The sequence below is a fragment of the Nicotiana tabacum genome, chromosome 22 (assembly GCF_000715075.1).
Source record: "Nicotiana tabacum cultivar K326 chromosome 22, ASM71507v2, whole genome shotgun sequence".
NCBI lineage: Eukaryota > Viridiplantae > Streptophyta > Magnoliopsida > Solanales > Solanaceae > Nicotiana > Nicotiana tabacum.
In genome coordinates, this window is record NC_134101.1 from 35,419,515 (window position 1) to 35,491,603 (window position 72,089).

General features: G+C 38.0%; 2 protein-coding genes and 1 pseudogene across 9 annotated transcripts in view; all 3 read right to left on the reverse strand.

Annotated features, from left to right (window-relative positions):
• The window catches only part of LOC107785909 (PHD finger protein ALFIN-LIKE 3-like), a 5,057-nt gene extending 280 nt beyond the window's left edge, over nt 1-4,777 (reverse strand). Inside the window, exons 1-5 of one of the 2 annotated variants that reach the window (XM_016607323.2) lie at nt 4,457-4,777; nt 4,147-4,179; nt 2,154-2,382; nt 735-870; nt 1-260 (exon numbers count right to left, since the gene is read on the reverse strand). The exon at nt 1-260 is cut by the window's left edge and continues 280 nt beyond it. In XM_016607323.2, the coding sequence (XP_016462809.2) occupies nt 1-260; nt 735-870; nt 2,154-2,382; nt 4,147-4,179; nt 4,457-4,562 (764 nt within the window). In that variant the 5' untranslated portion in view covers nt 4,563-4,777. Of the gene's footprint in view, nt 264-734; nt 871-2,153; nt 2,383-4,146; nt 4,180-4,456 lie in introns of both variants that reach the window. The other variant, XM_016607322.2, reaches the window with a different exon arrangement.
• A 7,878-nt stretch (nt 4,778-12,655) lies between these two features.
• On the reverse strand, nt 12,656-27,262 carry LOC107785908 (polyadenylate-binding protein-interacting protein 4). Of its 7 annotated transcripts, none has more exons than XM_075243786.1 (16): nt 27,046-27,262; nt 22,769-23,160; nt 21,898-22,088; nt 21,687-21,833; nt 21,417-21,550; nt 20,978-21,168; nt 19,379-19,556; nt 19,039-19,272; nt 18,508-18,626; nt 18,280-18,349; nt 18,133-18,166; nt 15,431-15,750; nt 15,024-15,170; nt 13,751-13,843; nt 13,583-13,645; nt 12,656-13,014 (listed from the first exon to the last, which is right to left on the reverse strand). In XM_075243786.1, exons 3-16 carry the CDS (start codon nt 22,028-22,030, stop codon nt 12,985-12,987), a joined length of 1,893 nt encoding a protein of 630 aa, XP_075099887.1. In that variant the 5' UTR covers nt 22,031-22,088; nt 22,769-23,160; nt 27,046-27,262; the 3' UTR covers nt 12,656-12,984. The 7 variants fall into 7 exon arrangements, with proteins under 7 accessions (XP_075099887.1, XP_016462804.2, XP_016462800.2 ...); XM_016607318.2 differs by lacking the exon at nt 22,769-23,160 and adding an exon at nt 23,990-24,055; XM_016607314.2 differs by lacking the exon at nt 22,769-23,160 and adding an exon at nt 23,990-24,067.
• Nucleotides 27,263-28,432: 1,170 nt separating this feature from the next.
• LOC107785907 (phospholipid:diacylglycerol acyltransferase 1-like) lies at nt 28,433-34,298 on the reverse strand (annotated as a pseudogene).
• Between the last annotated feature and the right edge of the window lie 37,791 nt (nt 34,299-72,089).

Here is a 72,089-nt window from a genome sequence, read left to right on the forward strand (position 1 = left end):
ACTCGAGCCCTCTTGTTGCTACAAGCTGGACATTTGTATTGCTTAATATGCTCAGCTCTGGCAGGGGTAATCTTCACACACTTGCCGTGGAACCACTTTTCACATAAGTCACAGCATATCCAGAATTCATCCGCCGCATAATTTTCCCCACAGGCACCACACAGTGTATCGCCATGCTCCTCCTCATCCTGCTCATCCAAGCCCTCCTCTTCATCTTTAGGCTGCAACTTTGTAAGCGTCTCCTGATAATCCGGTGCCCTCTGCTTTTGCCACCAAAAAAACAATGATAAATCAAAGAAGTCAAGATCATGTGCAGAAATGACTATCATCACAAGGTTAGACCAAATCAGCTAGTTCAAGACAAGCTCTCCGAGCAAGGAATAAAGAAATGTCCTGCGCACAACTAATGTGCAAATTCATAGTCAAAAATTTTACTAACTTAATTAGTTGCAAGGTAACTTTGCTGTAAAGTTTATTATACTCTTAAAGTATTTTATAAAGTAAAAGCCGTCTTAGTATTACAATTAGTGATTACAAATATTCTTACCCTTGCAATGCAAATATATTTCACTAGTTTAGTCTACTAAAGGCATAGGAGGGGAAAGAGACAGTTAAAAATTAAAATCTCCCAAATCATGCAAGCAATGCATCCAATGCAAAGTTGCCTCATAATAATTTAAACATCATGATACATCTAACTTGAAACCAACATATTGTGCAATAATAGTCCTTACCACTTTGGAATTTGACTTGGATTTTTTGCCACTGTGGCTGGAGATGGAAGATTTTTCTCTGTGTTGTTTCTTTGCAGCACCGGTCACTACTTCATATATTGTAGGCAGATCATTTATCATGTTGAAAAGCCTCTTCCTGAGAAAACAAAGTAGGAAACTATGAGCAAGGGAGAAAATAAATGCAGTAAACTTCATGAGGTGTGGAAGTCTGTTGACTTCTGTCGCCACCGAGGCACATACTGACATATGTATATTCTGATGTGTGTCTCAAAAGAAGGCACAACCTTAGGTAGATTAATAGGAACAAGGACCTCATGGACTATATCCTCTATACAGTAGGCTTCTGAGAAAATAACCAGAACATGACACTTCCAATTAACATCAGATTTACTTTTCTAAGGGAAAAGTTGGAGCATTTTCAATTTATCAGACCCTCTCAAAAAAGGATCCTCCATGTAGCAAACACAAAATGTGAAAATGAATTCAAATTAAATCAAGTAATTGAACCTTGCCTCAATAAGAGCTCTTTCACAATTTCAAAGAACATACTTGAGCTTGAGTACTATTCGATGTTGGTTCATTGACTGGGCTTAGCCCAACATAAGTTTGAAAAACATTAGGTATGTTTTTTTTTTGTTTCCCACCCGGGGTCCGGTACCTGCATTGGAGCCTACTATATCCGGATTCGCGCCGGGTAGGGCCCCATTCGGGGGGTAGCGCTCCCTACCAACGATTATTTCCTACCTAAGGCTCGAAACCGAGACCTCTGGTTAAGGGAGGAGCAGCCCCATCCACTGCACCACATCCTTTGGTGGTAACATTAGGTATGTTAATCAAACAGAAATCCGGGCAACGAGAGGTCAACCGTTTATTACTTTTTAACATTGATTCGAGATTTGCCCATATAATAAATAGTAACCAAGCTTGAGGAAGAATTTTTTTGGCATGTAACTGGAACACCTTGTGGTCTGATTGAATCATCTCAGTACTACCCATGCATACAACTTAGTATTAAACAGGCTTAATATTTGCACCTTGTCTGGCAAAGTAGCACAGTCTGTTAGCAGCAGCTAGATGCCAAGAGTGTCTGAACTATACTACCGACCTCAATAAACACTCAATGCAACAATCCCAATTCTATAGAGGCATGGATTTGATAAAGAAAACAAACCACGGAAAATAGATCAACAGACTGTAGTGCTGAGAATCAGAATTAACAAAAAGAGATTGATTTATAAATTCATATGAAAAAATATCAAATGAATAACTGGAATGGAGAATATCCTAGAATGATCACATCAAAAACAGAGTTTCAGTTATCTACTGATACTTTTCTATCAACCAATGCTCTTAACAGTCTTTAAGCATCGAAATATTTGAACTTGCAACAGTAAAAAATGTTTGGACGAGAAGGAGTACCTGTGGGATTTATCAAACCCAAATCTAGCACCGAAATAGAAGGCAACAGAAAGCAACCAAGAATCACTGTGGACTGCGACTAAGGATAGCCAGTCCTTTTCTTGCATCCCATCCCTAGCAAAGTTAATACCAAGAGCAGGCTCGGGAAGCTCTGGTGGTACCTCTTCAGCAGGCAGATTGACCTCCCATTCTTCATTCGGAAGTCCGTACAAGCACAAGTTTTCCTTCTCTGCATAAAACACAATGGACAGGTTTGACCGCTTGAACCAGAAACTATATAAATCATAAAAGATGAATTAAATTGCCAAATTAAAGGATACCACATTAATGTTAACCAAAAGCTTTTCATTCCGTGAAGAAGGGGTCCATGGTATGAAAAAGTAGCATTAGTAAATATCACCACAAATTGAGCCTAAATAAAAAGAGAAAGATATGACACTTCCGGTAGCATAATATGAGTCAGTGGCAATGCATATGACACTTCTAACAGTAGAGCAAGTTCACTTTTGAAAACTTTAAGCAAATATTTTCATCTGTAAATCACCACTAAATGCATTAATGTCGGACAATATATTGATATATTCATTTAGCAGAGCTACAGAAGCAAGGGAGTGCAAATCAGGAGCAAAGACTCAGGAAAAACAACATTTTTAAGCTCAATGCCCTGTAATTTATAAGTGTTCCTCTGCTTCTATGGAGGATAAACACTTACTAAAAATATGGCAATAATTGATATGCAAGAGCGTTTACACTTCTTCAATCATTTTTCGCTTTTGTCCTTGGCTAATGGAACAAAATAGAGGGGCTGCAGAACACTTGACGTGCCAAAACTTAGTAAGCTGCAGAAGGTCACATGTATGATGGCAGTTCTTTTACACAGGCTGGCCACTGAAACGTGACAATGCCCAGATTTATAAAACTACAAACAAGTAACATGTATAACACTGATGTTTGTTAACCATTGAGCTGATTGAACAACCACTTTTTTTATAACTGTGGTATCCGGGCAAGCTTGCCCGCACCTCAACTAATTCCAGGGGATACCTGCTACTTCCCACCAACAACAAGTACCAGGTAACTTTGTCTACCAAGAAGGCTTGAACAGATGGAATAAAATGTTTAAACAACCATTTTATACAAATATTTTAACATTATTGCTGATTCAATTGCAGCCTAATTTTCTCCAAAGGGATCTAATTGTGCGTGGTACAAATAAAAGACAAACGATTGAGCAATTAAAAAGGAAAAAAGACGAATTGATCATAACAAAAAAGAGCTAATCAATTGGCTTCTCCTACATAAATTCCTAGGACCAAAACACACCCTATCCTTTCTTCCGACTCTGAGCACTTATATCAGCAAAACCACATATCACCACCACCTTAGTACCCACAGAATGAAAAGGGAGCCAGTTCAAGGGAAAGAAGAAAGAGGGGGCAAAAACGAAAAATGGAGCATATGTGTGGCTAGTGTCTAATCTAATCAAACAATACAGTTATTCACAAGGCATAATCTATTCATTGACTCCTTCAACATGGCTTCCTTCCCGCATGTGACTGCATCAGACATCACAATGACTTCTAAGTCAAGTAAACGGCGGGGATCAGATAAAACAGTTACTGTGGGTCAGTTCTAGATTTTTTTAGACGTAGTTATCACCAAATGACAAGTTGACAACTAGCACAAATCTGTGTAACTTGCTCATAATGAACTGATTCTCTTTCTTTTAAAATCTTTTCAGTTATACACCGACACACATAACAACGTGGAGAAAAAAGCTGCCCATGAACAAATAAATTCCTGCATCAACGGCAGAAAACATTCACGGCCAACGCACAATGGCAGCATCTTCATCTAGTGCAATCATATTCTCTAATAAGTACACAAAACTAAAATGAAACAACAATCACAATGAAAGTTACTAATTACAAATCACGCAAATCAAAAATTTCCAAACTTTGCACCCAAGGTCCAACTAGAAGAAAAACCTTACCAGGATCACATTGCTGATAAAATTCTTCCACATCTGGAATTTTACCAGAAAAAAAAAAAACACAATTAGATAAAGATATATTTTTTATGAAGATAAATAGACAAAAATCTGAAGGAAAAAAAAAAGGAACACTTGAAGCCAAGGAAGACACCATTACTACTACATGGGAAATCAAAAATCTATGATTTTGTTCAACAACAAAAGGGGTCTAATTTCTAAATATATAAAGCATACCCTAATTTCACAATAAAAATAATATAAAGGCAATACGGAAGGAGTAGTCATTAAACTTTGAAAAAAGCAAGATAACCTGAGGTAAGGGCCTTAATCAAGGCAGCACGGCGAGCCTTGAAATCCCTAAAAACATCCTCAACACTCCGCGGATTATACTCTTCTCCTCCTCCTCCACCCTCCATTATTATGAATCACAGCAATATTTGGGGGTTTGCAACTACAGAATTATAAGTAGAAGAAAGTATAGTACGTACGGTTCAGTGTGGGGGAAAAAACTAAAAAGAGAGGGAGGACGACTACGTGGAAAGGATTTGAATTGAAAGGGGGATGATGAGTCCGAGGAGGAAAACCTAGTCAGTGGATAGCGTTAATATTAGTAGCAGTTGACTAGGAGTTCAAGACTTCAAGTACACTACATGTATGATTTTTTATTTTATTTTTGTTATAAAATAAGGACAGTGAAGTAAAAGACAAGTGCAGAGAGAAACTGATAAATTATTCAAATTTTAAACTTCTGCACATAATGAACTGAAAACTCCTCTATTTATAGAAGAAAGGAAGCTGCTGCATAAGCTGCTACTGCAAGCTGCTGTGTAAGCTGCTGTGTAAGCTGCTTGTAAGCTGCTACTGTACCAGATATAGATAATCTTTTATCGGGGGTTATGTTTATATATAACGGAGTACCAAAATGATAAGCTTCTTCAGGAGGCTTATTTCCAATAGAGTACTAAATAGATAAATATATTTACGACGGAATCTCATATGGATAAACTTCTTCAGGAAGCTTATTTACAACGGAGTAAATGAACATCCATAATATAATATATTTATAAGACTCCCCCTTGGATGTTCATTAAAAGATAATGTGCCTTATTAAAATATTACTAGAAAAAATCCCGTGGGAAAAAAATCCTAGTGAAGGAAAAAGAGTACACATATTTAATAATACGCATTGCTAGCTGCCTCATTAAAAACCTTATAAGGAAAACCCTGTGGGAAAAACCTTAGTAAGGAAAAACATATATCGCGTATTTTACTCCCCCTCATAAAAACCTTATTTCAAATATTTGAGTCTCTGCATTCCAATCTTGTATACCATCTTCTCAAAAGTTGAAGTTGGCAAAGATTTAGTGAATAAATCTGACGGATTGTCACTTGAACGGATTTGTTGCACATCAATATCACCATTTTTCTGAAGATCGTGTGTGTAGAATAATTTTGATGAAATGTACTTCGTTCTATCTCCTTTTATAAATCCTCCCTTCAATTGAGCTATGCATGCAGCATTGTCCTCGTATAAAATTGTAGATCTTTTATCACATTCCAAACCACATTTTTCTTGAATAAAATGAATCACTAATCTCAACCATACGCATTCCCTACTTGCTTCATGAATAGCTATTATCTCAGCATGATTTGAAGAAGTAGCAACAACAGATTGCTTTGTGGAGCGTCATGCTATGACAGTACCTCCACATGTAAACACGTACCTGCATCTGCATAACCAATAAGATCTGCACTACATTTGTTAGCATAAAACAAACCCATATCAAGAGTTCCCTTTAAATATCGCAAAATATGCTTAATCACATTCCAATGTCTCTTTGTAGGAGAAGAGTTATATCTTGCTAGTAAATTAACAAAAAATGTCATGTCAGGCCTTGTAGCATTAGCAAGATACATAAGTGCACCAATTGCACTGAGATATGGTGTTTCAGAACCAAGGAGTTCATCTTCCTCTTCTGGAGGTCGGAACGGGTCCTTATTCACTTCAAGTGATCGAACAACCATTGGTGTACTCAATGGGTACGCTTTGTCCATGTAAAAGCATTTTAAGATCATTTCTGTATAGGCAGATTGATGGATAAAGATCACGTCTGCTAAATGTTCAATTTGCAGACCAAGACAAAGTTTTGTCTTTCCAAGATCTTTCATCTCAAATTCTTTTTTAAGATATTCAATTGCCTTTTGGAGCTTTTCTAGAGTTCCAACAAGATTTATGCCATCAACATAAACAACAAGTATAATAAATTCTGAAGTTATCTTCTTTATAAAAATACATGGACAAATAACATCATTTATGTAACCCTCTTTCAGCAAATATTCACTGAGGCGATTATACCACATGCGCCCAGATTGTTTTAAACCGTACAAAGATCTTTGTAATCTGATTAAGTAAATTTTCCGAGATTTTGAATATGCTTCAGGCATTTTAAATTCTTCAGGGATTTTCATGTAAATCTCATTATCAAGTGACCCGTACAGATAAGTTGTAACCACATCCATTAGATGTATTTCAAGCCTTTCATGTAAGGATAAACTGATGAGATATCGAAATATTATGGCATCCATAATGGGTGAATATGTTTCTTCATATTCAACTCCAGGTCGTTGTGAGAATCCTTGTGCAACAAGGCGAGCCTTGTATCTTTCAACTTCATTTTTATCATTCCTTTTTCGCACAAAAATTCATTTATGACCAACTGATTTTATACCAGCAGGTGTTTGTACTACTGGTCCAAAGACCTCTCTATTAGCAAGTGACTTCAATTCCGATTGAATTGGTTCTTGCCATTTTGGCCAATTAGATCTTTGTCGACATTCTTCGACAGATCTGGGTTCAGGATTCTCACTATCTTGCATAATATTAAGTGCAACATTATATGCAAAAATATTATCCACCACTATTTCACATCAATTTAAATTAATTCCATCACCAGTAGAACTTATTAAAAGTTCCTCACTCACTTGAGTCTCGAGTTCATTGATTTATTCAGGAATTTCAGAACTAATCAGATCTTGGGTCTCTTCAGGAGATCCCTTCATAATATTATTTTGATCATTTGTCGATTTTCTTTTTTTAGGATTTCGATCCTTAGAACCCAAAGGTCTACCACGCTTCAGGCGTGCTTTAGGTTCACTAGCTTTCATGCTAGTAGATAGTCCTGTTGGGACATCAATTCGGATAGGTACATTCTCTGCAGGGATATGCGACTTAGTTATCCTTTTCAAATCAGTAAATGCGTCTGGCATTTGATTTGCTATATTTTGTAAATAGATGATCTTCTGGACCTCTTGATTACATATAGGGGTACGTGGATCAAAGTGAGATAATGATAAAACTTTTCACACAATTTCTCTTTTGATTTCCTTTTTCTCTCCCCCTAATTGTGGAAAATTTATTTCATCAAATCGACAATCTGTAAATCGAGCATTAAATAAATCTTCTGTCAATGGTTCAAGATAGCGAATAATAGAGGGTGATTCAAACCCAATATATATTCCTAACCTTCTTTAGGGGGCCCATCTTACTGCGTTGTGGTGGTGTTACTGGCACATATACAGCACATCCAAAAATTCGTAAATGAGCAATATTTGGTTCATGACCAAAAACTAATTGTGACGGAGAATATTTATTATAATGTGTCGGTCTGAGACGGATAAGTGATGTTGCATGCAAGATAGCATGGCCCCAAACAGTAGTGGGCAATTTTGTTTTCATAAGTAGTGGTCTTGCTATCAATTGCAGGCGTTTAATAAATGACTCTGCAAGGCCATTTTGAGTATGAACATAAGCTACAAGATGTTCAACTTTTATCCCAACTGATAGACAATAATCATCAAAAACTTGAGATGAGAATTCTCCAGCATTATCAAGGCGAATGGCCTTTATAGGATAATCTGAGAATTGTGCCCTTAATCGAATTATTTGGGCTAATAGCTTTGCAAACGCTAGATTGCGAGATGATAGTAGGCACACATGAGACCATCTTGAAGATGCATCTATTAGGACCATAAAATATCTAAACAACCCACTTGGTAGGTGAATAGGTCCACATATATCCCCATGTATACGTTCTAAAAAGGCAGGGGATTCAATGCCAACCTTCATTGGTGATTGTCTAGTGATTATTTTGCCTTGATAACAAGCATCATAAGAAAATTCAGTATTTGTAAGAATCTTCAAGTTCTTTAATGGATACCCACTCGAATTTTCAGTAATTCGTCTCATCATTATTGATCCAGGATGGCCCAAACAGCCATGCCAAAGCACCAAAATATTTGAATCAGTAAACTTCTCGGTTACGATAGAGTGTGCTTCAACTGTACTAATCTTTGAATAGTATAAGCCAAAAGATAAAGTTGGTAACTTTTCTACAATGTACTTCTGGCTAGAAACATTCTTTGTAATACAAAGATATTCCATATTCATTTTATCAGTCGTCTCAATATGATACCCATTTCGGCGGATATCTATAAAACTCAACAAGTTTCTTCGGGACTTGGAGGAGAATAATGCATTGTCTATTATAAGTTTTGTTCCCTTAGACAGAAATATAATGGCTCTTCCAGAGCCTTCAATCAAACTTATATTACCAGAAATTGTTGAAACATTTACTTTTTTCTTATGCAAATAAGAAAAGTATTTTTGATCAATATGGCATGAATTGTTCCGCTATCAATTACACAAATATCTTCATGATTGGTCTTTGATCCAAACATAATTTGAGAATTATCCATATTCTCTGATACTTTTAAAGTATTTGCTCGAGATGGCAGAGTCTCGTGCTGATAACATGTTATAAAATAAGGACTGTAAAGTAAAGACAAGTATAGAGAGAAACTGATATATTATTCAAATTTCAATCTTCTGTACATAATGAATAAAAACTCCTCTATTTATAGAAGAAAGGAAGTTGTTGCGTAAGCTGCTACTGCAAGCTGCTGTGTAAGCTGCTTCTAAGCTGTTATTGCAAGCTGCTACTGTACCAGATATAGATAATCTTCTATCGGAGGTTATGTTTATCCATAACGGAGTACCAAAATGATAAGCTTCTTCAGGAGGCTTATTTCCAATAGAGTACTAAATAGATAAACATATTTACGGCGGACTCTCATATGGATAAACTTCTTCAGGAAGCTTATTTACAACGGAGTAAATGAACATCCATAATATAATATATTTATAACAATTTTTGGTTAATTTCACTCTACAATTAATTAAAAGTTTTTTTAACATAAAATAAAGAATAAGGAGAATCTTGAAAAAATCGCACATGCTCCAAGAACTTCACGGAATTAGGAGGCGCACAGGTGGGTATACCTGGAGAAATGCCTCAACAAAACAAGTTTTTATTTCCGATCTACTAACAAATTAAACTCTTATTTTGATAAGATTGTTAACCTTTTAGTGTAAGAGAGAAAAAAAAAAGAATTCATTTTTAATTTATTGTGTGTTGTCTTGTTTTTAACATTCATCTTTATTGGTCACTATTGACATTCACTTATTTAATTCTTTTTTGCTAAACAATGAGTCATTGTTATGAATTTAGCGGTCGTTTAGATTAGAAGCAAGTTATGTGGGATTAATAATATTGTATTATGGGAATCAGTAACGTATGACTTGTAATATAGGAATTAGTAATGCATCAATTGTAATGTAGGAATTTTTGTTATTGGAGGTTTGACTTGTTTTATTAAGAATCATTATACAGTATCTATTTCAAAATATGTTTTTTTTACTTTTTAACAAAATAAAATATTGATTACTATGATGAAGGGCTATTTTTGTCATTTAGTGGTTTTAATACATGTATTATTGATCCTCCCATTCTTATTTCACATTTTAGCCTTGTAAAATAATATTCTCTCCGTCCATTTTTACTTGTCCGGTATTCTAAAAATAGATTTTTATTTTTACTTGTCACTTTTAGCATATCAAGAGAAGAAGACAATTTTTTTTTCTGTTATACCCACAGTATTAATTACTCATTTCAAATCATTTTCTCAAATCCATTAACAATATGCATCAATTAATATGGGTATCATGGTAAATTATACACATCATTTATTATTTCTTAAAGGGTGTGCAAAGTCCATAGTGAACAACTAAAAGTGAACGGAGGGAGTACATAAATTTCTATATAACACTTATACGGGTATTAGTTATGCACAAAAGAAAATTAGACCCAAATATTATATGGAATAGTGCTAAATTTTATGTGAAAAGAATAAATGAAAACAAAGATTTTTCATAAGAAATTATCTATATAGAATAGGAGAAGCAAAAGCACTATATTAAGACAAGTGGTATAACCACAAAAAGCCAAGTGGCATTGTTAAGACAAAATAAACTACCTTTCTAACTAATTTTTTTTTTGAATTTTAAATTTTGAATTAATAAATATAGATATAAAAAAATATATATATATATATATATATATATATATATATATATATATATATATATATATATATATATATATATAAAAAATAAACTACTCATTCAAATCTATCTATATAGAATAGGAGAAGCAAAAGATTATAATTTATCTATAAAAAAAAAATATAAAAAAATAAACTACTCATTCAAATTGGAGAGTAGTTTCAAGTTGGAGTTTTAAAACTATTTTACAATAAAAAACAAAAATAACAAAAAATAAAAAACTATCAATTCAATTTGGAGAGTAATTTCTTCCTAATATAGTAGTGTGTGTGTGTGTGTGTGTGTGTGTGTGTGTGTGTGTGTATATATATATATATATATAGTTAGAATTATTATGAGAAAAGTCGTACATATACACATAACTAAAGTCATAATAAATAAATAGTCATAAAGAAAGAATACTAAAAACAACTTAAATTTCTCATGTAGGAAGATTTATTTAATAAATAGAACTCATAATTTCATAATAAAAAATATAAAAATATAAAAAAACTATTAGGATATTATACATAAGATAATATATTATATATAAAACATAAATTATTAATTATTAAAAATATTAGTAGGTTTTTTATAAAAATAATAAAAGGCTTATCTCTTTATACTTTTGATGAATTAAAAATTATAATTTAGGAAAAAATTATATTTATTTAAATTTTTAGTAAAATATAAAATGAGAAAACTAATCAAATATTATAGTAGAAAAAAATGTATGAAAAGAGAGGGATAAAGATAATTTTATAATATTTATATTTTTAATTAATAAATAAAATATAAATAAATAACACTCAATAAAATTATTGATAAATTTAGAAAATTGAAGAACTTTGAACAATATAACATAAGTATAAAAATAATATTTCCATAATAAGAAAATTTCAGTAAAATATAAAATGAGAATACTAATCAAATATTATATTAGAAAAGAATGTACGAAAAGAGATGGATAAAGATAATTTTATAATATTTATATTTTTAATTAATAAATAAATAACACTCATTAAAATTACTGATAAATTTAGAAAATTGAATAATTTTGAATATTATAACATAAGTATAAAAAAATATTTCCTTATGTTCTATTAAAACAGAAGTGATATAAAAATATTAAGCCAATTGACAAGTTAATAAAAAGTCAAATTAGTAAATGTATAGTACTAAGTACTTGCTAATTTAATAAAGAATAAACAAGGAATAATCAAATTTTTTTATTACTATAGTGCTTTGTATCCTTTGATTTTGTATAGATTTTATTATATTTATGTACACTATATTAAATAATAAAATAATAACTAATATTTATTAAAATAATATGATATATTAGATCATAATTTTATAAGATTAATATTTTGTCAAATTATCCGCGGGTTCTAACACTAGTACAATATTGAATTTTATGCGGCGATTACTCTTCCCAACCATACGGCAATGTTTTATCCTAATGTTTGAAACTCCAATGGATCTTTGCGTAACCTATTTATGGTAAATTCTTAAAACTTCATACAAGGACGTAAGAAATATCGTGCATTTAATTTAATGTCGACTTTCCTGAAATTGAAAAGCCATTGGAACTCAAGGCAACCAACGTTTTCGTCTTGTAGAACATTGCACTGTATTCTACTATTACCTGTAAGCAGATGAGTTACCTAATTTTAAGTTGCGCTATATAGCGGTTTACCATAAGAACTGATAATGTGTTCCTTTCGTTTACAAGAGAACATTAAGGAATTTCGACCGATGATTTGGACCAACTCTTTTAGCTATCTAAATTTCCAACAGCATTCACTTCGACCAAGAAAATGAGTAAAGAATTCCAAAAAATGCGCTGAGATAACTCGAAGGGTGTATTAGATAATACTCCTAGCAATTAAAGCTTTTCTTCGACTAGGTTATTAAACTTGCCCAACTGTTAGTTTGAGGGCGTCTCATCAGTTTGCATTAACTTCCTTTTTGAGTATATTTTCCACGAAAATGAAACTAAACTTTAACACACAGTGTAAGTCGACTCTTCTTCACGTCTTTCTTCGTTTATTTTTCCACCAATAAGTAGCTAAAAGTCCACTAAATAGTATTGAAATAACAGAACAACAAACATTATCAGGAATACAGATCAAAGAGAAGAAATATGAAATATACCAAAGTAACACCTCGGTAAATAAACTCCATGAGAGACTGTAAATCTGAAAGCTTACAAATCTGTGATTATGAGTCGGTGAAATTCCACTACAAGGAAGAGCTCTAATCAAACCATTTGGAGACCTTCATCAACCAGCTGAACCTCGTTCACCAATAAATGGTCCACAACATCTAGCGTCAGAAATTATTTTCTACATCAGCAAATTGGGTCAACCCACCACGCGATATTGTTAGCAAACTGGTTAATACTCTCTTCCCTTAAACGGCATTTCCTGTCATGTATCAATAAAGCAACAGTCAGTTTGAGCCACTGTCCATTGGTTTTTTTACTCACTACCAGAGAGAGAGAGAGAGAGAGAGAGAGAGAGAGAGAGAGAGAGAGAGAGAGAGTTAAGGTTCCACTAGTTTGTTATATGACCTACTGAGACTTAATACAGAGAGAGATTATGCATGACAGGATGAATAAACATTGAGCTCTGGCTCTCGCTAGAAACAAGAAAGATTTCTCATACAATTAGAAAACTCAACTCTCAAGTACTCCGTCTAATTATGCACAAAAGGGGTTATTTGGCCAAATATAAGATTAAGCAATCAATTGTACAAGCACATTAATCAGAAATGAAGTATGATTGATGTAGGAAGCAGCCAACAGACCGGACCACAGCTTTGGGCTGTCATGTAAAAATAATCATTATTTTGGTGTTACCGGACAATTATGGTCTTTATCCAGCAAGCTTTCCCCACAACTTGAACTTATATCAATGCTGAAAATAATGGGAAGAATAGCGAAACTGGTAAAGATCAACAAAGATAAATGTAAAATGACAAAATATTTCTTACAGTGGGGTAATTCGGCATATAGACAACTTGCCGAGGGTGACCAATCATCATCTGCTGTCCATACTGCATCAAGAAGATTAGAATGTTGACACATTTTCAAACGCACTTCAAATATAATGGCAGAAGAATCAGTAAGCAGATACGATAATAACCCAAAAACTAACGAACCTGTGGTCCATTTGGATGAAAATACGGTTGTGGTACAGGAGTCGCCTGAGGATTAAATATAACAGGCTGATGTGCAGAAAATGATGCACCAACCTGCAACGCATACATGATTAGCAAACTTTCAGTAATGCATTAAAATGTGGAACGGGGAAAACAAGTAATAGCATATCTTTAGTTGAAACACCCAAAAGTACGGGAAAAAATATTTCACAAAAATGTGACAGCAGTTTCAAAAGATTTGTGAACTTCACCGGCTATCTTCTAACAATATGAAAATAGTAGAGCAGTTACAAGCAATTTCAGCTTCTTAAAATTACTCCATAAGTTGTAGTTCAAAGAGAAAGAGGAGCATAAGACCATGAAGATTAAACTTCTATAGCATTGCATCTCTTATTACCACAGGAACAATAGGAGTACTTTGGAGGAAAATGGAAAAGAATATAGTAACGACACATACAGAACAAGTTCCCTGCTTATTTGTTTCTTTAAACTATAGGCAGATCATACGGCAAACCGAGCTTAACAGTAATACCAGAAAATAGAGGATGACACAAAATCAAAAGCATGAATATTCTCGAAGAACACACAGCACCAGTTATAAACGACAAGAGAAGTACAATATTTTACCAGAATTGACTACAAGAGCAAATGGAGTTCCAGTTACACCATGAAGATGAGAACAAAGGGTAAACAATCACAGAAGTGTTATTTTACGAATGACAAAGAATCCTTAATTTACTCCACTCATGTAAATGACCATTCTTAGGAAAATTCACTTGCAGATTTTACATAATAGGTTACTAGACCAACAACAACAACAACAACAAGCCCAGTGAAATCCCACAAGTGGGGTCTGGGTAGGGTAGTGTGTACGCAGACCTTACTCCTACCTTATGAAGGTAGAGAGGCTGTTTCCGAAAGACCCTCGGCTCAAAAACAGTAAAAATGAAGCAATAGAGAAACAATAGCAACAAGGTAATAAGACAATGGAAGCAAATAATACCAGTAATACCAGAGATCCAGGGAATAATAGGTTACTAGACCAAATATATAATATTTCCACCAGCATAAGCCAAATAACCGAGTCAAACTAGCGCTGATGAACAGTACATAAGTACATATCTAGACATAACATGGTAATACAGACTCTACAGAGTCGACCATGCTTTAACTTGCAAAGGCATACCAGATAAGATTCATACAAAAATTTTGCGTCTCAACAAATTTGGCATTATATTAACACTTGACAGTAAACTATACAAGCATCACTTACTCCAATGCCAACAGGCATGCCATGCATGTGCGGGACAGTCGTCACACCAGCTGGATAGTAGAAGGAATTATCAGACACCGGCGAAGCAGGTCTCAAAGGTGATTGAGATGGGGTGAAACTCTTTGCATTAGGATTTAGTTTAAATTCCTGACAAAATATACAACAGAAGCAGAATAGATAAACGTGTAGATGTTTAGCTAAAGGAAGGGACAAAAATTAAACAGCATAACTCCAATTGAACTATGGAAATTATTGCATGATGATAGTTGTTGTCATTTTGTTGAACAAAGAACAACAACAACAGCATACCCAGTAATATCCCACACTGTGGGGTCTGGGTAGGGTAGTGTGTACGCAGACCTTACCCCTACCTTGTGAGGAAAGAAATATTAAGAAAATGTCCTTACCTTAGCATGTGGATTCAATGTGGATTTTTCTAACGAAAATGAATTTATAGAAGAGGTTCGTGATAATCCATTGTCAGCTGACGTTGAGGCAGCACCTGTTTCATCAGAAGTGGATAGAACAGAACTACTAGGTCGCACACGAGAATTAGCAGATTGTGCAGTCCCCTGAATCTTGGAAGACACCACACCCTCCAACTTCTCTCTAGAAGAACTTGGGATCTTATCCTGGCGCTCTGGATGAACACACGATGCGGAGATGTCTGAAGACAATCTACCCCTATCAGAGGTATCCATCTTTATTCTTGAAGAAGACTTTGAATCTGCACGAGTTAACCTAACATCAACAAGAATGGAAGTTGGGAAACAGACATTTTGACATAGCTGAATTTGCACTGTCAAAGGCACAAGCAACTGTTCTTGCACAAGCATGAGAGATCTTGTTCCTCAGTCACAAATTCAATCTCAATTTTCAAGACTAGAGAGTTGTGAGGCAAAACCTAATCAACCTAAAATTTTACCATTAACAGGGATCTCTGAGGGACCCTATATCATTTGATTGCACGAACACCAATATACGTGAATGTTACCAAAGTTAAACCTAGATTGTATCTTTGGGCGTGCTTTGATGCTCAATTAGCATTTCATCTACGTGGAAGATCAGATCTGTGAAAAGGCTACCTAGAACCATGCTTCATAGGAAACAGACAGAACATAGACACAGCTATTTTGTTCTAAGTGAAGCATCAAGGCACATCCTCAACAGTCTTAGGGCAGATACAGTTCGTTCTTCAAGATAACAACTATTATCCTACTAAGTTTTAAGAACAAAAATGACCAGGGAATGCTATTTCCAGTGTTATCAAAGGCGAAAAGCGCAAAAAAACTCTAAGGTCTGTTGGGGCTTTAAGCGCGAAGCGCAAATAAAGCGTGGGCTTTAATGAAGAAAGGCACAAACAGAGAAAAACTACAAATATGTATGTGTAGTACATGACTAATATCTATAAGCATGAATACCAAATATATGGACAAAGAAATTGAAGAAAATTTACGATAAAGTGAAATATTAATTGTTTAGTGTCGCCTCTTCAATATTACGCTCGTTAGCAAGGAAAAGTATGCCTTAGAGCCTTGATGACAACACGGAAGCGCCCGTTAAGCTAGGCGTAGCGCTCGACATGTTTTGACCCTCGCTTTAGGGCTTAAGCGCGCTTTTGATAACACTGGCTATTTCGAGCAAGAAACTGAAGAGATTAATTAGCAAGCTACAATAATGAACACAAATTTGGAATAGAACTTAGCACAAAATCAGATCTGCCAATGTTTACTCAATACAAAATAACAAAAAGCTAATTCGGTGTTACCACTTTTACATTTTCCATTAAAAAGCACATTAATAGGATAACCTAATTATTCTTGGTCAACTGCATAGAGAGAGCAATAGATCAAGTTCGATGAAGCAATTTAACCATCAGCACACAAAAGGTCAAAACTTGAAATTAACTAACTAGATAAATTGTAGATAGTAAATAAAAAAAATGAAAGCCCATAACAATGCTACTTTATCCCCAAACCCCAACCCCCCTCAAAAAAAAACAAGAAAGATTTGGTAACAATTTCAGTCAGTAACCTCCACCTATATATATAGTGTACATTTTGCATTTTGAATTAGGGGCTTGAAACTTGATAATGAGCCATTGCGACAGCCAGAATTTATCAGGTGGATCCAAAAGCTTACAGTTTTACAAGAGCAAGGTATGCAATATGCATCATGTTTTACTGGTATTTCACACTTCTACAGAATTCCAAACGCACAAATAACCTGTTTCCTTGCACAAGTTACCATTTCAAGAAAGTTCAATTATTAAAGATCTCTGTTCTTTCTTTTAACAGGTCAAATTTCGCTTTTCTTTGTGTACAACTGGTTACTTTCTTTTATGCCTAAATGTACCTTTAACATCTTAAGGTATGTATCATTATTAAAGGTAACTTCACTAATTCTGTTGCAAAACTTGCATTTTAATTGCAAAAGATAACCTCCATTTTTTCCCTTAATAAAAAAGCCTCCATTGTCGCTTTGCCACAGATTACCATTTTGAGAAAGTTTTATCGTAAAATTTTCTAACCCATTTCTTTTAAAAGCTAAAAGTTCTGGTTCCTTCACTTGCAATTATGTAGCTGCTTGCTTTTATGCCTGAGTATATTTTAGCATCTTGGAATACCATACGTTAATATCTAAAAAGTTACTGGAGGTCAATTGACGAGGAACTAATTGTGCCATCACCTGTTTGACACATCAATATTTTTAGAAATTCTAGTATGAGGGTGTTAAAGAGGCCGTTGGAGTATTCAATCCAGCCCTGAATTAGAAGTACACAAAGATGAATTGATACATCCAATTGCAAAAGAAAATAGCATCTTTATAACACCCCCTCTCCCTCCCCCCTCCCCTCCCCACCCCACCAAAAAAAACTGTTATTCCAAATATTTTTTGCTCTTTATAGTACTGATGATAATGCAAATAATACGTGAAACAAGGCAAAAGCCCCACATATTACAGAGATAAATTAGCCAAAATAAATGAAAAATGCAAATATTGTTGGAGAAGATTCCACTATTCAATGTAAGGGAGATAATTAAAAAATTCCATTCACATGAGTTGGCATGAAAAATGATACTACTCCAGCAGCAGAAGACATGCTCACCTTCCGGTAATGACATTTGAGCTTCTTCAGTTATCTACATGAAACAACGAACACCAACCATAAGAAAAAATTTCCAAGCAAAAGAAGACGAACATTAATAAGTAAAATGAAAGCAATAAGCATTATGTTAGTCAGAGATTAGCTAACCATTTGATTTCTTTTATCCTCGTTATTGCAATTTGCCCCAGCATGCTCACTAAACAGGGCTTTGAGTCCCCTAAAAAGATAATTTCAGTTAGAGAGATGATAAATGAGATCATTAACAAGGCTATTTATCTATTAAAACAATAGCAGTCATGATACCAGAATATAGACTTCACAGCCTAAGGGGATAAAAAGAATCACCATGGCAGAAAGGAATGATTAATAGCAAACCTGTTTAAGATAGAGGCACCTTTAGGAACAATTTCAGCCGATGACTGTTTAGCATGATCATCATAACAAGTCTGATAGAGATCCCTGCTGGTACTTAACTGGGAAGATTGCACTTCATCCTTCAGACAAGATAGGCACAGAAATACTAGAAGACGTCATATAATTAGACTTATGTCAAACTATAATCAAGTACATAGAAGCAAAGGTATCATTTATAGGCTCTTAAACCACATAACTCACTCTGAAAGTGCTTGGTCTAATACATGGATAATTCTCATATTCACCAGCACTAGTAGACTTTAACTAACCAATGAATATTTTCTAACTAGCTAGAGATATTTGACTAGCAGAAGTATGACGATAGACTTCTTTTGTCATCCATATCATAAGTTAGTGCCTTGGATTTCATAATAAGAAATTACAAGTTACACGAACAGAACCCAAAATACACCCATAGAAGGAAAAAAGCCCCAGTACCACATATGAACAATTTTCCCATAGAATAATGAATGTATTTGAACAAACTTATACCATGGAGGAAGATCCTGATGACACTTGTGCACCATCACTAATTTTCCTACTGCTCTTGTCAGTAGATAACTTGCCCATAGTACTAGATACACCTTGAAATGTTTCGTCATTACGTGAATCCAATAATATGTCCTCACAGTCGTCATAACCGCTATCATCAACCTCTCTAACAACTGCAGAAAACCTGGTTTCCTCATCAACTTCTAGGTTCCCATGAAGTTGAATCCCTCTCTCCTATGAAGAGGAAATTCCAAAAAATGCAACTCAATTAGAATGGAAGAATCAGGGAAAGATCTCTAAGAAACCAAGGGTTCCAATTAAAAGAAAGCAATTATCCCACCTCTGCTAGATGAAGATCACGTGTATCCTCACCCTCAATTTCTCTAGCTATTCTTAGAGCTTCTTTTTCCAACTCACTCATCAGAGGACCTTTCTCAAGCTTTGTCGTATAAAGTTCCTCATTAAATGTGCTTTTTACTCCAAACAGTGTTTCATTGGCTTCAAATTGATCCCAGCCCCTAACAAACACACACATTGTAAATGTGTATGAGTTGAAGCAACTACAAAAATCATCGGAAGATGGCTTGTCTAGACATGCAAATTTTACAATTAGGTAATAACATTGGACAAAGAGAGTCTAATAGACCATGTGTTACTAATAAGTTGGAGACAGAATAAATCAAGCAGACCATTCTATGCATTCATCTTTCATCATATAGAACACAAAGGGACACTGGTAATGTAATTGAGTGAAATTTATTTTGTATCGTACAAGAAAGGGGCACTCCTCCTGAATTAACATGCAACAATCTGCTACAACAAGTAGACAAGATCTTTAGACCAGGGAAAGACATCTTTTTCCTCCTTTTGGTGATTACTGATTACCCACATAAGTGCAGCCCGGTGCACAAAGCATCCCGCATTCACGCAAGGTCCGAGGAAGGGCCGCACCGCAAGGGTGTGATGTAGACAGGAGGGATATAAAAAAAGAGCTACAGGAGGGATTAACCCTTTCCACCAAGAAATACTCTGCTCCAAAAACAGTTGAAGTGACTTGAAATATGATTCAGAAACAAAATAACAATTAAACCATAAGAACCTTTCCAGTGCTAACGTTTGGCGCAGTCCAACCCAATGTCTTAGTTCAGCATAAATGAATTCATATTTACTTAGCTTTAGAGAAAAAGGGATGTCTATAAGGAGAAATTGCACAAACAACACTTCAACGACAAAGGAGGAATATGTTCCGGATAGGAAAATGACATAGAGCCAGATAGAAAGAGAAGCAGTGAGACAAATGATGTAAGAAGTAAGAATGAGGGACGGGACCAAGAAAATACAATTACGCCCCAATCCCACAAATGGAATAATTGGAATATGAATTCTCACTATCCATTTGCTCTATTTAGACCCATTTCATTCGAACATTCAAAAATTTGGGGTTCTCTATGCTAGAATTTATATTTCCTACTAACAAGCATATCTAAGTGGACTAAATCACTAAAAAGACTCTTAAAAGCACTGGACCTAATGTAAGCATAACACCAAGACCAAGCCTTAATCCTGCTAGCGTGTGTCACCTATACGGATCTTTCCGTTCCATTCTGTCCAACTTTCGACTAAATCTGCATGGATGCCAGATATTGTGGGCCTATATGAATATGATGCTCAAGAACAATCAACATAACCATCCCACTAGAAGTATGCAGAGAGTTCTTTTCTTTTAACCACATTTATACTCAGTTTCCACAAGAGCACAGGATAATTCTATAAGAAGTTGATAATACATGCTCAATTTTTTGCTATTAATTTCATCATAGCTCATAAGTCGCAGGTTAACTACTTTGAGATACTATCAAATTAACTATTGTATAGAGAACTACAAATAGCTAATAAATAAATCCACGAACAATCAAAGGAAATGATGTGAGCTAACAACCTATTCCAATGGCCGTCAAATATATTTTCTAGTTCAGGACATTCAGGAGCATCATCATCAGGTACCCAGCGTTCCAACTGCCGCGCTACCTCATTATGCCGAGATTGTGAAATGCATGAATCTGTCAAAAGTTCCTGCTGCTTTTCCAGCATGAATTCTGTTCTGAAGCCATCTAAAGTTACAGGCACACCCTACTCCAAAGCAATAGAGCATCATCAGTATAATTAAATCTACTGTACCAGTTTAAAAAGAGATGATAAAAAGTGACAACAATCTGAGTCAAAAATTAATTAGAAATGATATATAAAGGTCTTCCATGAAAAGACCATCACCGTCATATAATGTGGCCTGATTTGTTTGGTTGATTATTTAAAGAATTGTTTTTGTTGACGGTGCATAAAGTAATTGCCAGAAAGAATTATAGTAGTTGCATACAAACCTTTGCTGTAACTTGCACAAACTCTTTACCCGGGATTATTAGAGTCTTTGATGGAGGCTTGCTAAAAGTTTCAGAAGTACTCTTCATTCCCTCTGTACAATCTTTTATCAAATGGGCCATTTTCAGAATAATACCTGTGCCAGGTGAAGGTAAAAAAGCTGATGTTTAATATAAAATAGTTAAAAATATGTCAAACAATGTTTTGAGTCTTTAATTAATACCCCAAAGAAAATACTGCAGTCTAATTTAATTTTTCTAATTCTAACATACCAGAATCTTTTTCAGTGTTTGCTGCATGAAGTATCCCAGAAAACACAGATCCGTCCAGCACTTGTACTTCCACTTGATGTCCAACAAGACAAGTAGTTAAATAAATTAGTCGATCACGTGACGGGCTTTGATATGCTCCCCCTTTACCTGGAACACTTGGAGTTAGACCTAGGGAAGAAATCATGGATAATTCTAAGTCAGCGGTTCTCACCTACACCAGCAAATTGACGGGAAGTAGTTTTTCCAGATTGAACTTCACTCTCCAACCTAGTACCCATTTCTTTTTCAACTTTACGACGGCCATATCCATTGGCAGAAGGCCTTGGCTGCACAGGCTGCTGCATCGTCCTCAAAAATGTGTTTATAGGTGAGATGCAGTTCAGCTCGGGTTCAGTCTATACACTGCAGAAGACAACACTCCTATAAACAAATAACCCTTACTGCAAAGATGGAAATGTAAAAGAAGCATCTTTTTTTGCAATCTTGGCAAAGTACAAAACTGCACAGTACACACCAAGGCGACAATCAAGACCTGAATCTTCCAGCAGCTGTTACCAACAAACCAGAAACAAGAAGTATAGAATGCAAAAATATTGCATCTTTTGAACAATAGCTAGGCGTAAATGCACTTTGTTGAACTGAGATTAACAAGATTCAAAGTAAAATAGAAGGCAGTGTCCTCTGCAATGCAAGGTGAGAATTACATGTTAATAGATGCAGACCCTTAATTTCTCTTACGACTAATAGAGAGTTTTTGAAATGAATTCATATAACTTCACAGATGGACAACTTCAACCAGCCTAACATATACTGCTTAGAGAGATAACTAATAGTATCGGAATTAAATGTTAAGGAGATATGTAATATTTACGATAAGACAAAACCTCAACAAAAAATGACCACTATTCTTTGTTAGAAATGGATAGCAAAGTATAGGTTAATCTTGCTGGATTCTACACATAATGTTATTCGGAGTACTTAAACCACATTGTTTAGGTTCATCACAAGATGTATTGGATGAGAACCAAAGTAAAGCCAATGTTCTAAAAATAATAAAATAAATAATTAAGTTGGTAGTTCACCGTTGTCTTGCCTAGCGGTGACTTTGGGCGTCATCAAGGCCTACAGTATATTTTGGGTCGTGAAAGCTTGGTATCAGAGCGTTAGGTTCACTTAGGTCCCACGAGTCATGAGCAAGTCTAATAGAGTCTTGCGTATTGGTACAGAGACGTCTGTACTTATCTTCGAGAGGCTACAGGGCTGTTAGGAGCACTTTCCTTCTTGATTCCTCGTTGTGCGATTTGATCCCATTGAAGCTTATGCCTTCATTTCTTTCTTACTCATTCTTATACAGTGTGGAGTTCTTGTAATCAATTTTGCACCGACGAGTTGTTAAGATGCTACAAATGCGGCGCATGATGTCTTTCCCGTTGAATATGGGTAGACCATTATCGTCGCCTTGTGGAGGTGGTTTCTATGCTTAGGAAAGTAAAACACTTAGGACACGGTCCAAATCCACTACTAAAAAGTAAATGGATACGGTCGCATACAATATAATTTACCCAACTATGAGTCAGGGTCGAATCTCACAGAGAACAATATGTAGGTAATTAGGCGTGTAAGAGAATTATCACTTATTATGCTAAGCCAAACACTTAGAAAGGGTTTGAGAAAATATTTATAACTAATTGCGAAAAAGTAAACTAACCTAGAAAGCAAGTAAAATGATCAATGGCTACAAGCATGGATGCATTGGGAATTAGACTAAAGTAACGATCCAATGTATTTCACGATTTTATAAATATGAGCGAGTTTATGTTAATTAGCCTCGGGTAATAATTCTATATTAGCTTCTTCCGAAGACTAAAAAGACTTCCTAATTGAATTATCCCTAAAATAATTAAGAGATTAAGCACGTCCGAATATGGCTACAAGTAGTTCAATCCTATCCCTAGGTAGAATCTATAAAGTGAGGGTTAACGCCTCAAGTTCTTGTTAATTAATCTTTCCAAACCCCAAATTATCTTTCTCAAAATTAATTCGAAGTAAATGGGCGAGTCCTAGGGTTCGATAATCCCTTTGAAAACATTAAAGAACAAGAATAATTAAAGAAACAATAACTCACTTCATAATAACCAGAAATCGTTCAATACACAAGCACAACAAGGTATTTAATCAACACTTTAAATACGGATATTCCCATAAACAAGATTCAAGTGTTGGAAAAAGTACTACACACTTAGATATACAATACAAAGCAAGAAAATGAAGAAATGAACATAAATGGGTAAGAAATTCTCAACCAAAAGCTTCAAATCTTCAAGTCCCAAGTGTGTGTGCAAGAACCCTAGCTCCAATACTTGTGTTCTCTGCTCAAGAGACTAAAAATAAGTCAAAGATCCATTTCCAATAAGCTAGGTCGTGTATTAAATGGTTTTGGGGTGAAAAAAGTGAAATACCAAAACTGTCTAGATTTGAGAATCGCGTTCGCGAAAACGGGACTGCGATCGCGAAGAGTAATGCTTTAAAGCATTGCGATCGCAAACTAGAACCCGCGTTCGTGAAGGGTACTCGACAACCACTGATCAGCCTCCCCGCATTTCTATAACCTAGATTTGGGTGCTGTTTCATTTTGATTCCAAGCAATGACTAAAACTTTTTAACATCTTGAAATAGTCACTTCTATCTTATCCAATTGTGACATAGAAGCGAGCAAAGAAACATCCTAAACATACATACACACAGAGACCATATGAATGGCATCCATAACTTTAAGGAATTAACTGTTCAATACCAACTAGCACAATTTTGACCTACTAATAGAAATGACCCAAGACATCCTTATGATACTGACAGAAGTATGTTATCCTAGAGAAACACCAACAGGATTATCCTTTTCCTTGTTTTACGCGATCAAGATTACAATTACCAACTACAGCAGAAGTTGCATATGTCAAAAAATATGATCCAGGGGCTAAGTAACTAACCACAAAAACTCCACTAACACAAGTAGATTACAGAAAAACTGTAGATTCATAGATGAAAACGAAACACAACAGTTATCCCTCCGCCCCCCACTTTAAGTATTTATTTCCAAAGAAAAGGAGAGCTCTTGTATACAAGAAATGTACTGGAAGAGAAAGCTTTAAACAAGAAGATGGCTTTCCACAAATTATATCCAATATGCAATTTGTACTCTAAAATACACAAAAAATAAAAGGACCAACGAATCTGGAAAAGGACTATTATGTCCTGCAAAAGCTCTGAGAGTTGATGTAAGTGCATCAAGGGGCAACTTATTTGGCAGAGTTCGACTTATGACTGTCAAACCTTTTTATTTCATCACTATCTTTCCATATTTGACAAAAATGCTTACAATATAATCATCACCTTCAAAATAATTTTTACTGTAATTTTCCATTATTCAAGTTCAACCGACAGCACATTAAATTCAACATTTGATTAGCTTGACCTGAAAGCCAAATTATATCACATAAAATAGCACAAAAGAAGTGTTAGTTCCAGACTGTAACCCCCATATTTTATTTTTAAATGGTGGTGTCTGGCTTAGATTGATATTCCCACAAATGCATGTTATCTCCCACCAGCACAAACACATGGTAGCTCTGCCACCCAAGACTTAGGCAAATGGGCAGAAACACCCTCTCCAATGTTTCATCTCATTGACCGCTGGGTCAGACCACACCCTTGGGTGCAGAAGCAAAACCCAGCCTCACTTCTGATGCTTAAGATAGACCAAACGGAATACACACACACACACACACACGTATATGTATTTATGTATAAGTAGCTTTAGAATTACAGGATTGGTAAATATTTGGGTGCATTTTTCTAACTTGATATATCAATTATCATAAATAGAATATATTATCAGTTGGATTCTCAAGGCGCCAAGAAAGGTGTGTTTTTTTGTATAGTTGGTGGCTAGAGGAGTGATTTTGACTACCAAAAACTCGAAGAAGAGGGGGATCTCCTATGTTAGTAGGTGTGTCATGTGCAAAGATTTGGGAGAAGATGTGGACCACCTTCTATTGCATTGCCAGATAGCATCATGACTATGGTAGGAGATTCTGAGATGGTCTGGGTTAGTATGGACCATGTCGGTTAGCTTTAAGGTGGATGGTGTGGATAGAGAGAAATAGCAGATCTTTTAAAGGAATTGAGCATGATTTTGAACGTTTGAAGAATAGTCGTTTATCTTTAATATCTTTTTAGTGCACCAGTGTTGTTCCTATATGTATTGAAGGATGGATGTCTTTTGTAGAGAACCATTTATACTTATAGGTTCTCCATCTTTTGTATACTTCTTGTGTACGGGAGTTTTTCCCCGGTATTAATAGAATTACTGCTTACTTGATCAAAAGAAAAAAGGAATAAAGTATCATTCTTAACTTGACACTAAGCTAAAATGACTTATATGTTCCATCTTTAAAAAAATAACATATATGTCCAATGAGATTCAAATTAACAAGGCAATAAAAGTTTAACTCACTAAAACCGTAGCAGATTGTTCTAAGAAATTTGTGAAAAAACATTACCTCTATCATCTATATACTTTCTTTTCGAAACAGTACTTTATTAGCATTTCTATACTTGATTTAGAGGAGGTAAATGAACTTAAGCTCAAGGTCAGAGTGCTTTCTTCCTATAATTGAGCAGGGATTTCATTGATAAGCTCAAGATCATTAGATCAGAGACTTGGTGAAGGAACAATTATGAACTTAACTAAAACCTCAATCGCTCTTAAGCTTTTAAATGATGAACTTTTCCAGTCAAATATTGAAGTAATAGAAGTACAAAGGAACAGTGATGAACGTGCAATACAGATCAGAACTTAGAACACTTCCCAGAAAAGGGAAGCCCGACTTCAAAAATATTGACAGACCAACTTGCCAATGAATCTATTTTCCATTCAGTGAAAACTCAAGCTAAAGTCTTCTATCCAACCTGCATTCAGTATCTTTTAGCTCTTTATTTCTTTCTTTCTTTTACTGTGCTATACATAATCATACCAAGTGATAACTGGAGTCTACAAGCTCACAATTGCTAGTTAACATACAACAACAATAAGAGCTAATTAGCAAGAATAAACAGCATAATCCATACAAAATGTTCTCTAAAGCGCCCAATTTTCCAAACAAGTAATCAACGCAATAAGAGCTAATCCAAAATTACCTACTCGATTGAAAATCATAGCTTTTGTAGCTACTTTACAAAATCTGAAGTAAAAAAAGCAACTTTTTTCTGAGCTCAATTCTAAACCCTAGACCCATTTTCTTGTGCGATCCAAACTAGGTGATCCATTAATACAGATGTAGATAAGGAAGACGAGACTTACAAAGAGAGATGGGGAGAGAGAGAATGTTGCGATCCTAGCAAAGAGAATTAAATTTGATTAGAAACGACGCCGTTTTATGTCAACGGAATTGGAAAGGCTGAAGAAGTCACACCGCGTCTACCGCCACCGAGAAAACTGAAATTGCCCAAATTGCAAAAATGGGTTCTTCTCTTACACGGAGTACATTATGATGCCTCCCCCTAAAGATCTTCTGTATTTTTCCGTTTTACTAATTTACAATTTACAATGTTTAGATAAAATACAATAAAGACTGACTGGCAGGACTAAACACAAAATTTACTATTGTTTATACATCATTTGTATTTTATTTTTATGTTATGCAAAAATTTATATATTATTTTATAGGAGACAGAATAAAAAATAAACAATATAAGCATTAGTAATAAGTAAACTAAAATAACTTTTCTAATTAAGATTTTACTAAAACGACAATATAAGTGTAAACGATATTCCTTTTTATTTTATTTTCTTGTAAATATAAGTTAACTGTGTAATGAAACTTTACACTAATCTTTAAAGTTTAATTTGTTATAGAAGGTTATTTGATTTATTTTTTAGACTACTAATCCACTTATTATGTTTAGCTAGTTATTTTTAATTATTTTTTAAATGGCATGATATATTAAAAACTACATTAATTTGTGATTTTTACATATATAGCCGGCCATATTAATTGTTTACTTTTTCTGGCCATGTACATTAATTATACACAATTATACATATATAATACATAAATTATACATATATTATATATTAACCGACTATTTTTAGTTTAAGTAGTTGAGTTAACTTTTCTTTTTAATAATGCCTATTGGCAAAGAATCCAGCCTTTTAGAAGTCAAACACAACCATTTGATTCCCACACCTATATGTCAGACCTACATCCTTCCTTCCAAGTATCTTTTACTAGGCATTTCCTTTTCCATTTCTTTCCTTCCAGCTTTTTACTTGTAATTTCTTTATACTAAACATGTAAATAAACCAAATAAATAAGACCAAGAAAACAAATTACTACATGATTAGTACCATTGTTGCAACTGTGCAATAACTAGATTAATGTTGATGCCACACCGAGGTTCAGATCTCCCTGACAAAAAAGAAAAAGGGCAGCCCAGTACACTAAGCTCACGTTATGCGCGGGATCTAGGGAAGAGCCGGACCACAAGGGTCTATTGTACGTAGTCTTATCCTGCATTTCTGCAGGAGACTGTTTTCACACCTCGAACCGGTGACCTCCTGATCACATAACAGCAATTTTGCTAGTTACGTCAAGGCTTCCCTTCAATTAGTACTTTTTCATCTTTCAAATAAACTAAGCAAGCCAAGAAATTGATCGCTATCGAAAATAAGGAACAAAAGCCATCACTAAAAAACTGGGAGCAGGTATTCCACAAGTTCATGTTACAATAAATTTAAAATGCCAAACTTTTGAAAAGCTATGATGGTACAATATGAACTCTATCCCTACTAGTGGTCTATTTCCCTGTTCCTGATTAGGGTAACAAGTTTCAACTTTGACAAACTACACTACGCGATGCACGACGCATCCCGCGTTCTATCCGAAAACTTAATCAAATAAGCAAAAGCAATCTCCAATCGTCAGCAGTAGTTCCAGAGTCTCCAATGATTCTATAAAGCATAGGAGTATCTTTTCAAGTGATATAATTGACAGGAAGGGTTCATGTGGCTTCCAGATGAATGCGTATCAGCAACATATCAATTCATGATTATAGCTGAAGCAAGCATTTTGACACGACGAACCTCAAAACAAAAAGAATGATCACCATCACTATGACTTAAATATGAAAGTGATACTCTAACCGCTGAGTTAAGTCACCATATAAGAGAAAGCAGCGCAATTAAAGTTCCCCTAAAGACGTAAATTGATCTTCTCAGACCATTTAAAGATATCTGAGTGAACTCTATCACCTCCCAAGTCTTTGCCAGTAGCACCAGCTGCAACTCTCATAATATCTTCAATCAAAGCAAAATTTCCCATTATATCAACATGTGCACCACTCTGAGTACCACGACCCTCAAGAAGATTAGCAGGAGGAGCATGATCATATTCCCTTAAATTAGTTTTGATCCCTGAAGGATTAAACCTAGTTTTCCCGCGCCATCCTTTTGCACACATGAAGCCTGCACTTAAAATAGGTACCGTCTCATCGCCATCAACAGTGAAAACACCATTCTTCAAGCAACCTTCATTCCCTTCATCAGTTGAAGTATCAATTTGGAATGGAATATGACATTGTGCTATTGGTGTCTGCTTGTAAACATATGCTCTTTCAGTTGGAATGCCGACTCCATACATTGAATAAATCTCCATGTCAGGAGCATTTGGTAACCTGCAGGGTTAGTAAGGTAAACATGAAAGGTCGAGGCTACTTCCTTTTATAACATAAATGTCGAGGGAAAAGAGATTAGACGAGGAAAGATCTCTTTTCCACCAAGTAAAAGAAAATGAAGAACCATTTTCTACCTATGAAATATCAAGTAACAAGAGGCATCCTCTGTACAAAGACTATGAACTAAAATAATATGGAGACACAAGTGCAAGTGGAAGTGCTCACTTTGTTTCCAATGGATTTGACCAGTATTTGTAGTGTGAAAAATTATCATCCAAATCTTCAGCTATCCCATATGAAAATTGAGCATCTCCGCGAGCCATCAATTTTGGGGCAACAAAGTTGAGCAAATCCAAAATATCTCCAGCTGTATAAACCTTGTATTCTTCCACTGCTTTGATGCCAGCAACACCCATGTCATAGTATTCGGTCCACACATCGCATGTGTTATTTGTAACATTAGTGCCCTTCACTGCACCCTGCATGTAAAAAAACGCTAGCTACTTCCAGGCAACAACAAGTGAGTGGGAAAGAGATAATTTCGCAAAGCTTGTAATTACCAGGTATTAAGGCCGCTATGCAGTTATTAGTTTTATTTGTTTTTCTTTGCTGTATAAGGATCAAAATTTCTAGCATTGCCCTTGATGTTTGCAGACTTAAAACATTTCCAGAAAAGTTACCATAGAAAATAAAGGGTGAAGGTGGAAACTATTATATCCTATACCTACATAACACCAAGCACATCTGCTCTGGTTTTAAGATAGGAAACCATGCATGATGCGTCCCATGTGCGTATACAAATCATCTTTGGCAAATCCCAAATCAGAAATGTAATGTTAAGTGACAGCTCTACCAAAGCTATACCTCACAAATGTCTTTCTCAAGCATAAAAATCAGAAATCATAAATGAACCAGAACAAGAACTTCCTGTTAAAGCGCTAATTTTTTATACATATAATAAGTCTATTGGTGCTCTTTCATGTTTATGTTGAGCCTTAAAAGTTCTAATTTGCAAAGTTTCCTTAAAACTGTCATCCATAATCTTCAAATAACCCACAATAGACTCAAAGTTGAAACAAATAGAAGAAAGCATGGAAATATGTATAGAACAAAAAATAAGGAGCAGTTGGAGTTCTGATTAGCATTACTCTGAAGTCGATCCTCTTAAGATCTGAGGAATGTTTCTGTGCTGCATCCTTTCCAAATGCTATCATCCTTCCATAGTTAACATATTTCCCTTTAGATTCTATAGTTTGATTGTCATTATGGCTTGATATCTGATTAATGTTGTCTCTTAGCTTTCTTTTGCAAGGAGAATAGCCTTCTTCCGGTGACCAGTCAATACCACCCCAAATCGTCTCTCCTCCTTTTGGTATCATAGACATGGTTGAATCCCATGTCCGCAGCATCTTCATTAAGTGCGGTAGCGTTTGAATACGAAATAAATCCTTGTCCATAACAGCCGGTGCTATAGCCCTGAAATATAAGGTGGATTACTAACAAACAAGGAGAACTACAAAGGAAGAAGGGACATATTACATGCAAAAGCACTTCAGGACTTTTAGTTTCTGTGACTGCTTACTTAAAAATCATTTTGCATATAGCATTTAGTTTTAAAGCATAAAAAGCTATCAAATAGTATCTTGCGGAACATCAGGTATTCATACTGAAAAGTTGAGGAAAAAGGAAATAAGGATGTATGTCACATGTTCAACTGCAGTTACTACTCAACCTATTAATTTTAGCTAAGAAGAGCTGGTAAGGTTTCAGAACACAAGACGAAAGCATGAAAAACAAGAAAACTCCCAACATCAACAGAAATTTGATGCATTACACTACTTCTAGAAACCAAGAAATGATTTAGCTCTATTAGCAGCATTCACAGGAACCAAGTTTACCTGGCAACAACAATATCCCGTGCTTCTGCTGAGAAAAGTGAAGCTAGTGCTTTGGGAACACCTAGAAATGGCCCCCCAATATTCATCACTGCTTTAATATGCTTGGCGCCAGAGGCGGATGCAGCCTACTAGTTACGGGTTCAACTGAACCCATAAATTTTAACGCGGAGTAAAAATTTATATGTAAAAATTCATTAAAATTGCAAAAATAGTAGATATAAACCCATAACTTTAAAAATATAATGGGTTCAATGTTAAAAATCTTAAAATTAAACCCATAAGATTTAAATTCTGGATCCGTCTCTGCTTGGCGCACCAAACAGGACCACCCCCACCACCCATTGGAGCCGGTGTCTCCACCCATTTCATAAAATGCAGAAAGTATATAGCCCCCATAGAATGTGGAACAATGACTGCCTTATTTCCCCGATTAGTTGCGACCATCAGTTCTATTTTGCTTTTTATGTGACTTAGTGTTTGGTCGCGCACCTGTGAGATGAAATGAATCGAGCATTATCATTACAACTGATTAAGGAAACAACACCCCAACTAGAGTGCAAGTTATACCTCAGTATTCTGAAATGAAAGCCTCCAGTCATATGCAGCCATATACATTGTTTTCTCCTCATATCCTATTCACGCCAAATTAGCAATCAAAACTGCCCAGACAAAATATCCTGGTGCAAAGTAATCAGCAGCAACAAGTCCAGCAACTGGCCTAAGCCTAATACCTGGAGGATCCAACCCAGATTCATTGTCCAATGACATGTGTTCCACCCAGCACAATGGTCTGTAACCATCATACAGAATAAATGAAAATCAAAAGTAACTTTTTTTGCAACGTCATTGAAGACATAATTAAGTAATTAAAAGTATATTCTCTCAAATAGCTTAAGCTCTTAAATGAGATAGTCACACAATTCAACATATTATCAAAAACGACAAGAGGTCCTAGATTTGTGTCTCACCGCCTCCTATTTCGCGCATGAAAAAGAATCAAACTCGCACGTGAGAGGGAAATCTTAGTAGCTCAGTTGGTTACCTACCTAAACTTTCACCTAGTTGATAAAAGTTCGATTTCCCACCTTTTAATCTCCTTCCATTTCCCCTTCCCCTACCCCAGCACGTGAGGGTATGGTGATGACATAATTAAGTAATTAAAAGTGTACTCTCTCTAACAAAGGTCATTATCACGCAATTTAACAAAATCAAAGTAGCATACCTTTTGTAGACTTCCCCAAAAGTGCCACCCCAGAGCCGTTTCCGAAACAATCCTTCAGCACAGTGATGTCCTTCCCATAACTCAAGGCCACAAGTGACAATCCCAAGAACAAAAACTACTGGATGTTTCGCCATTAGTCCTTCTTTTCGTAACTTAACACCAGGGGGATCAGCTACTGGCCCATTAATCACCTCTGTTACATACTGCGGAAAAGACGCTGGCATTGCATTGTATGAAAATAACAAAATCCACCACACTGTGCATATGCATCCTACAAACCAACAACAACTATCGATACATGACCATTTCTGTTTTGTTCTAATGTTACTCTTCTTAGTTTTCTTATCATCATCATCGTCTGTAATGTCATGCTGATGAATTTCATTTTCAGGTGCTTTTCTTCTTCTAATTAACTCCATTTATCTCTTAGCTGTAACTTTTTATTTTCACTTGAAATATACGAATGCAAACATGTTATGTGTAGAGCAACATAGCTTCCCATAATGGCGGATCAAGATTTCTAATTAGTAGATACAAATACAACATTTGTACTCGTATTTTGTCGTAAATAAATATGGATATATTTGTAAAACAAATTAAATAATGCAATTTGAAGACAGCAAGTCGGCACTCACATGGCTTCCTATCATCCTATGAGCTTGGTACATCATTGAGAAAAATAATAATAATTCTGTTGTAATAATAATCATCTGTTCCATCTATTATTTGGGACCGTCGTTCTTATCTTTTGCGTATTTTTCCTCTTATTTTTCTACTGGCCGAACACATGCAGAGACACTTAAAATTGACACAATTTTTCATTTAGACACCTAAATTTATGGGTGTTCCTATTAAACACTTATACTATTTGAAACTTGTTCCACTTAGACACTTCTTGCTCAGTTGGCGTATAGAGTGACTTTCACCCAATATAGGCGCGTGAATAGCCCAAAAGACAGATTTTATCTTCTTTTTTCCCTTTTTATTTCTTTCTTCATTTTTCTTGTTCTTCTTTCTCTCCACCATCACTTTCATCATTGTCTCCCCTACTTCCACCATTATTGTGCCTCCACCATTAATTTAATTCGAAAGTTTGAACCAACAATCATCCCAGTTAATTGAAACCGAAGTGAGACCATATTCTTCATTTGAAGTCAAAAATACCATTAATGGGGTCTTTAAGAAGGCTTGAAGGTTTAAAATGGGTTGCTTGATTTGATGAAAAATTGAGAAATTAATATTGGGGTTGTCTTCGGGTCTTCGTGAGGAATCTGTAGCTGAAGTTATAACAAACTTGAAGGAGTTTCTCTTGAAATTTTAGATTACAATCGTGGCTAGAGCAAGAACACATATCAAGATAGTGAAGAACACCAAAAACAATTTTCACAACACCACTGTGTCCTTTTTTTTATTTTTTCTTTTGTTAATAATGTGTCATTTTCTGATTGGGTGTAAATTAAAGTTTTTTTTTTCTTTTTGAGAATGTTATTTTATTTTGTTTACTAAATAGATTTTAAAATAGTTTTTCCTTTTTTTTTACTCAAGATGATATGTCCTTTTTCTGTCATATGTCATGTAAGCAGCGAATACATTGTATATATTTTGTAAGTTTGGCTAATTGTCAAAGAAGTGCCTAATTGGAATACGTTTCGAGTAGTATAAATGCTTAACATGAACCCCTTAATTTTAAATGTCTAAATGAAAAATTGTGCCAACTTTAAGTGTATGTATTCAATTTTTTTATACTCTACTATTAATAAGGGAGAGTTGAGGAATTTGGGGTATCTCGGGAATTTACGGTCTATCTTTCTTATCACTGCACACACGTGTTATTTGTCTGCACTGGTGGGCCCCATTTGATAGGATTCGACTCTCCATGTTGCCGCCTTCCAAGTTTCCCAGGTCCATCATTGTTTTGCTGGACTCTTTTTGGTTACTCTTTACTTGCTTTGTTGTATAGTGTTTATTGGGCACCCAAAGTTTTGAATTGGGGCTGATGTAAATATTAAAAATTATTTCTTTAATAATTCTGTAATGTTATGAAAATAATTATATTGTGGATGTCCATTTATTACTCCGCTATAGATAATCTTCTATTTAGTACTCTGTTGAAATTTATCTACAAACAGCTGATGCAGGCAGGTTGCAAGCAGCTCAATGAGATGATTTGCAACAGCTTCTTATTAAACAGGCAGATTGCAAGCAACTCATGCAGACAGCTTACAAGCAGCTAAAGAAAAGCCTTGCAGCTGCTTCCTGAAAAGTCTCGCAGCTGCTTCCTTTCTTCTATAAATAGAGGAGTTTTCAGTTTATTATGTACATAAGTTTGAAGTTTGAATAATATATCAGTTTCTCTCTATACTTGTCTTTACTTTACTGTCTTTATTTTATAACATGTAAAAAAAATATTGGGCAGCCAAAGTTTTGAATTGGGGCTGATGTAAATATTAAAAGTTATTTCTTTAATAATTCTGTAAAAAAAATTCTTTTTGAATAGATATAATTTGCATGAACTTGTTTTTTCTCAATCGAATTTTCATTTTTTTAAGGTGGGTCATATATTATGTTACCCTAGGTAATAGGTATTTATTAAAGACCACTAGTGTAAAATATTTCAAATTTATACACGCTACTCTACTAAGGTAGTCTAAAATCTAAACCGTATAAACCGCATAAAACAAATATAAAATTAACTTACTTATTTTATGAGACTATATTAGCTTGAGATAATTATGGAAATTTTCTTTGAAAATCAAAACCAAATAATTGATAGCCTGTTTGGTTTAGACAAAAGCTGTGAACCGTAGTTACTCCTTTACAACAATCATATTATTTTAAACTATATTTTTAAATATATCTCTTCGTCACAAAGTTTTAAAGAGCACACATTTTTTTAAAGATCATTACTTAACAAGTTTCAAGAGATCACGCAAAATGAAACAAGGGGATCAAGCAGCAGTACTAATAAATTCAAAATACGAATCATACGACTATAGCAATTAGGTACAATAGTGTTTGGACATGAAAATTTTAAAATTCACTTGAAATTGAATTTCGAATTTTTTCGAAAACTTCAAAAAGATGTTTTCAAAAATTTCGCTTCAAATTACTCACAAAAATTAAAAAACAGCTCCAAATTGTATTCATCTCCAAAAACAACTCTAATTTTCAAATATCATTTTCACTTGAAAAAGAATTTTACTTTTTTTCTTCAAAATTTTACAATTCTTATGTCCAAACACCCACTAACTTTATTTTATTTTATTGTGGTTTAAGCATTTGAACATAAAAGTGTGAGATTTGAAAAGAAAGTAATTTTTGAAGTTAAGTAAAAAAAATAATTTTAAAATTAAAATTGAGTATGAACACGCACTTCACTTGAAAAAATATTGCAGTTTTCTGAGGGGAGAAAAAAATACCCGCTTTCAAATTCGAACATATTCAAAAAATATTTTTAAAACATTATTCCAATATATCAACCAATATTTTTTTAAAAAAATATCGCCTTGAAAATCTTATTTAATGCTTATTTAAGATCATTAAAATAATCTATACTATATTAAAAGCACGAAGGCCTTTAGCGAAATGTCGTTTGCCTTTTTTACCCCTTAAAATCAAATTTCATATTGGACAAAGTTATAATTTAATTATTTTTCTAATAATTTAGGACTTTAAAATCAACTAAAATTTTGGTTATTAAATCTTTCCTTATTGAACTAAGTAAAAATACTAATATTTAGGAAGCGATTAAAATGTTACCTTACATAATCAAACAATTAGTTTTTGGAAGCGTACCCTACAATTTGCTTCAAGAATTTCTTAAAATACCCTACAATACTGGAACTAATGGAACATGTGTTTACTGGAAGGTAGAAATGTAATGACACAACCGGTCATTTTAACTTTTAGAATCCTGTTCCTTAAAATAAAACTCCCCGAATATAGTTTTATTAATTTATGACTTGCGGGGATTGTTGGTTCGGATTTGGAAGCGTTTGGGTTGAAATCGGAACACTTGGTTCCTTAAGTTAGCTTTAAATGGACAAGTTTGACTTCGGTCAACATTTTGAGAAAACGATCCCGGAATCAGGATTTGACGGTTCCAATAGGTTCGTATGATAATTTTAGACTTGGGTGTATGTCCGAATCAGGTTTTGGATAACCCGGGAGCGTTTTGACGCTTAATAGTAAAAATCAACTATTTGAAAGTTTAAAGTTATTTAAATCTGGTTTGGAGTAGGTTTTTGAGAAATTGAAGTCTGTTTGGAATTCCAAGTTTAGGAATAGTTCCGTATAGTGATTTAAGACTTGCACGCAAAATTTCGTGTCATTCCGGATAGTTTAAGTACGTTTCGGCGTATTGGAAGTAAATTGAAGTTCTTAAATTTGATTCAATTTGGTTTGGGGTATGATTCTTAGATTTGATATTGTTTTACACGTTTCGTGAATTCGAGCGAGTCCGTTTTATGATTTCAAACATGTTGGTATGTTTGGACGGGGCTCCAGGGGCCCCGAGTGTTAATCGGACAAGGCTCAGATCAATTTTGGAATTTTGAAAAAGAGCTAAAGCTTCCAGCTTCTGGTATGATCGCACCTGCGCATGGTCAGCCGCAGGTGCGAGCTCGCAGGTGCGAGCCACCAGCCGCAGGTGCGAAAGGGAGGGTCTGCCCGGCCATCGCAGATGCGAAGAATTGGGTGCAGAAGCGGACGCGCATGTGCGGTCCTTTGGGCGCAGGTGCGGAGCCAGTCCAAGAGGAAAAAATCTCACACCTGCGAGGCTTTTTCGCAGATGCGAAAGCCGCAGGTGCGAACACCTTCCGCAGGTGTGAAAAATCTGTCTGGGCAGAATGGTTAAAAAGTCGGGGCTCAGACATTTTGAGCCCATTTTTCCTCCATTTTCGGGCGATTTCAGAGCTTTTGAGAAGGGGGTTTCAACTAGCAATTGAAAGGTAAGTTAATTTCACACTCCTTGAGTTAAATACATAGATTATAAGTGGATTATAACTAGTAAATCTTAAAAATCAAAGGTTTAGTTGAAAAACCTAGATTTTTATAAAAATAAAATTTTAACCACAAAAATAGTTATGGAATTGGGTAGAAATTATATATTTGAGTTCTTGAGATTATGGGTAACATTTCCATCCAAAAATTTCCATAATCCGGGCACGTGGGCCCGAGGTGAATTTTATAAATTTTACCATTTTGGACAAGGTAATTTATTTAATAGATGAATTTCGAAATATTGAACATATATTAATTATTTTATATAACTTTTGAATAGTTTTGGATTTTTCGGCATTGAATCGAGAATTTTACGCGACGCGATAATCGGAAAGTGGACTTTGAGACGAGGTAAGTCTCTTGTCTAATCTTGTGAGGAAAAAATTACCTCATAGATGATTAAAAATTAAATAATTGTTGCTAATTATGGGGGCTACATACACACGAGGTGATGAGAGTCCGTACGTAGCTACTATTAATGCTAAAATCTGGGTAGTTTAGAACTCAAAGCATGAATTACTTGTGTAAATTGTATTCTTTGTTTAATTAATATTATTTGATATATACATATATTGTGAATTATTAGATAAAAATATTAAAGGATGAAAATCTCATATACTTGATTTTCTGTTTAAATTAATTAATTGTTAAGAGAAATTGTTCTTCCTCCCAAATTTATCTTATAATAAATATACTCTCTTTCCGGAGGTACATAAGAAAATGTCCTCCTTTCTTGTGGAGCGGGCCGAACGCCTCGACAGGATAGATGCATCTATGGATCGCGTCCGCACGTCCCTCGGCAGTGTACACGACACTCCGGATCGGGCCGTACGTCCTCGGCAGAAATCGTGCTTAATAATAATAATAATTACATGATGCTTTAATAGCTTATTTCAGCTTGCGAAGCTAATTGATAAATTGAAAAATCCTTGGAATTTAATGAATTATTATTCTTTCTTGTTAAAGAATTAATTGTTATCCCTGTCAATGATATTTAATTGATAAATTGAAAATTATTTGAATTGAAGGAATTTAATTAATACATTGAGAATTGTTGCATTTGAAGAAATAAATTATTTTAAATTCTGTAAATCATGCTGAATTAAATATCCTAGTTGTATTTTAATTATTATTATTGACCCATAGTGAGTGTCAAAGTCGGCCATCTCGTCTCTACCACTTCGAGATTAGGCTTGATACTTACTGGGTACACGTTGTTTACGTACTCATACTACACTTGCTGCACTTTTTGTGGTAGTGGGGGACCTATTGTCTTGCACCCACGTTATCCAGGGGCATAGTGGTGAGCTGTTTCTCTGATCCGTTCTGCAGCTACTAGTGTCTCTCTTCGTATTTTTCATTCTGTCTATTTTCATTTCTGACAGTATTTGAGGTTTTGTATAATCTACTAGATGCTCATACACTTGTGACACCAGGTCTTGGCACACACATTGGTAGAGTTTGGTTTTTATTATATTTTCTTGGTTTTAAATTTTATCAGTGTATGCTTAATTTATTAGTTGGCTTGCCTAGCTGTAAGTGTTGGGCGCCATCATGACTTATATGTGAAATTGGGTCGTGACAACATGGTATCAAAGCACTAGGTTCACTTAGGTCTCACAAGTTATGAGCAGGCCTAATAGAGTCTTGCGGATCGGTACGGAGACGTCTGTACTTATCTTCTAGAGGCTATAGAGTGTTAGGAAATTTCCTTTCTTCATATTCCATCGTGCAATTAATTTAGTACTAAATATCCTTCTATTATTCTCTCATAGATGGTGAGAACGCGCTCGAATGAAGTTCCAGACCAGGGAAGAGCTATTCCCCCAGTTGCTAGAGGCCGAGGCAGAGGTCGAGGGAGGGCTCCAGTCCATAGTAGAGGGCGAGGACGTCCCAGGACTATTCCAGTTATGCCGCCAGTGGGTCCAACAGAGAATCCCATTATTGAGGAGCAGGTGAGGTGCCTGTGGCAGAGCCAGCTCCGGTGGATTTCATATCTGCACCGGGATTTCAGGATGTCATGGGTCGTATGCTGCGGTTCATGAAAAATATGACTCAGGCCGGTTTATTTTCGGCTGACCCAGCCACATCTCAGGCGGGCGGGGGAGCATAGACCCCTACCACGCAGGCTTATGGACAGGCAGTTGCTGTATATCAGACCCAGGGTGCACTACCCGTGGGTGGAGCCCAGCCAGTGGCAGCAGCTACACCTGAGCACAGGCCAGCTGTAGCCGCCGACCCTCAGAATCTATTGGACAGATGGACTAGACTATATCCTCATGTCTTTGGGGGTGAGCGACATGAGGATCCCCAGGATTTCATTGATCGGTGCAAGGATAGACTGTACAACATGAGGATATTGGAGTCTCATGGGGTAGACTTTGCTACTTTTCAACTAGAGGGCAGAGCCCGTAGATGGTGGCAGTCTTACGCTCTTGGCAGACCAGCAGATTCTCCTCCCATGACTTGGGACAGGTTCACCCGTATCTTCCTGGATAGGTATATTCCACCCTCCTAGAGGGAAGAGTTGCGGTTTCAGTTTGAGAAACTCCAGCAGGGTCAAATGTCAGTGACTGATTATGAGGCAAGGTTTTCTGAATTATCTCGCCATGCACTTATGATACTCTCTACTGAGGCGGAGAGAGTGCGGGGGTTTGTAGCAGGTTTACATACTGGCATTCAAGCCACTATGGCTCAAGAGGTTGAGATGGGTACTTCTTATGAGCGAGTTGTAGAGATAGCTCGGAGGATTGGGGGTGTACGTCAGCGGAGTCGAGAGCAGATTGTGAGAGATAAGTGGTTCAGGTACTCTGGAGAGTTCAGGGGTGCTCCGTCTGGGGGCAGAGGTTAGTTCATGAGGGGGCAGTCCAGCAGACCCCCATTTCCAGCACCACCACCTCCTCGAGGTGCTCCAGTGCGACCTTATATCAGTGCTATACCAGAGAGTTCTTACCGCCTACCAGCTATTCAGGGTCCTCCCAGTGGGTATTCAGTTCCCCAAGGCCAGACACTTAGTCAGCAGCCCATTGCACCGAAGAGTTGTTACGAGTGCGGGGATCCCAGTCACATGCAGAGGTTTTGCCCCAGGCTTCGGGGTAGACCAATATAGCAGGGTTAGCAACCTATGCTTACCGGACCAGTTGCTCCACCAGTAGTCCGACCACCAAGAGGTGGAGGACAGGTGGGTAGGGGCCGTCCTAGAGGTGGAGGTCAGCCGGGCAGAGGCCAGCCAGTTGGCGCTCCAGCTCGGTTCTATGCTTTTCCGGCTAGACCAAATGCAGAGGCCTCAAATGCTGTGATTACAGGTATTATTTCTGTTTGCGGCAAAGATGCCTCAGTATTATTTGATCCAGGATCCACGTATTCATATGTGTCATCTCTATTTGCTCCATTCCTGGGTGTTTCTTGTGAGTCCTTCAGTACTCCTATTTATGTGTCCACTCTTGTAGGTGATTCTATTATTGTGAACCGGATCTACCGGTCATGTATTATTACATTATGTGGTTATGAAACTAGAGTAGATCTCTTATTGCTCGAGATGATCGATTTTGAAATTATTCTGGGTATGGACTGGTTATCTCCATATTGTGCTATTCTAGATTGTCATGCCAAAACTGTTACCTTGGCTATTCCATCTTTGCCTAGGCTGGAGTGGAAAGGTTCGTCGGTTAGTTCATTTAATCGGGTTATTTCTTTTATAAAGGCTCAACACATGGTTGAGAAGGATTGTTTGGCTTATCTAGCCTATGTTCGGGATACTACTGTAGAGACTCCGGCTATTGATTCAGTGCCAGTAGTTCGGGAGTTCTCCGATGTATTTTCTTCAGATCTTCCAGGTATGCCACATGATCGTAATATTGATTTCTGTATTGACCTGGCTCCAGATACTCAGCCTATATCTATCCCACCATATCGCATGGCTCCGAAAGAATTGAAAGAACAACTTGAAGAGTTACTAGCCAAAGGATTCGTCAGACCGAGTGTATCGCCTTGGGGTGCACCGGTATTATTTGTGAAAAAAAAGGATGGAACAATGCGGATGTGTATTGATTATCGCCAATTGAACAAAGTCACTATTAAGAACAAGTACCCGTTGCCGCGTATTGATGACCTATTTGACCAGTTGCAGGGTGCTAGGGTGTTCTCTAAGATCGACTTGAGGTCGGGGTATCATCAGTTGAAGATTCGAGATTTGGATGTTCCGAAAACTACTTTCCGTACTGGATATGGTCATTATGAGTTTCTAGTAATGTCTTTCGGTTTAACTAATTCCCCGGTAGCGTTTATGGATCTGATGAACAGGGTATTCAGGCCATATATTGATTCGTTTGTCATTGTCTTCATTGATGACATTTTGATCTACTCGCGCAGCAAGGAGGAACATGAGCAGCATATGAGAGTAGTGCTTCAGACATTGTGGGAACAAAAGCTATATGCTAAGTTCTCTAAATGTGAGTTTTGGCTAGAGTCTGTAGCATTTTTGGGACATATTGTATCGGGTGAAGGTATTAAAGTTGATCCCAAAAAGATTGAGGCAGTTCAGAATTGGCATCGTCCCACTTCGGCGACTGAGATAAGGAGTTTCCCGGGTTTAGCAGGTTATTATCGTTGGTTCGTGGAGGGCTTTTCATCTATTGCAGCACCTTTGACCAAATTAACCCAGAAGGGTGCTCCGTTCTGATGGTCTAATGATTGTGAGGTGAGCTTTCAGAAGCTCAAGACAGAATTGACTACAACATCGGTGTTAGTGTTGCCTTTCGGTTCGGGGATGTATACAGTGTACTGTGACGCTTCACGCGTTGGTTTGGGTTATGTATTGATGCAGGAAGGGCGAGTTATTGCATATACTTTACGTCAGTTGAAGCCCCACGAAAAGAATTATCCGGTACATGATTTTGAGTTAGCTGCGATTGTTCACGCTCTTAAGATTTTGAGGCATTATCTTTATGGGGTATCCTGTGAAGTTTATACTGATCATCACAGTTTGCAGCATTTGTTTAAGCAGAGGGACCTAAATTTGAGGCAGCGTAGATGGCTGGAATTACTAAAAGATTATGATATTACTATCCTGTATCATCCAGGTAAAGCAAATGTAGTTGCAGATGCCTTGAGTAGAAAGGCGGAGAGTATGGGTAGTTTGGCTTTCATTTCAGCAGAAGAAAGGCCATTAGCGTTGGATATCGAGTCCTTGGCCAACAGACTTGTGCGGTTAGATATTTTAGAGCCTAGCCGAGTTCTTGCATGTATCTAGCTCAGTCTTCACTATTTGAGCAGATCAAGGCTCGCAAGTATGATGACCCACACTTAATGGTTCTTCGAGAAACGGTACTACGAGGTGGTGCCAAGGAAGTTACTATTGGTGTGGATGGTGTTCTGCGACTCTAGATTCGTCTGTGTGTTCCTAATATGGATGAACTGAGGAAAAAGATCCTGGAAGAAGCACACAGTTCTCGGTATTCTATTCATCCAGATGCTACGAAGATGTATCGTGACTTGAGGCAGCATTATTGGTGGCGACGAATGAAAAAGGACATAGTTGAGTATGTAGCTAGGTGTCTAAATTGCCAGCAAGTTAAATATGAGCACCAGAGGCCAGGTGACCTACTTCAGCAGATGACTATACCAGAGTGGAAATGGGAACGAATTACCATGGACTTCTAGTTGGGTTGCCGCGGACCTTGAGGAAGTTTGATGCAGTTTGGGTGATTGTTGACAGGTTGACCAAGTCGACACACTTTATTCCTGTTGTGACTACGTATACTTCAGAGAGGTTGGCCCAGATTTATATTTAGGAGATAGTTCGGTTGCACGGTGTGCCAATTTCCATCATATCAGATAGAGGCCCTCAGTTTACTTCACATTTCTGGAGAGCAGTGCAGAGTGAGTTGGGGACCCGTGTAGAGCTCAGCATAGCCTTTCATCCACAGACCGACGGGCAGTCAGAGCGGACAGTTCAGATTTTGGAGGATATGCTCAGGGCATGTGTGATTGACTTTGGAGGTCAGTGGGATAGTTTCTTGCCTTTGGCCGAGTTTGCTTATAATAACAGTTACCAATCCAGCATCGAGATGGCTCTATTTGAGGCTTTATATGGTCGTCGATGCCGTTCACCTATTAGATGGTTTGAGCCAGGTGAGGCTAAGTTATATGTTACTGATTTGGTAAAGGATGCCTTGGAAAAGGTGAAGTTGATTCAGGAGCGACTTCGTATAGCACAGTCCAGACAGAAGAGTTACGCAGATCAGAAAGCACGTGATTTATCCTTTATGGTAGGTGAAAAAGTTCTCTTGAAGATTTCGCCGATGAAGTGGATTATGAGATTCGGGAATAAGGGCAAGTTGAGCCCAAGGTTTATAGGCCTATTTGAGGTGTTGAGACGAGTTGGGAAGTTGCTTATGAGCTTGCATTGCCTCCCAGTCTATCGGGAGTTCATCCGGTTTTCCATGTATCTATGCTCCGGAAGTATCATGCTGACCTATCACATGTGTTGGACTTTAGCACAATTAAGCAAGATAAGAGTTTGGGTTATGAAGAAGAGCCATTTGCCATTGTTGATAAACAAGTTCGCCAGTTGAGGTCCAAGAAGATTTCTGCAGTAAAGGTCCAGTGGAGGGGCCAACCAGTCGTGGAAGTGACTTGGGAGGCCGAGGAGGACATGCGGAGCAAATATCCATACTTATTTAGCACTCCAGGTATTATTCTAAACCCATTCGAGGACGAACGTTTATTTAAGAGGTGGAGAATGTAATGACCCAACCGGCCATTTTAACTTTTAGAACCTTGAACCCTAAAATAAAACTCCCCGAACATGCTTTTATTAATTTATGACTTGCGGAGATTGTTGGTTCGGGATTTGGAAGCGTTTGGATTGAAATCGGAACACTTGGTTCCTTAAGTTAGCTTTAAATAGACAAGTTTGACTTCGGTCAATATTTTGAGAAAACGACCCCGAAATCGGGATTTTACGGTTCCAATATGTTCTTATGATGATTTTGGACATGGGCGTATGTCCAAATCGGGTTTTGGATAACCCGGGAGCGTTTTGACGCTTAATAGTAAAAATCAACTATTTGAAGGTTTAAAGTTATTTAAATTTGGTTTGGAGTAGGTTTTTGAGAAATTGAAGTCCTTTGGAATTTCGAGTTTGGGAATAGTTCCGTATAGTGATTTAAGATTTGCACGCAAAATTTCGTGTCATTCCGGATAGTTTAAGTACGTTTCGGCGTATTGGAATTAAATTGAAGAACTTGAAGTTCTTAAGTTTGATTCAATTTGGTTTGGGGTATGATTCTTAGATTTGATGTTGTTTTACACGTTCCGTGAGTTCGAGCGAGTCCGTTTTATGATTTCAAGCATGTTGGTATGTTCGGACGGGGCTCCGGGGGTCTCGAGTGTTAATCGGACGAGGCTCAGATCAATTTTGGAATTTTGAAGAAGAGCTGAAGCTTCCAGCTTCTGGTATGATCGCACTTGTGCATGGTTAGCCGCAGGTGCGAGCCACCAGCCGCAGGTGCGAAGGGGAGGGTCTGCCCGACCATCGCAGATGCGAAGAATTGGGGGCAGAAGCGGACGCGCTGGTGCGGTCCTTTGGACGCAGGTGCGGAGCCAGTCCAAAAGGAAAAAATCTCGCACCTGCGAGGCTTTTTCGCAGATGCGAAAGCCGCAGGTGCGAACACCTTCTGTAGGTGCGAAAAACCTGTCTGGGCAGAATGGTTAAAAAGTAGGGGCTCAGACATTTTGAGCTCATTTTTCCTACATTTCCGGGCGATTTCAGAACTTTTGAGAAGGGGGTTTCAACTAGCAATTGAAAGGTAAGTTAATTTCACACTCCTTGAGTTAAATACATAGATTATAAGTAGATTTTATTTGATTTGGTGTCCGATTCGTAGTTATAGGCGTTATTTTGGTATTTTGTTCGAGTGAGCGAGTTCGTATGAGGTTTTTGGACTTGTGTGCATAATTGGTTTGGAGCCCTGAGGGCTCAGACGAGTTTCGGATAGGCTACTAGTGTTTTGAAACTTAGAAATCTGATTTTTTTGTGCTTCAGTTGATATCTGGTGTGTTCTTTTTCGCGTTCACGAAGGATCTCTCGCGAACGCGAAGAGTAAATTGGGGCAGAATGATTTTCTTAATCGCGAACGCAAAGCAATGGGGGCCTTACCCTTTGCAAGAACGCGAAGCTTTAGGGACTTGGGGGAGGGGTCAGTCATTCTTCTACGCGAACACAAGCATGGGATCGCGAACATGAAGGACGTTGGGGTGGGGGTGGGGGGGGGGGGCAGCCTTCGTGAACGCGAAGGAGGACTCACGAACTCGAAAACCCCTCGGGCTACTGCTCATCGCGAACGCGAAGAAGGCCTGATGCCCAGACCTTAAAACATAACCAAAACGGGATTTTACACATTTTTCATAAACTCACCATTAGAGCTCAGCCTAGGTGTGATTTTGAAGAGAAAACTCAACGTCAATTCATAGGTTTATACTCTTTAACTCATTTTCTTCCATTTCTAACATCACCCATTAAATTCCTAGCCCTAATCTTTGTTCTTTCATGGTAGAAAACTAGGGATTTAGGAAGAATTGGGTTTTGTTTTTGCAAATTGGGGATTTAAACCTCAATTTGGGGTTCCTAAACTAATTATATAATTGGGATCGGGGGTGAATGGGTAAATTAATTTTGCTCCGAACCTCGGGTTTTGACCAAGCGGGCCCGGGGTCAATTTTTGACTTTTTGGGGGAATGTTTGGGAAATCTAAATTTATGCAATGTAATTGATTTCTTTATCAATATTTGATATTATTGAGTCGTTTGTGAATAGATACGAGTGGTTTGGAGGTGAATTCTAGAGAAAAAGCGGTAATCGAGCTTTGAGTGGCTTTTGGAGCGAGGTAAGTGTCGTGGTTAACCTTGACTTGAGGGAATAAGACTTGTTTGTCTATTTGCTACATGTTTAAATATTGGGGAGCAATGTATATGTGAGGTGCCGAGTACTTATGCGTTGTAGTCGGGTTAAAGCATGCGGGCGGGGGCTTGGTTTTCTTGCAATTATAGCTTCCTTTGTTCATGTTATCAATGTTTAGACTAGTATTGTTAAATTGATCGTTCTTATCATGTTTATGGATCTTCTGGTGATAATTGAGTATTGATTCCGAAGTTGAGGTTGATATTGTGTAACTAAATGTTGAAGTAAGGCTTGTACTTGTTATTCTATCTCCCTATTTTTATTTATTCATTGCATTATGGTAAGGGAGAGCGTTAATGCACGAAGGGTGATGCCGTTCCATATTGTGAGTGTTAATGCACGAAGGGTGATGCCGTGCCATATTGTGAGTGTTAATGCACGAAGGGTTATGCCATGCCATATTGTTAGTGTTAATGCACGAAGGGTGATGCCGTACTATGTTATGAGAGTTAATGCACGAAGGGTGATGCCGTGTCGTTTCTATTGATTTTATGGTGAGGTTGAGAGTAAAAGCACGAAAGGCGACGCCATGCATTTTTCCTCTACTGTATTTACTTGTTCTTATTGGTTCATAGTATATTGGATGTTCAAGTTACCATTCTGCTATAGTTCTCTATCTCGTATTCCCCTCAGCATGTTTCCCCTTCCCAATAGTACATGCTTAGCTGTTATTTGTATATATACTGTTAAATTGCACATGTTTGTTATGTAGGTGTCTTGTCATAGCCTCGTCACTACTTCGTCGAGGTTCGGCTCGACACTTATCAGTACATGGAGTCGGTTGTACTGATACTGCACTCTGTACTTCTTGTGTAGATTTTGGTGTTGGTCCCAGCTGATCGAGAGGCATAGTAGCTTGGACTGGTTCATCGGAGACTTAAAGGTAGATCTGTTGGGGTTCATAGACCTTGAAGTCCCCATCTATGTTTTCTGTTTTTTTTCTTTACTGTTTCTTTTGTTCAAACAGTTGTATTTCTTTCAGACTTTTACTTGTAGTAAATCTTAGAAGTTCGTGAATTGTGACTCCAGATCCAGGTGGTAGTAATTAATGAAGTTTTTATATTATTTCTCACTCGCTGTATTTCATTTTAGTTTATTTCCTGTTATTTACTTAATTGAATAGGGATTGGCTTAATAATTCTCTAACGTCGGCTTGCCTAGCAAGTGGAATGCTAGGCGCCATCACGGTCCCGGCGATGGAAATTCCGGGTCGTGACAAGTTGGTATCAGAGCATTAGGTTGCCTAGGTCTCACAATTCACGAGCAGGCTTAGTAGAGTATGGAGGATCGATACAGAGACGTCTGTACTTATCTCCCAGAGGCTATGAAGTTTAGGAACAAATTTCACTTATATTCATCTCTGTCGTGCGATTTTGTTCTCACAATGCTAATTGAACTCTTCTACTCTTATTCTCTCACAGATGGCAAGAACACGTACCGCATCTTCAGTCGAGCAGCATCTAGAGCCTCCAGTGGCAGCCCCTACGAGGGGCAGAGGTCGAGGCCGAGGCCGTGCCAGAGGCCGAGGCAGGGGCAGGGCTCAGCCCAGAGCCCGAGCAGCATCACTATCAGTGGAGCCTCAGGTAGAGTTTGACGAAGAGGTTCCAGCCCAGACTGTTCCGATCGGGCCAACTCAGGTTCCGGAGGGGATTATTGCCACCCTAGTACTTCAGGACGCTTTGGTCCGTTTGGTGGGCCTTATGGAGAGTGTGGCCCAGACTGGCGCATTCCCCATGGCACCAGCCGTCTCTCAGGCTGGAGGAGGAACACAAACTCCTACTACTCACACTTCAGAGCAGATGGCTCCCTAGTATCAGACTCCAGCAGCTCTTCCAGTCGGAGTAGTTCAGCCGGTTATTGCGGCACAGGCCGGCGATGGGTCAGCTATATCTTCTGAGGCTTTATGGAGATTGGACAGGTTTACCAAGCTCTTCCCAGTTCACTTCAGTAGTGCTCCTTCAGAGGATCCCCAGGAGTATCTTGATAGCTGTCATGAGGTGCTACAGAACATGGGTATAGTGGAGACCAATGGGGTCGATTTTGCTACATTTTAGATGACTAGTGTTGATACCCAATTTTGCCCTCATATTTTTCATAATACATATATACTTTCAAAATAGCATATTTTCATCAATATTTAGTTTACAAACCTATACATGCATTTTCTATAGTTTTCCATAGTTTTTAGAGCTTTAAATTAATTTTCTTGCATTTAAATTATATAAATATTTAGTAATTATCCCTTCAAATTATTTTGTGATGATTTAGTTACCTAAAATTATTATTTTTGCACCTATAATATATGTTTCAAATATTTTATTTTATTTCATATAATTACATTAGCATTTTAAAGCTATTTATCTAATTTTGCAATAATGGCCTATATTAATACATAAAAGCTCTTCATTTTATATTATTTGTGTCAAAATAGCATTTTTTATATTTTTATAATAAAAAGTTATTAGTTAAAGCATTTCAGTGTATAAATAATACTTTATTTTATTTAATAAGCATTTTTATAAATTAGTTTGATAAATTTTGTGGTCTTTAATTAATAGCCCAATTTTAACCTATTTTCGGACCAATTACCCCAAGCCCAAAACCAAACTACCCTTTAAAATTGACGCGGTCGGTACCCATTTCAATCGACCGACACTGTTCATTTTAAATCCCAGCCGTTGATCTTTCAAGATCAACGGTACTCGTTCGTCCCCCCACTTTTAATTACTTCCCCGCCTAAACCCTAGAGACCCATTTCCCCTTTGCTCTCCGTCTTCACACCCTCTCTCACCTCTCTTCTTCTCTGATTAAACCCTAGCCACCGTAACCCTTAATCCTCTCCGATTCCGACTCAAACATGGAATCAATCCATGATCTGCTTACCGATTTCGTGATACTCTATCATTATACGCGTGTTTATGGTGTTACTTAGTTCTTACCCTATTTTTGGCAAGAACTACTCCTCAAGAACGGATCGATTTACTTTGATTCTGTGAAGATCTGGACGATCTTTCGTCTATATACATGTTATATTGAACGATTCTTGCATTATTGGTTCGATTCAAGTTGTCAGTCCCAAATAGGGTTTGAGAATTTCCTTTTTTTTCCTTTACTGATTTTCGATTGATACTCTTCCCTTTCTCATGTTTGACCGATATTTTCCTTATTCTCTGTTCAATCTATTGTAGTCCCTTATTTTAAGTATCATTTGCATGTTATTTTTCCTTATTCTTCGTTTAATTTACTGAACTTCCTATTCTATGTATTATTTTTCCTAAATCGACTCTAATTGATTCTGGCATGCCATATTTTCCTTATTCTGTGTTTAATTTACCGTGTTTCCCTATTTTATGTGTTGAATCTACTACTATATAAACCCCTCCCCTAAAACCCCTTGAACAGACTTTTTGGGAATCACCTAATCACTGTTATTATTCTCATTATTATCCTCTTTCACTTACCCATTCACTCTGTTACACTCGAATATTTTGTGAAACTGTTGAATTCTGGGCCGGCTGAAAGCCAAGGCCGTTAAACGACCTCCTCTGGTGCAAGCACTGCTCAGAGCCCTTCTCGAGGCTCTTGTGAACTCTGAAGCATCAGAGATCTGGGGTTCTTGCTATTAAGCTCTTTACTATTCTTTTGCTCGTATAATTTTGCTATTGTGTGCTTTTAACCCTTACAGTGTTAATTTTCTTTCTTTCCTTCTGCATACCTATATGTGTTTGAATCATATGAGTATGATTTAGTTGTGAATCCCAGAGTATCTACATGTGTTATTTGGTATTAGCTTGGTATCGTGTACTGCTCTGAATCTCTGCAATGTTTGTCCTGCATGTACAATATGTTTAAATTTGTATTAAGACCATTTTCTGTCGACTATGATCTTGTTTCTATGATAGAGTGTCTCACCAGTATGCCTTTGGTTCATTTGATTCCTTGTTCCTTCAATGATTACTTGACTTGTCACAGTGTGTGTTCCCCTACCATGTCTAAATGCTGTCTTGTTTCCTGATGAGAGTTAACATGTCTGTCTCATGACATTAGGATGTATACTTAGCATAATTTGGACATTTTAGGTCTCAACTGGTTTAGTATCATAATCTATGTACATCTTGCAAACGTGTTTCTTCCCCAATTTCTTTCAATATGAGTCTATCTATGTAGTGCTTTGCTATCTTACTAAACCTACTGGCCTGCTTGATTAGTTGCTTTGTATGCTCCACTTGGTGTAGTACTTAATTTCTGTCCCTCTATCACTATCCATTCTCCTTACTTGCTACTCATGCTATTCTGAATTCTCATTATTAGCCGGCTGAAAGCCAAGGCTATATAGATTCTATTGTTGGCCTCCCTAATGTGAGCACTGCTCGGGGTCCAATTGAGACCCTTGTGAACTCTGACACACCAGGGCTTGGTCCTTAGTCACTCCCTCAATCTCAAAATTGTTCCTATTCTCTCTATTTTCCCCTGTTATGTGTTGTGTATCTATATTGGTTGTTCCAAGTGGTGCAACACTTGGTGCCATGGTCGAGTAAACTAGTTCTGGACTCCTCTATGGATCCCAGAGTCGTGTATTGAATGTGGCTCTTTGTTGAAAGCCTGGTTATGCTGTGTAAGAGCTATTAAAGGCTCAGGAAATGCTGGGTATTTATGTGGGCTTGCTGTGGGCCTCTTATCACTATTATGTAACATTTGTATTCTACTCGTTATTGGGCTTGTAATAACCTTTGTATAAAGAATTGAGGTGTTAGTAAAAAGGGAATGGGTATAATTCAATATCTACATGCAAAGTGGGTAGGCGACATGCCTATAGGACTTGATAATGTGTTTGCTATATGTGTTGTTCAATTACATGAACACTGTAGAGATCATGACATTAGGAAAAGTGCGCACACACACACACACACACACACTCTACCTGTTTATCATTAAACAAGAGTTTTAAATGCTATGTCCACTGCTATGTATTTATAGACGACATGCCTATAGGAAGTAAGCACTCTTTCAATTTGCATGACTGCTTTCAACCGCATTAGAAACCTGCCTATAGGAACAAATGAAGTTTCCTTCAATTCACTTCAGTATATCTACTAGAGATCATGCCTATAGGATTTTAATCATCTCATTTGTTATTGTATAACACTGTTCACATAGAAAACATGCCTATAAGGTTAAAGTATAACAATAAAATCAGTTCCAAGTGCTAATCGTTAAAGATCCTGCCTATAGGATATCACAATTCTCCTTAATAACTGTTAATGATGCTCCTCTCAATATTGTTTATTGTTCACTTAGACCACTGTCAAAAGCATGAGTAATTATGGGTTTCCCCTGATAGATTCCATTGTCTTTACTACATAAATCACTTAGATGCAACATCTACAGGATTAATAACTGGAAATCTGCAATTTCAACAATCAATATGCGACAACTGTACAATCCTGTCTACGGGCAACGCTTGGTTTCTAAAACTGCTTGCATGCCTTAACGCCTTGTCACATAGAAATCATGTCTATAGGGATTTAAGTTCTTAATTCTAAACTTCTTAATATACAATTTGTCTTGCGTGCATTTGTTGCTTAAGTGTGGAGGCAAACTTGAGCCTTGACTGCCTATATGTGAAGTCAAATGTGTTTTGTATGCTGCCTAGTTTTGACATTTCTGAGCAGCCTTAGTGAGTTCTAGAACCATCCAAAGTAAAGGTCCAATACCTACTGGACCATAGGTATGGGACGGGTAGTGCACGCATAGGGTACGACCTATAATTGAATTAGAACGCCTTTAGGTAACAACTTTAACATAGTAATCGGGTAGCAGGAGATGATAGCCTGTGCCCGCTGAATAATATGAGTAACACCCCATCTTAAGGGAGTTACGAAGTATTATTTATGTTGCATGGGGTGATTCTTTAGGATAAAAAACATATGACCCCCTCTATATATGTTGTTATTAGATATAAATAGTTGTTTCCCTATATTCGCACTAAGATCTGTATTAATCATGTCGTAATAAAGTTCTTTGACTTCTGAATTCCCTTTGTTTATTTGATCACCTAGCTTAAATCATAATTCACATAATGTTATGTTCGGCCGGGACCCACAGTTGTGGACCTCGAGGAGTGCCTAACACCTTCTCTTTGAGGTAACTTGAGCCCTTACCCGATCTTTGGTGACGTAGACTAATCAAAAAGAGTTATTTGCAAATAGATGCCCTAACGCACCATAAAAATCGTTAGGTGGCAACTCTTCTCTTTTAATACCTCCTTAAAAGAGTTGTCACATGTCGAAACCCTCTTTCGCGAGAAAGACGGGGTGCGACAGCATGTCGACTCTGCTGGGGATACTTAGGCTCTTACCATAATGAACTTGGCTTATGTGGATTAGTTTTCTTTGTTATAAAACGCACATTCCTTTTCTATCTTTATTTTTTAAATTTTGCTATTACATGCACATTTCTTTCCCTTTCACCTTTACTTGTTTAAACCCGTTATAACATGCACGTCCCTTCCCTTCTCCACCTTTATTTTCTTAAATTTGTTACAACATGCACATCTTTTTCCCTATTCGCCTTTATTTGCTCTAACTGCTCTTCATTTGTTTAAAGACTGCTATATTGTTTGCTTTATTACATTCTCGCATATATTCCACAGACTAACTTCTTCCTTTGTCTTTCTTTTATGTTTTTCATGTTTTACCTTAATACTGTATTTACCGCCTTTTACATATTTATCATGCAAATACTTGGCAATGTGTTATTATCTTTACATAAAGCACGCTCTACATCATATTTCACTCGTGCCCAATTAATACCATAGCGGCACTTGATGAATGTCCGCGCTCTTTCAAAATTACCCTTTAAATTGGAAAGGCTTATTTGCGATAAACTAGTCGATCAGTGGTGCAGTCGACGGTTCCGTGCCTTTCCCTCTCAAGTTGTCCACTTGAGGGTACCGGTCTAGACCCTTATAGAAACCTCATTCTGATATCAACTGTGCATGTATCATGTCAAGCCTAGTATGGGTTAGAACGTTGTCCACATGATAATCCACTAAGATAAGCCTTGTCCAAAGTCCGACGAGATTTCCATAATCTCAATGGACACCATCACGTTATGTGCATTACTTGGAGAAAACATGTCGGTATGTTGATCATTAATGTGTAAATAGTCAGACCCGGAGGGGGAAAGGACTAACTCTATTTGTTTTGCAGAAAATGAAGCATGAAGTCCCAGGTTCGGCATGGTTTAAGACATCCCACCTTTGCTGCTTGATTGGTGGAAGAACCTCTCACCCAGTGACCAGAATCATGTGAAAAGGATCCTCAGAAATTTACCTTCCTTATTGGACATTCGGCCAAATAACGCATTGATTGAGGCCGCCACTATGTTTTGGGATGAGAAAAGAGCTGTCTTTCGCTTTGGTAATGTAGAGATGACCCCTCTCTTAGAGGAAATAGGAGGCTTCGCTAGGCTGCCATGGGATAGTTCGGGTTTATTAGTACTAGAAAATTGCACTCTTGCGGTTTTTTGAAAATGATGGGTTTTAAGAAAAATGATGAATTACTCTGTCTGAAGGAGTCATACATACCATTTGAATTCCTTCATGAATGTTATGGGCATAACAAGTCATATCTCCTTCACCGTGATGAACTTTTCATTACTTCTTTAGGTTGGACACACCGCCGAGTTTTTGTGTTCATTGTCTGTTTCTTGGGGTTGCTGATATTTCCGATGAAAGGAGGGAGGATCCACACTCGCTTAGCCATGGTCGCTAGGACTCTAATGGAAGGAATTGAAGGACAAACTTACACTATCATGCCCACAATCTTGGCCGAAATGTACCGAGCTCTAGATCGATGCAAGAAAGGGTATGGGCACTTCGAGCTGTAATCTGTTGCTACAGGTTTGGTTATTAGAACATTTCCAGAGAGGTGAATATCGTCAGGAACTTTTGCGACGACTATTGAATGACTACATAGCCTACCATCATCCAAAAAGAATGACATTTATCCCAGATAGATTCGCGCAACCTGGAAATGCTGTGAGCTGGGTGCGTTTCTTCAACAATTTGACTGACGAAAAGGTACATTGGATGTTCGAATGGTTCCCTAGCAGCGAGTTCATCATCAGGTCAAGAGAAACCACTCATCTAGTGTTGATCAGGTTAGGAGGAATCTGTCCTTATGCTCTTATAAGGGTAATTAGGCAAGCGGGAAGAAATTAGGTTATACCTCGGGTTTCCAACATGGTCCAATACAAAGCAGACCTTAAAGGGAACATCATTCCGTTCAAATTCGAGGCGCAACATATGTGGAATCAAAAGGTCATTGTGGAGAAAGATACTATCGAGCCAGACATGTATCATGCCGACCATGTGTACTTCTTCCCATCATGGTTGGTAGATGATATAGCAGGAGATGTCAAGCTAGGGATCAATTTGAAAAATAGGGTTATAGACGACGCTGCTGAAGCACAAGTCAAGTATAGTATGCTGCACAAAAGGTTTTTTGAGTATGAAGCTAGACATTTGGAACAACACAAAGTGGATATGGAAGCCATCAGCGAATGGAAAGAAATTTCTACTAAATCAATAGAAAGATTGGAATATTTAGAGCAAGGGTTAATGGAACTTAAGGGGAAGATGAGGAAGAGTCTCTCGGCTAGCAAGGGCTTACCTACTATTGGACATGCGCGACCTGGGGAATTTGATTGATGGATCCAAGAAGGCCAAGCATGGAGAAGGTCCCTATAGGTCCAAGTAGATTAGGAAATGATGTTCTTTACTACTTTTTAGCTTAGTTCTAGATTTCGATTGTAATAAGGCAAATGCCATTACTAATTTTCTTATTATTGTCGTTTTAGTATGGACCTGATTCATTTTCGCATTAATGAAATGACACAATTATTGCCATCAATATTTCTCCAAGTCTATGTGTCGCTTAGGCCTACCTCAGGCACAACGAGGTCCCCCAAATTAGGACACGAGTCTGTTACATGATTTTGCAAAGCATGTTCAATATTGCAAGCATTCTTTCAATATACCTTACTGACTTGGTTACCTTTTTTTTTGTTTTATGTTCAATATTGCAAGCATTCTTTCAATATACCTTACTGACTTGGTTACCTTTTTTTTTGTTTTTCTTTTCTTTTGTTTATTCCCATTCCCCAAGGGTTGGTTCATGCATACTGGCATTGTCAGCATATCACACTAGATCTAGAGGTCCTCCACCTCCTCCTCCACCAAGTGATCCTAAAGGCAGAAGCAAAGGGAAAGGAAAAATGGACGATTTAAGCGGTATCAGAAAGGACAATGCAGAAAACGTTGAGACCTCGGACGGTCGGAATACTCCAGCACAGAACAAATTGGTCCTACATCTGGAACATAAAATATTGGATCTACAAGGGGAACTTGAGCAGGTCCGGAACTTGGCAAATCTTTCCCTCACCCTAAACGTCCCCGACCTTAACCAACAAAACACGAACGCCCAAAACTCGGTACCTCCCCAAAACACACAAAATCCGCAAAATCCTCCCGCACCATATTAATACGCCACACCATATCAGAACTACAACCCTCCACCGGTACCTACTCCTCAACAACACCATCACCACCCAACGCAATACCCACAAACAACCACATACCACACCACTCAGAATGCACCACAACCTACTCCTGACCCTCAAAACTCAACTAATGACCACCATTACGCCCAGATTCCCGGAGCCCACCAAAGCCATCCCATATATGTGGAAACCTTACCCCACGCCCCACAACAGACCCTATACATACCCAAATCCGCCAAAAAGGACCCGCTCATCAAGAACATGGCGGAGGAACTCAAGAAACTTACTGGCAGAGTTCAAAGTGTCAAAGGGGGAAAATACATTGAGGGTTTGAATTATGAAGATTTGTGTATTCAACCAGATGTTGAACTGCTAGAGGGTTACAAACCTCCTAAGTTCAAAATGTTCGACGGGACTGGTGATCCGAAGGTGCATCTAAGAACATATTATGACAAGCTTGTAGGAGTTGGCAGGGATGAAAGAATCAGCATGAAGCTGTTCATGAGAAGCCTCACTGGAGACGCCCTGTCTTGGTACATCAGTTAGAACCCAAAGAAATGGTTTAATTGGGTGAGCATGGCATCAGATTTCATAGATCGGTTTAGGTTTAACACAGAAAATGCACCCGACGTTTTCTACATTTAGAATCTCAAAAAGAAGCCAACGGAAACTTTCTGTGAGTATGCTACCCGATGGAGGTCTGAAGCTGCAAAAGTAAGGCCAGCACTGGAAGAAGAATAGATGAATAAGTTCTTCGTCAGAGCTCAGGATCCGCAATACTACGAAAGACTGATGGTTATTGAAAACCATAAATTTTCTGACATCATCAAATTGGGAGAAAGAATAGAAGAAGGGATCAAAAGCGGAATGGTGACAACTTTTGAAGCACTCCAAGCCACAAATAAAGCTTTGTAGTCAGGAGGTATCTCCAAGAAGAAAGAAGTGGGCGCAGTAATGGTAGCCCAAGGTCCAAAGTCTCCTCTTACATACCAAACGCCTCCACCCACATATCAGCCTTCACCTCTCAGATACCAATAACCTACCGCCACTTACCATACCTATAACACCTAACCAGCATATTACCACTCACCACCAGCCCGCCAAAACTACCAAAAACATAGAGCAAATTTTGACCGCAGACCACCCAGACAATACACCCCAATTGCTGAACCCATAGACCAACTGTACGAGAGACTGAAGGCTGCCGATTATATCACTCTCATTCCCACTGTTGCTATGGAAAACTCTTCCCAGTGGATTAACCCAAATAAGACATGTGTCTATCACTCAGGCATGAAAGGTCATACTATTAATGAGTGTCGTACTTTGAAGGATAAGATTCAGACATTAATTGACATCAAAGTCATAGAGGCAAAGGAGGTTGCACCCAATGTCCGTAACATTCCTCTCCCAGATCACAGGGTTGGAGGGGTAAATGTGATAGAGACCGATGAAGAATGGGACCCAGAGGGGTCAATTGGACACATTCGAGAAGGGGATAATCCTGAAACATCTCCAGTCACTCTCACACCTATCATGGTACAAACTCAGGCACCAATTGAAGTTGAGGTAGCTGTACCAACTCCGTTTGAGGTTGAAGTAACAACGCCCTTTACCGTGATGGTAGCACCTACGCCATCTTATAAGTTTAATACTATGTTGTGGAAGCAAGAAGGAAAGGAAAAGAAAAAATGGAAGAAATAGGTGTAGCGCAGGGCATGACCAGAACTGGTAGGGTCTATACACCCGAGCATTTGGGAGGAACGAGCAAAGAAGCTGCATCTAAATCGCCTGTCATTGAGACTGGCCCGGACGACCTTTGGAGAAAGGTGCAAGGAAGAGAATATTCTGTGGTTGATCATCTGAACAAAACCCCTGCTCAAATATCCATTTTATCACTGCTGCAAAACTCTGAGGTACATAGGAATGCCCTGATGAAGGTGTTGAATGAAGCCTATGTACCCAACAACATCATCAGTGGAGAAATGACCAACATGGTAGGGAAAGTGTTGGAAAGCCACAAGATCACTTTTCATGAAGACGATCTGCCACCAGAAGGACTAAGTCACAATAGGGCACTGAATATCACAGTGCAGTTTGAGGACAAATTCATTGCCAGGGTCCTGATAGATGGGGGTTCGAGTCTCAACATTTGTCCACTAACTACTTCGAAAAGGTTGGGTAAAGGTCTGCACGAGATATGAGCAGGGATTATGAATGTGAAAGCATTTGATGGGGGCCCCAACCTGGTTTGATGTTGAGTTTCAAGTGTTGGACATATCTGCTACCTACAACCTATTGTTGGGACGACCTTGGATACATGCCGCTGGGGCCGTAGCTTCTACTATACATCAGGTCGTGAAGTTTGAATGGAATCATTGGGAAGTGATCATCCATGGGGACAGAAGTAACCCCATCTACACCAATCAGACTGTTCCGGTCATCGAGAATAGAAGGAAGTTGGGTGGAGAAACATACTGTCGCATCAAGCACGTCAATGCAATTGAGAAAGATAAATGGTGGAGCAGTAAGATAGAAAGAATCTTGGCATGGACAGGGTATGAACCCGACAAAGGTCTCGGCAAAAATCTCCAAGGGATCACCAAACCGATACAGCTAAAGTGTCACAGCACAACTTTTGGGCTTGGGTATGAATACACCTGGCACGAGTATCAGAACTAGTCGCCACTATGGCGTGGTCCTTATTACCGTCTAGAGCAACCAGTACCACATTTGAGCCAGTTATTTCATCAAGCTTACATGATGTGGGGGTCCGAAGAAGATGAAGTTCTAGCTGGCATAAGGAATCTGTTTCTGGATGAGGAAGACATGGACTGCAGTGCGATAGTTTAGGAGGAGGAGGAGGAAGGCTTTATTATTCAGACAATGGAGAAGGGAGCTGTTCTCAAGAACTGGACTGCCACACCATCAAGGTCCCATCGAGTTCCTGGGTAGCCTGGCAATTAGCATCATTTATTTTAAAAGCATTTTTATGAGCATCTAAGATATTTTTAGTATTTTGTTTTAAGCATACTTTGTTTTGAAATAATTTCTCGAGTCATCGAGCCGTACTTGTTTGACGTTTTCAAGATTTATCTAATGCATTGTTATTTCTAGTATTCATTATTATTATTTACATTTTTCTCTACAATATTTTTATTACCTATCCCGATGAACCTATGAATGTGACATGTAATGAGACAACGCAACATAAGGATAGTGATTCAGAGGACCTGTAAAAGGATATAATACCTGAGGAAATTGTCAGAGAAGTGGGAAATTTTGAAACAAGCCTAAGTCCAATTTGGATGAGACTGAAACCGTTAATTTGGGAGACTCCGAAGCAGTCAAGGAAACTCGTGTAAGCATTCACCTATCGCCGTCAGAGAAGGAAGAATACATCCGGTTCTTGAAGGAGTATGAGGATATTTTTGCATGGTCCTATGATGATATGACCGATTTGAGCACGTCCATAGTGGCTCATAAACTACCTACCAACCCTATGCGTCCGCCTGTAAAGCAGAAGCTCAGAAAGTTCAAGCGAGATATGAGTCTGAAAATAAAGGAGGAAGTCACCAAGCAGATCAAAGCCAAGGTTCTCAAAGTGGTTGAATATCCGACCTGGTTGGCTAACATTATGCCAGTTCCAAAGAAAGATGGGAAAGTCAAAGTGTGTGTCGATTATAGGGACTTAAACAAAGCAAGTCCCAAAGATGATTTCTCGTTGCCCAATATACACATGCTTATCAACAACTGTGCCAAGCATGAACTCTAATCCTTTGTGGATTGCTTTGCGGGATATCATCAGATCTGGATGGATGAAGAGGATGTCGAAAAGATGGCCTTTATTACACCATGGGGAGTGTATTGCTACGAAATGATGCTGTTTGGCCTAAAGAATGCTGGAGCCACTTATATGAGGGCCATGGCAACCATTTTCCACGACATGATACAGAAGAAGATAGAGGTGTACGTGGATGACGTCATCATCAAATCTAAAAAAGGTACAAATCACATAGCAGATTTGAAGAAATATTTTGATTGACTTCGAAGGTACAATCTGAAACTGAATCCCGCAAAGTGTGCCTTCGGGGTCCCTGCTAGAAAGCTGCTAGGGTTCATCGTCAGCCATCGAGGAATTGAGCTAGACCCGTCAAAGGTTAAGGCTATCCAAGATTTTCCACCTCCGAAGAACAAGAAAGATATGATGAGTTTCTTAGGACGTCTCAATTACATCAACCGTTTCATAGCACAATCAACTGTGATATATGAACCAATTTTCAAAATGTTGAAGAAAGACTTTTCAACAAGTTGGACTGAAGAATGTCAGAAAGACTTTGACAGGATCAAGGAATATTTGTCCACACCACCGGTCCTGGTCCCACCGGAACCTGGGAGACCTCTGCTACTCTATTTATCTGTACTAGATGGGGCTTTTGGCTGTGTCTTGGGACAACACGACGAGACGGGAAGAAAGGAACATGCCATATACTATCTAAGTAAGAATTTCACACCCTACGAAGCACAGTATTCTTTGCTGGAGTGCACCTGCTGCGCTTTGACATGGATAGCCTAGAAGTTGAGGCACTACTTCTGCGCCTACACCACATATCTCATATCAAGGATGAATTTGCTAAAATACATCTTCCAGAAACCCATGCCTACGAGAAAGTTGGCAAAATGGCAGATACTACTGAGTGAGTTCGACATCATCTATGTAACTCAGAAGGCGGTATTTTCCTGTGGGTGGAGAATACGAACCACTAAAAATGTTTTTTCCCGATGAAGAGGTATCATTCGTAGGAGAAGATATCACCGAAACCTATGACGGTTGGAGAATGTTCTTCGATGGAGCTGGAAACTTCAAAGCAGTAGGTATTGGAGCAATTTTAGTGTCAGAAACAGGTCAACACTATCCAGTATCCGCAAAGCTCAAGTTTCAATATACCGACAATATGGCAGAATATGAGGCTTGCATCTTGGGACTCAAGTTGGCCATTGACACGAACGTTCAGGAATTGCTAGTATTTGGTTACTCAGACCTTTTGGTACATCAGGTTCTAGGAGAATGGGCTAGGAAGAATACCAAAATACTGTCGTATTTGTACTATGTACAAGAATTGATGGAGAGATTCACAAAGATAGAGTTCAAACATGTTCCGAGAATGCAGAACGAGTTTGCAGATGCATTGGCTACTTTATCTTCCATGATACAACACCCAGACAAGAATTTCATCGACCCTATCCCAGTAGGGATTCATAATCAACCAGCTTATTGTGCTCATGCTGAAGAAGAAGTTGATGGAAATCCATGGTTCCATGACATCAAAGAATATTTGGAAAAAGGAGAATACCCAGAGTACGCAAATCATACTCAAAAACGCACACTCCGAAGGTTATCTAACCACTTCTTCCAAAGTGGAGGGATTATGTACTGAAGGACTCCAGATCTGGGGTTATTACGGTGTGCCGACACCAAGGAAGCATCCAAATTGCTTGAAGAAATACATGCCGGAACTTGCGGACCACACATGAATGGCTTTATCTTAGCTAAGAAGATATTAAGAGCAGGGTATTTTTGGATGACTATGGAAACTTTACTGCATCAGGTATGTCCAAAAGTGTCATCAATGCCAAGTACATGCTGATATGATACGAGTGCCACCCAATGAACTCAATGCAACAAGTGCACCTTGGCCTTTCTCCTCCTGGGGGATGGATGTCATCGGTCCAATTGAACTCGTCGCTTTAAATGGGCACAGGTTCATTCTAGTGGCCATCGACTATTTCACAAAATGGGTTGAAGCCACATCTTACAAGGCTGTAACTAAGAAGGTCGTAGCAGATTTCGTTAGGGATCGTATTGTTTGTCGATTCGGGGTACCGGAATCAATCATCACCTACAATGCTGCCAACCTTAACAGTGATTTGATGAAATCCATGTGTGAAACATTCAAGACCAAGCATAAGTATTCCATAGCATACATGCCACAAATGAATGGAGCCGTGGAAGCCGCTAATAAGAACATCAAGAAGATATTAAGGAAGATGGTAGATAATCACAAATAATGGCACAAGAAGCTGTCATTTGCCCTATTTGGATATCGTATCACGGTCGCACATCAACTGGGGAAACTCCTTATTTGCTCGTCTATGGCACTGAAGCCGTCATTCCCGCCGAAGTAGAAATTCCTTCTTTGAGAATCATACAAGAGGCTGAACTCAGTGATGCAGAATGGATACGAAGTCGTTATGAACAACTGGCTCTCATTGTCAGAAAAAGAATGAACGCAGTATGTCACAGTCAACTTTACCAGAATAGAATGTCCAGATCTTTCAACAAAAGGGTCAGACCGAGACAATTCATGCCAGGGTAGTTGGTGCTAAAGCGGATCTTCCCGCATCAAGATGAAGCCAAAGGGAAATTTTCACCCAATTGTCAAGGGCCCTACATGGTTCACAGAGTGCTAACAGGAGGAGCGTTCATACTTGCAGAAATGGACGAAGAAATTTGGCCAAAACCTATCAACTCAGACGCAGTCAAAAGATACTATGTTTAGATTATTTACATTTCTTCATCTGATGTAACTGAACTACGCTTGACCTGATTCCCGTTTAAGAGGGGATGCGTAGGCAGCCCTGTGGGTTCGGTCACATCTCAATAAATTCTTCATTTTGCCATGGTCTGAAACTGGGGCTGAATTTTGAGGAGGACCCTCAAAATTCTAAAGCAAGTCCAGCCAATTTCGTCATACATAGAACAGTCAAAGAATTGCTTTCAAACTGGGGCAGAATTTTGAGGAGGACCCTCAAAATTCTAAAGCAAGGAGGTCGCAATGTCTCTAAAATATGTCACGGTCATTGGTTCATCTATCTTAGTTGATATTGCATACTACTATATTTTAAATAACTACATTCATCAAATGCACGCATTTCTTTCGAAAAACTTTATTTCTATAAACAGTCAGATGTTGCCCAGGGTGACTTAAACACGATCTCAAGACAGGAGCACAGGAAAAGCAGAAGACAAAAGCATGAACCAACCTTACCCTGCAAAACTCACAATTTTTCTTTGGATGCAGGCATAGTAAGACAATAATATCTGCAGACATATCAGGTCACTACCTTCAAGATGGTAGATTATCTATCCCAAGCATCTCCAGCTAAGAAACACTCTACTAACACTCATCGTTTTCTTATCTCCAGCTAAGAAACAATCTACTACCACTCATCGTTTTCCTTACATCGAGACTAAGCATTGTCTCCTATTTGCACGAGACTAAGCATTGTCTCCTATTTGCATGAGGCTAAGCCTTTCCTCCTTAACTGCGTAAGGCTAAGCACTGCCTTCTCATCATTTGCGTGATGCTAAGCCCTGCCTTCTCAACTGCATAAGGCTAAGCATTGCCTTTCTTCGCATGAGGCTAAGCCCTGCCTCCCTAATTGCATAAGGCTAAGCACTGCCTTTCCTTGCATGAGACTAAGCATTGTCTCCTTTCTTTGCATGAGACTAAGCATTGTCTCCTATATTGCATAAGGCTAAGCCCTGCCTCCTCAACTGCATAAGGCTAAGCACTGCCTTTCTTCGCATGAGGCTAAGCCCTGCCTCCTTAACTGCACAAGGCTAAGCACTGCCTTTCCTTACATCGAGACTAAGTATTGTCTCCTATTTTGCATGAGCCTAAGCACTTCCTCCCTAATCGCATAAGGCTAAGCATTGCCTTTCCTTGCATATGACTAAGCATTTTTTTCTATTTGCATGAGACTAAGCATTGTATCCTATTTTTCATGAGGTTAAGCCCTGCCTCCCTAATTGCATAAGGCTATGCGCTGCCTTTCCTTGCATGAGTCTAAGCATTGTCTCCTTTCTTTGCATCGAGACTAAGAATTGTCTCCTATTTGCATGAGACTAAACATTGTCTCTTATTTGCATGAGGCTAAGCATTGCCTTCTTTGCATGAGACTAATCATTGTCTCCTATTTTGCATGAGGCTAAGCCCTACCTCACCTTTTTGCATAAGGCTAAGCACTGCCTTTTCCTCAAGACTAAATGCTATCTTCATTACGCCATCTAAAACCTGGCATTATCCTCTACTCACCCAGGGCTAAGCACTGCCCTCACCTTACCCAAGACTAAGCTTTGTCTTGTCGTATATTCGCATAGGACCAAACATCATGTCTTTGCATTTCATAGGCTGAAACATTGCCATTTTGTCCAAAGGCATCATAGTCTGAAGGCATCATCCTTATAGCCGGAAGACACCATTCCATGGCCCGAGGATCTCTCAAAAGTGCACATCATTATTCAAAGGAGTCATGGTTCGGAGGCACCATTCTTATAGCCTGAGGACATTATTTCATGGCCTGCGAATTCCTTATCACATGATTCATGGCCCAGGACGCCATGGTCTAAGGACATCATCCTCACCGTCCAAAGACAACTTTCATGGTCCAAAGAGAATTTGCATCATGTTTAAATTGTCACAATAATCCATATATACTTGCATGCATCATGTTTTAAGTTTTGCAGGTAATCCAGGAAGTTATCGTTCTCATAACGGGAGCAATCTTCGCTCCGCTTTCCGTTCAATGTTCATATCCTGCAATTATTTCAAACGCAACCAACCACCTTTCAGTTGCCCACTTTTACTGGATAAGCTCATATACTCATTTTGAGATACATCCATAAAATTTCAGAGTCACACTCATGATTTCGCGCAAATTCATCTGATACTGTCCTACCCTAAAAGAACCCTTTTCCGAAGCATACGACCGTTCTTGTAACAACTCCCTCGGTTCAGTTCACCGTTGGATCCAGAACTACACACAACCTGATTCTCGTAACACCAGGGGTATGTAGGCAACTCAGGAACTAGGGTTCGACCTCCATTTTTTTAGAAATCACTTCATTCGGTCAAAATCGATCATTATTGTCTTTACCCGACAACTCTTTAATTATTCCCGGGTAAAGAGGGGCAGCTATTGATACCCAATTTTGCCCTCATTTTTTTCAAAATACATATATACTTTCATATACTTTCAAAATAGCATATTTACATCAATATTTAGTTTACAAACTATACAAGCATTTTCGATAGTTTTCCATAGTTTTTAGAGCTTTAAATTAATTTTCTTGCATTTAAATTATATAAATATTTAGTAATTATCCCTTCAAATTATTTTGTGATGATTTAGTTACTTAAAATTATTATTTTTGCACATATAATATATGTTTCAAATATTTTATTTTATTTCATATAATTACATTAGCATTTTAACCTATTTATCTAATTTTGCAATAATGACCTATATTCATACATAAAGGCTCTTCATTTTATAATATTTGTGTCAAAATAATATTTTTTATATTTTTATAATACAAAGTTATTAGTTTAAGTATTTTAGTGTATAAATAATATTTTATTTTATTTATTAAGCATTTTTATAAATTATTTTGATAAATTTTAGGGTCTTTAATTAATAGCCCAATTTTAACCTATTTTGGGACCAATTACCCCAAGCCCAAAACCAAACTACCCTTTAAAATTGACCCGGTCGATACCCGTTTCAATCGACCCACCCCGTTCATTTTAAATCCCAGCAGTTGATCTTTCAAGATCAACGGTCCTCGTTCGTCCCCCCACTTTTAATTACTTCCCCACCTAAACCCTAAAGACCCATTTCCCTATTGCTCGCTGTCTTCACACCCCCTCTCACCTCTCTTCTTCTCTGATTAAACCCTAGCCGCTGTAACCCTTAATCCTCTCTGATTCCGACTCAAACATGGAATCAATCCATGATCTGCTTACCTATTTCGTGATACTCTATCATTATACGCGTGTTTATGGTGTTACTTAGTTCTTGCCCTATTTTTGGCAAGAACTACTCCTCAAGAACGGACCGATTTACTTTGATTCTTTGAATATCTGGACGATCTTTCGTCTATATACATGTTATATTGAACGATTCTTGCATTATCGGTTCGATTCAAGTCATCAGTCCCAACTAGGGTTTAAGACTTTCCTTTTTTTTCCTTTACTGATTTTCGATTGATACTCTTCCCTTTCTCGTGTTTGACCGACATTATCCTTATTCTCTGTTCAATCTATTGTATTCCTTTATTTTAAGTGTCATTTGCATGTTATTTTTCTTTATTCTCCGTTTAATTTACTGAACTTCCTATTCTATGTATTATTTTCCCTAAATTGACTCTAATTGATTCTGGCATGCCATATTTTCCTTATTCTGTATCTAATTTACCATGTTTCCCTATTTTATGTGTTGAATCTGCTACTATATAAACCCCTCTCCTAAAACCCCTTGAACAGACTTTTTGGGAATCACCTAATCACTGCTATTATTCTCATTATTCTCCTCTTTCACTTACCCATTCACTTTGTTACACTCGAATATTTTGTGAAACTGTTGAATTCTGGGCCGGCTGAAAGCCAAGGCCGTTAAACGACCTCCTCCAGTGCAAGCACTGCTCGGAGCCCTTCTCGAGGCTCTTGTGAACTCTGAAGCATCGGAGATCTAGGGTTCTTGCTATTAAGCTCTTTACTATTCTTTTGCTCGTATAATTTTGCTAATGGTTAGTGCTTTTAACCCTTGCAGTGTTAATTTTCTTTCTTTCCTTCTGCATACCTATATGTGTTTGAATCATATGAGTATGATTTAGTTGTGAATCCCAGAATATCTACATGTGCTATTTGGTATAAGCTTGTTATCTTGTACTGCTCTAAATCTTTGCATTGTTTGTCCTGCATGTACAATATGTTTAAATTTGTATTAAGACCATTTTCTGTCGACTATGATCTTGTTTCTATGCTAGTGTGTCTCCCCAGTATGCCTTGGGTTCATTTGATTCCCTGTTCCTTCAATGATTACTTGACTTGTCACAATGTGTGTTCCCCTATCATGTCTAAATGCTGTCTTGTTTCCTGATGAGACTTAACATGTATGTCTTATGACATTAGGATGTATACTTAGCATCATTTGGACCTTTTAGGTCTCAACTGGTTTAGTATCATAATCTATGTACATCTTGCAAACCTGTTTCTTCCCCAATGTCTTTCAATATGAGGCTATCTATATAGTGCTTTGCTGTCTTGCCGAACCTACTGGTCTGCTTTATTAGTTGCTTTGTATGCTCCACTTGGTGTAGTACTTAATTTCTGTCCCTCTATCACTATCCATTCTCCTTACTTGCTACTCATGCTATTCTGAATTCTCGTTCTTAGCCGGCTGAAAGCCAAAGCTATCTAAGTTCTATTGTTTGTGTCGAGTTGAGTGACTGTTGCCCTGAGAGGTTGTACTTTCTTTCTCATTTGTTGATGCACTTAGTTGCTATCTATCATTGTCGTGAAATTTCTGAAAGATTCTGTCACGACCCAACTGGAGGGTCATGACTAGCACCCGGGCCATACTTGCCGAGCACCAACGTACATTTTATCTAACCTTCCTTATTATCTTTAAGGGCCGACAAGATCAATATAAATAGTAGACATGGATCATGAACATCCAACAATGAAAGATAATGTCATGAACATACATAACATGGGACGACAAGACTGTCAAGAAACTATATATAAGGTACGAGCTAACATGATGCCATGAAAGACTATACAACAAAAATCAGCCGACAAGGCATTCTAAACCATACATAAGTCGACACCTGTCTATGAGCCTCTAAAGGAACATAAGTGCTACAACATTGCCGGAACAGGGCCCCGACATACCCATAATGTCTATAACAAAAATGCATACCAAGACCACGGCAAGTCCGGAGAAGGGATCTCGCCAATAACCGCTGAACTGGACAACCTACTATGGTGGGGGAGCTACGTCTACCTGTCTATCAGGACCTGCAGTACGACATGCAGCGTCCACAAATAAAAAGGACGTCAGTACGAATAAAGTACTGCGTATGTGAGGCAAGAAAGCATAAGTAAGAACAGTAATGTAAACACGGATAGAGAATATACAACCTGTGACATCTGGGTACCTCTGAGGGCTACTGACATGAAATACATGATACATACATATATATATACATAAACGTTTAAAACATATGCCTTTGTGGGCATCATCATCATCATATCGTACCCGGCCATAATAGGCTCGGTAAAACGTACCCGACCATCATAGGGCTCGGTAGAATCGTACCCGGCCACGTGGAGCTCGGTAAAACCCAACTGATCAGTGGTTGCACAATAGGTGCCATACCCGGCCGACTATAGCGCGGCTCGGTAGAGTAAAATAGATACATATATATGATGCATGCTGGACTCATTGGAATCACATTTTGAACCTTTCGGAGTGACGTAAGGTCGGTATCCTTCGTACATGTTATTAGGATTAACTCTTCATCAAGAATCTTATAAGAATAAGGAACTACCAACAACATTGATAATATAAGAATAAGAGAAGTAACATCAATATCAATCGTTTCATAAGAAGGGCAGCAATGTAAGTACTGCTAGCTTCTAAGAGTAGAGTATCTTTGGGAGCTCGTTCATTACATTATGTACAATCGGAGTCGTGCAAAAGAATGAAGGGGATAGCCTCACATACCTTGTATATACTGCCCAACCTCAAGCTATGCAAATGTCACGACTCCTTAGTCTTTAAACAGAAAGAACAACTCCAATTTGACCTTAATTTTCCACGAAATATCCCTTCAATTTAGCGCCATGGGATTCCCGACATTTGATTTGTGTTGTTTGCCCTTTGTTTGGGTCTTGGATCATGAGAGAACCTTGAGAGACTGTTTTTAGGGTTATAAGGTTTGAATATACTGAAAAATAATGACTTAAAACGGGGTTGAGGTATCTTATATATGTCCATATGTCTTAAACCGCCTTTGTGGCCCCCATAGAGAGCAGCTTGGCGCACTCTCGCGAAAATGCGAATATCTCTCTATTCCAAGATCGTATCGACGAACGGTTTAGTGCGTTGGAAACTAGACTCATAGATCTTCAATGTGATAGGTAGATCACCCCATAATTCCAAGCACATTGGGAGAAAAATGCAGTAACATTTTACCTAAAGTTTAAGTAAAATTATAAACCTAAGTTGCGACAACTTTTATCGACTTTTGTTTCATAACTCGCTTGACTTCAAGACTTATGATGCGGATATTATATGATTCAAATACATTAAAACAAGACCTCTTGGGACAGTTAATCACCTCTAGTGTTACCCGAAAATACGGGTTACAACATCCTTGATTCGTTTAACTTCTAATACTTGTTAACCACTCTTATACACCCTTGTATCGTTTAAGACCAATAGGATTAACTTCTTATCATCTCAAAGATAATCTCTTCTTGGATTTATGTCGACTAACTTACGGCATGATCTATGGTATGCGAATTTGGGTTGTAACACCCTCTCCCCCTTAGGAATATTCGTCCTCGAATGTAAGGGTTTATGGGGTGTCTAACTCATCGTGGATTCCATCGGAGATTTCCGGCTGAGTTTCCCCCATAAAATGGACACTAGCCAAACTTGCAAGCAGTTAAACCCAACCTATGGCCTTACAAGACTATACAAAGCATTATGGATATGTACCTTATCTGCATATCACCATTTGGTATTAAAAAAAAAGTATTCACAAGCTATTGCTTACCTCATAGAGCCGTTCCACCTTATAATGCGTCCTTTTTTCCCCGGCATCCTCGTTATCTTCACTCTGGAATAGGTAAGGGTATTTAGACTTCATCTCCTCTTCTGCTTCCCATGTCATTTCTTCTATATTCTTGTTCCTCCATAATACTTTGACGGAAGCTACATCCTTTGTTCTCAGCTTGCGGACTTGTCGATCTAATATAGCCACTGGCACTTCATCATATGATAGATCCTCTGTAACTTGTACATCTTTGATAGGGACGACCCGAGAAGGGTCTCCGATACATTTCCTCAACATAGATACATGGAATACCGGGTGTACAAATTCCAATTCGGATGGCAATTCTAACTCATAAGCAACCTGTCCAATTCGTCGAAGAATTTTGTACGGCCCAATATACCGCGGACTCAACTTACCCTTCTTCCCAAAACGCATAACACCCTTCATCGGCGAGATCTTCAGGAAAACCCAATCACCAACCTCAAATTCCAGATCACGACGTCGGACATCGGAATAAGATTTTTGCCTGCTTTGTGCCGTCCTCAGTCGCTCTTGTATCACTTTCACCTTCTCAATGGCTTGGTGAATCAAATCTTGCCCATATAATTCTGTCTCACCGACTTCGAACCATCCAACTGGTGATCTACATCTCCTCCTGTACAGTGCCTCATACGGGGCCATTTTAATACTGGAATTGTAGCTATTATTGTAGGCGAATTCTATAAGTGCCAGATGGTCATCCCAATTCCCCTTGAAATCTAGAACATATGCTCGTAGCATATCTTCAAGCGTCTGAATGGTACGTTCAGCCTGTCTATCAGTCTGCGGATGGAATGCAGTGCTGAGATTTACTTGTGTACCTAAACCCTTCTGAAAAGACCTCCAAAAGTTAGCCGTAAATTGAGATCCTCGGTCTGATATAATAGATACCGGCACATCATGAAGCCTAACAATCTCCTTGATATACAACTTCGCATAATCTTTAGCCGTGTAAGTTGTCTTAACTGGCAGAAAATGGGCAGATTTTGTAAGTCGATGAACTATCACCCAGATGGAGTCAAACTTATGATAAGAGCGAGGTAATCCAATAATGAAGTCCATATTAATCACCTCCCATTTCCAGGTCAGAATCTCTATATTCTGAATCAATCCACTGGGTTTCTGATGCTCGATCTTTACTTGTTGACAATTAGGACACTGAGCTACAAATTCTGCAATAGACTCCTTCATGTTATCCCACAAATACTGCTCCTTAACGTCATGATACATCTTTGTCGAGCCGGGATGGATAGAATATCGGGACTGATGAATCTCAATCATAATCTTCTCTCACAACCCTGCCACACTAGGCACACATAATCGGCCCTGGTATCTCAGTGTCCCATCTCCTCCGATCTTGAAAGCTATAATCTTACACTGCTGAATTCCCTCTCTCAATCTTACTAAGGTAGGATCTTCATATTGCCGTGCTTTTACCTCGGCTACCAAAGATGATTCTGCTGTATTCTGTACAGTAACACCTCCGTCATCAGAGTCCAACAATCTGATTCTCATATTGGCTAGCTGGTGAAGCTCTTTGGTCAACCCTTGTCTACCTGCCTCAATATGTATTAAGCTTCCCATTGACTTACGGCTGAGAGCGTCTGCCACAACATTGGCTTTACCGGGATGGTACAATATCTCGATGTCATAGTTTTTCAGTAATTCAAGCCACCTACGCTGCCTCAAATTCAACTCCTTCTGCTTGGAGATGTATTGTAAACTCTTGTGATCTGTGTAGATGTCAACATGGACGCCGTATAAGTAGTGTCGCCATATCTTCAAAGCATATATTACTGCAGCCAATTCCAAATCATGAGTCGGGTAATTCTTTTCATGCTTCTTTAATTGTCTTGATGCATAAGCAATCACCTTCCCACGTTGCATCAATACGCACCCCAAACCTATACCTGAGGCATCACAATATACCACATAACCTTCTGTTCCTTCTTGGAGAGTGAGCACTGGCGCGGATGTCAATCGATTCTTTAGCTCCTGAAAACTATGTTCACAAGCATCAGACCACTGGAACTTGGTAGCTTTCTGTGTTAACTTAGTCAATGGTGGTGATATAGAGGAAAACCCTTCTACAAACCGCCTATAATATCCTGCTAGCCCCAGGAAGCTGCGGACTTCTGACGGTGTTGTAGGTCTCGGCCAATTCTTCACTGCATCGATCTTCTGAGTGTCGACACTAATACCCTCATCAAATATCACATGGCCAAGGAATGCTACTGAGTTCAGCAAGAATTTACATTTAGAGAGCTTAGCATATAACTTATGATCCTGAAGGGTCTGGGCATAAGCCTGAATACGGGAAATATCCATGCCCTCTACCAAGGAGGCTGTTGTGCAC

Coding starts and splice junctions, on each gene's coding strand:
- LOC107785908 (XM_075243786.1), bottom strand. CDS start 22,030: ATGCAGCAGCCTGTGCAGCCAAGGCCTTCTGCCAATGGATATGGCCGT. Junction 19,273..19,378: donor GTGATCTTCATCTAGCAGAG/GTGGGATAATTG, acceptor TCCTCTTCATAG/GAGAGAGGGATTCAACTTCA. Junction 15,751..18,132: donor TCAAATGTCATTACCGGAAG/GTGAGCATGTCT, acceptor TAACTCGTGCAG/ATTCAAAGTCTTCTTCAAGA.